At 38.4% G+C, this 63,570-nt stretch overlaps 5 protein-coding genes across 16 annotated transcripts; 3 read left to right on the top strand and 2 right to left on the bottom strand.

Moving 5' to 3' along the window:
• Window positions 1-12,038: 12,038 nt before the first annotated feature.
• Window positions 12,039-16,370, top strand: LOC311068902 (leukocyte elastase inhibitor-like). Its single transcript, XM_084091739.1, has 7 exons — window positions 12,039-12,177; window positions 12,391-12,565; window positions 14,789-14,926; window positions 15,074-15,191; window positions 15,312-15,454; window positions 15,636-15,803; window positions 15,902-16,370. The coding sequence occupies exons 2-7, from the start codon at window positions 12,398-12,400 to the stop codon at window positions 16,307-16,309; spliced, it is 1,143 nt and encodes a 380-aa protein (XP_083947865.1). The 5' UTR covers window positions 12,039-12,177; window positions 12,391-12,397; the 3' UTR covers window positions 16,310-16,370.
• A 10,024-nt stretch (window positions 16,371-26,394) lies between these two features.
• Window positions 26,395-33,849, bottom strand: ftr79 (finTRIM family, member 79). 2 transcript variants are annotated; one of them, XM_084091893.1, is made up of 11 exons: window positions 33,177-33,849; window positions 32,959-33,054; window positions 32,577-32,810; window positions 31,338-31,497; window positions 30,985-31,074; window positions 30,618-30,737; window positions 30,380-30,475; window positions 29,928-30,044; window positions 29,692-29,787; window positions 29,240-29,347; window positions 26,395-28,315 (listed from the first exon to the last, which is right to left on the bottom strand). In XM_084091893.1, exons 1-11 carry the CDS (start codon window positions 33,756-33,758, stop codon window positions 28,230-28,232), a joined length of 1,785 nt encoding a protein of 594 aa, XP_083948019.1. In that variant the 5' UTR covers window positions 33,759-33,849; the 3' UTR covers window positions 26,395-28,229. The 2 variants fall into 2 exon arrangements, with proteins under 2 accessions (XP_083948019.1, XP_083948020.1); XM_084091894.1 differs by lacking the exons at window positions 30,380-30,475; window positions 30,618-30,737.
• Window positions 33,850-34,432: 583 nt separating this feature from the next.
• LOC311068720 (E3 ubiquitin-protein ligase TRIM65) lies at window positions 34,433-40,928 on the bottom strand. Of its 2 annotated transcripts, XM_084091334.1 has the most exons (17): window positions 40,639-40,904; window positions 39,789-40,478; window positions 39,570-39,665; window positions 39,215-39,448; window positions 38,905-39,064; window positions 38,691-38,822; window positions 38,406-38,501; window positions 38,185-38,313; window positions 37,989-38,090; window positions 37,690-37,809; window positions 37,445-37,540; window positions 35,994-36,095; window positions 35,778-35,897; window positions 35,539-35,634; window positions 35,331-35,459; window positions 35,079-35,168; window positions 34,433-34,984 (listed from the first exon to the last, which is right to left on the bottom strand). In XM_084091334.1, the coding sequence occupies exons 2-17, from the start codon at window positions 40,368-40,370 to the stop codon at window positions 34,959-34,961; spliced, it is 2,310 nt and encodes a 769-aa protein (XP_083947460.1). In that variant the 5' UTR covers window positions 40,371-40,478; window positions 40,639-40,904; the 3' UTR covers window positions 34,433-34,958. The 2 variants fall into 2 exon arrangements, with proteins under 2 accessions (XP_083947460.1, XP_083947461.1); XM_084091335.1 differs by lacking the exon at window positions 35,994-36,095 and having other exon boundaries at window positions 40,639-40,928.
• Window positions 40,929-43,546: 2,618 nt separating this feature from the next.
• On the top strand, window positions 43,547-50,032 carry cdca4 (cell division cycle associated 4). Of its 10 annotated transcripts, XM_084091732.1 has the most exons (6): window positions 44,317-44,450; window positions 44,700-44,845; window positions 44,959-45,068; window positions 46,012-46,036; window positions 46,511-46,597; window positions 47,779-50,032. In XM_084091732.1, exon 6 carries the CDS (start codon window positions 47,786-47,788, stop codon window positions 48,650-48,652), a length of 867 nt encoding a protein of 288 aa, XP_083947858.1. In that variant the 5' UTR covers window positions 44,317-44,450; window positions 44,700-44,845; window positions 44,959-45,068; window positions 46,012-46,036; window positions 46,511-46,597; window positions 47,779-47,785; the 3' UTR covers window positions 48,653-50,032. The 10 variants fall into 10 exon arrangements, with proteins under 10 accessions (XP_083947855.1, XP_083947858.1, XP_083947861.1 ...); XM_084091735.1 differs by lacking the exon at window positions 46,012-46,036 and having other exon boundaries at window positions 44,962-45,068; XM_084091733.1 differs by lacking the exon at window positions 46,012-46,036.
• An 879-nt stretch (window positions 50,033-50,911) lies between these two features.
• On the top strand, window positions 50,912-61,320 carry LOC311068639 (cell division cycle-associated protein 4). The gene is made up of 2 exons (XM_084091216.1): window positions 50,912-51,459; window positions 57,441-61,320. The coding sequence occupies exons 1-2, from the start codon at window positions 51,308-51,310 to the stop codon at window positions 58,144-58,146; spliced, it is 858 nt and encodes a 285-aa protein (XP_083947342.1). The 5' UTR covers window positions 50,912-51,307; the 3' UTR covers window positions 58,147-61,320.
• The last annotated feature ends 2,250 nt before the right edge of the window (window positions 61,321-63,570 follow it).

Below are 63,570 nucleotides of genomic sequence, written 5' to 3'. Positions count from 1 at the left end.
TCCTTGGTCCATCCATAGTCCCTTGGAGAAGGAATACCTTGCTGTGAGAGTGTGCTGGTCGCCCAGATTCCAGTCTGATAAACTGCCCATCTGATGTGCTGCAGTAGAGTATCTTGGGTGGGTGGCAGTTTCTCCATTGTCCTACTCCCATGGTAGAAGAGTTCTTTACTCTTCTGGACAATGGAGCTTGAAGGACTGGACTTGTCATACAAGATGACAGTCAGTCTCTCAAGCTTTTGGAACTGCCATGAAGCAGCATCTAATTTTTAGAATGGATTTCTGGCAAGGGAAGCAAATACTTCAGTGGCTTTATCATAGGCTTGCCAGGCCCGCCAAACTGACTTCTTACCCGTCCCAGTGAAAGCAGATGTTGTAATCACACCCTGAATAGGCATGGAACATCAACAGTGCTTGACCCAGATTTTTACATATGCTATTGATATGGTAAAATCTGTACTTTTTGCCCATGCCAAAAGCCACCTAATGTCAGTTTGATTGAATCACAAGTAAATCATGGAATAGACCTTCAAGAATCACAATGACATCAGTGTCCACAGTATGCACATGGACAGTTTTTGCTCCTTGCTCCAGGGCATGCTGTATATGAACCACAATCCAGGTGTCTGCCTCTTCATGATTGCAACTGCTCATGGTGCTGCTGGAACCAAAGGAAGATACAGCTTGCCCTGATGAGATATATAGCCCGTGTCTTCTAAGATGAACTCTGTTTTAGCTACAGATTCATCTGCACAGTTACAGCTGTCAAGAGTGACTAGATCTTTAAAATCATCCAAGAAAGGGTTGCCCATTTTTTTAATAGTTTCAGACAGGTTGGGCTACATGTCTTTGAAATGTCTTCTGTGTGGAAAGACACTGTTCATGATGCTGGAAGTTCTTAGGATTATCTATGTCATTTTCAGGAAAAAAGTCCTCTTCAAATTCTTTCAGCAATCTTCCCAACTCTGGTCCAGAGATCATCCATTGCCTGAAAGCATTTGGGTTTTCTGTGAGACCAACTGCACCACCGCAACCTTTCACAATCTTATTCTCTTGTTCATGAGCTTGGTCGAAAGGTATTGCAGAGAACTTTGTTGTATGTCTTTGAGAGAACCCAGTATGAATGCTTTTCAAACTCATCCTTGATGGTGCTGGGCAAAGACTTCATGTCCCTGATGTGGACAGACACCCATCTTGCATAGTTTGTATGGTACAAGGCAAAAAATAGAGGGATGAGTTCTTCTAAAACTTCTAAATATAGAAGGAAGTTCTTCTCTCTGTGAGCTCTGACAAAAATGAGAATGAGTGTTTCATATCTTAGTATTAGATCCCAATACATGAAAGTTGGACTCTTCTTCAGCATGTCATTTCCCCAAGTGATAAAGGTATTTTCATCTTTGGGGCCAGCAATAAGCCTAAAAGCTTCCTGCTGTAGATTGTGAAGTGACAGTAGAGTGACTTGGTCTCCATGCCTGGTGCGAGTTAGGTGTGCTGCTTTCAGAAATGAGTCAGCCTTTCCAGAAGATGCTACTTCAGCTTCAGTGAGTGCTGTCGTCCAACCAGAGCACTCTAAGAGGTCGCCAAGTGTATTCCAAGTGTATTCCTTAGTTGGACATTAAGCATAAAAGAACGAACAAATTTTGACCTGCAACACGTCTACATTAGGCAACCAAAATAACTGAAAGTACATCTAGCTATGTACTGTCGCACACAAATAGGATTTAATGTGATGTGATGCAGCCTAACATAAAACTTATGACCAAACTATGAACTCAGTAGATAGCTATATGAATGACCTAGTTGAATTGAAAAATAAAAGAGAAAACCAAGATCTCTTAACATTTAAGCATTTTTGCTGCCTTTTTAAATAATTCCGCCTATATTATAGGCTACAACTTTTTGAGGTTTTTTTTTAGGTATAAGGTGTCTTGGCACTCTGTTTTACACTTATAATTTGGAAGATCTACTGGCCTGAGCACAAATTAACAAAAGGTAGCTTATTCAGTGGTCTTAAAAGGCCATTACCCTGAAAGTTTTAATTGAGAGGGAAAAAAACAAAAAAACGTTTTTCATGAATATTGTTTTTTAAGTGATTTGACACTAAATTTCAATATTTCAGCTGGGCTCCTAGGCTGAAATAATTTAGGAGGTCCTAAAGAAGCTTCATGTAAAATTTGGTGCTTTTATCACCTCGGTAACGGTATTATTTAATATGTGCACTACCCAACTGGACTATTAACTCTCCCGGGATGCGAGACCCTCCCCCGGGGTCTAGGCTTTGGCGCTGGTTGGCAAAGGGAGAAGGCAGGCAGTGCAGACACCAGTCCAGCGCTCCGGAGGCCTCCGGACTATAGTCTATACTCTTTGCTATAGTGGAAACGGAGCACCCCTTGCTGAGAAGCCGCGCCGCCCACGCACTCCTACACCCGGCCTTATCTACAGGTTAGCCCGCTAAGCTATCTTCGCCGCCGGCAGCCCTAAACAGCATGCGAACAGCACCCACGTTGGGGCGCGTGTGCCTGCCCGACATAAAGTGCCTCGGTGAGATGTCTTATGGAGATCGGTAGCTAATCGGCAAGACATCGGGAAGATGGTGGCATTAGAATGATCGCCGACCGTGAGCCAACGTAAACCCGAAATAATTATGACCTATGCGGCGGGATAGCCGCATTCAGCATTCAGACGCCTCGCTCCCTTTGACTTAACACTGGAACAGCTGATTTTCGGCTGCATTGCTGGAAACGCCACAGCATGCTTTTAGTCTGAATGCTTTTAGCCGCTCTAGTAGGACCCCGCCGTTATATTAGGTCTTATTGATTTGTTTAGGCTAACTGCTGTCAGATTGTGTTCCAAGGACACAAGTTTCCTATTGTGTATCAACAACACTCAATAACAGTTTATGTGATGTGTTAATCATAAAATTTCTCCCCTAACAATTTGACAAGAGCTAGTTGAGAAGTAGGCAGTTTAAATTTAACCCACTAAGCAAAATGATGTCCGAAAGACGTCTTTTCAATGTCTTTGTTACAAAAATCGGACGTTGAAATGACGTCCACTGAGGAGCCAGAATGAAAGTTGTTAAGATGTCTTTTTTTGACGTGTTCTGCACGTCCGATATAGACGTTCATCGAACCTTCGTACAAGGTTAAAACTAGTTCAGATGTAGCCATTGTGGACATATTTCAACATCATTTATGGTCTCATTTAGACATAATTACTTTGACTATTGCTGTCAGATGATCTTAGTGAGAATTAACAGAGGTTTAGATGTTGATATTTGTTTAATTTGAAACCATTTGAAACCATTGTGGTGATCAGTGTTTTCTTTAGTTGGGCTCTTGGTCCCCTTTCTTTTTACTTTAACTTTTCTTTGGCTGCTGTAACAGTGTGTTTGTGTAACACAATTGTTGTGGCAGAGAAAGACTAGAAAAAGTTTGAGGTGTCATCAGCTCAATGTTGATGATGACATAATCATCACAAAATGGGCACAAAATAAGACAGTAGCACAAAAGTCTATATCTTCGTTTGATTGTTTCTATAAAGACAATTCAGAAAAGTCAGAGCATTTTACAAAACAAACAAACAAAAACTTAAAAGACATTTGGTTGAGAATAGTGTGAGGACAGTATATAAATATCGAGAACAACTGATATAAATACAGACACCATATGGGTTGAATAGTGACAGAATGTTGCTTCAACACATTGTAGAACTTAGGAGTACCTGATGAATAGGCCGTGATTTAAGGCCTGTCTTCTGACAGACAGAGAGAGAGAGACAGACAGAGAGAGAGAGAGAGAGAGAGACAGAGAGAGAGAGACAGAGAGAGACAGACAGAGAGAGAGAGAGAGAGAGAGAGAGAGAGAGAGAGAGAGAGAGAGAGAGAGAGAGAGAGAGAGAGAGACAGAGAGACAGAGAGAGAGAGACAGAGAGAGCCTCTAGCCTACCATAACACAGAGTAAGAAGTACAGACACAAAACACATCATACACTAAAATATGTCTTACTTTGAGGGGTCCTGTGTGGAAGGCCTGCGGGATGGGGTTTCACGACACTGCGGCATGTTTATGTTCACAGACACTTGAAACACAAAGATTAAAAAGGTTAAAACAAAGATTAATGATTTTTTCAGGTAATCAGTGTCAGATCATATCGGATTCAGTCAGAATGACCATGCTCTCGGGTCAAACTAACTTGACTGTATGTAGTTTTAGACTAAGACAGCTAGTCTGATTGCAGGAGAACAGACTAGATGACTAGACTAGACTGGACTGGACTGGACTTTAATTGCTTACAAAGTTGTTTTACAGACTCTGTTCTGTGTCTGCGTGGTAATTAACTTACATTCAGGAGAGCACATCCCTTCCTCACTTGGGTGTGTCTTGCTGCCAATCATCTTGTGGCACTAGGAAATACAGAAAAAGGCCCGTTACACAAAGAACAGCATCACCCAGGTTCAACTAACAGAGCTAAACGAGTGACCCCACAGCTGTGGTTCTCAAACTTTTTCTGTCATTTTTGTCATTACCCATTATGTATAGGACTGTGCTGTGTGTGCTGTGTATTTTGTGTATGTGTGTACGTGTGTGTGTGTGTGTGTGTGCCTGTCTCAGTGTGTTCTCCATCTGCATGCTAAATAGCTACGTTCAGGAGAGCCCAGCCATTCATATTCGGCTTCCTGCTGCCAATGGCTGCTGCAAAGCACACAGGCCTTTGTTATTATCCGGTGTCACTAGAAAATACAGAAAAACTAAATTATTGGAGTGAACAGTAAGTCAAGTTTATCACAATTAGATAAACTAATGTCAGTGGGCTGAGTAATTGCCACACATTTCTATCAGCAGCAACTCATCTTAACCCAGGTCAAAATAACAGAGCTAACCCAGTGTCACTCCACATCAGTGGTTCTCAAACTTTTTCTGTCATTCCCCACTTTGCATAGAACTGTGCTGTGCTCTGTGTCTTTGTGCGTGAGTTTGCGAGTGTGTGTGTTAGTGTTAGTAAGTTCATTAATACTTTTTTCAGTCTGATTTCAGTTCACTACCTCACCATCTGTGTCGCCAATTCCCCTTAATTGTCTCCAGAATGTGCGTACGCATGGGTCAGAGTTTACTTACAGGTGCGCACATTCTGAAGTGTTTTTTTTATAGATCACAACATTTGCGTGGGAAGTGGCGTACGCATGTTTTCAGCCCCTTTCAGTTTTGTGTGTATGCACGCTTTATAAATGAGGCCCCAGCTGATTTAATGTGGTTATCAGTGTTTAGAGGGAAATACATTGAAAATCTAAAGCGTTGGTGCCCTCCAATTGCCAACGTTGGTAAGACCTAATTTGTTGTCTGGGATTACATTGTCTGCTATATATTTGCTTATTTATTAAATACAGGCAATTGGTTGATAAAACATTGATCAAAATAAAGATACAATTTATACAAAATAGGTCCGTCATATGCACCGAAACTTTTTACAATGCAACAAAATATTTAAAGAGCATCAAGCTATTAAAATCTATATTGTGTATACGCACAGATAATATAACAGTAGGCTATATTAGTCAGTAATTTTTATTAGGTTAAACAGTGATTGATAACGTTTTTAATTTAACGTTTTTAATTTAAGGCCTGGCCCACCCACATTTGGTCTGGCCCGTCCAAAACTGGAATCCTGGCGCCGTGCCTGGTGAATGTGAGACTAACTCCATTATGTCTAATTTCTGCAGTTTGATTGTCTAGTTTTTTCTGCTCATTATGGGCGTTGCTGATCATTTATGTCGCATGACTCTAGGGCAGGTTTCTCTCTCACACAGACGAACAGGGCCGGCCCTGACCAATTTGCTGCCCTAGGCAAGATTTTACCTGGTGCCCCATGCATCACAGCCCATTTCACCCCGTCATTGTGTTCATGATTATTTAGCCTATATATACAGTATATATATATATATATATATATATATACACACACACACACATTACAGCCTAAACACAAATACCAAGAGCATTACATCTAGCATTCAAGTCAAGTCCCCATTATCTTTTATAGTGCATTTTACAATACAGATTTAATGTGAACTTTGCTATTTTTAATAAACCTGTAAATAAATATCATTACTAATTTTGGCAAATAAATTTTAAAAATACCATATACAGTACAGGCCAAAAGTTTGGAAACATTACTATTTTTAATGTTTTTGAAAGAAGTTTCTTCTGCTCATCAAGCCTGCATTTATTTGATCAAAAATACAGAAAAAATGCAATATTGTGATATATTATTACAATTTAAAATAATTGGTTTTCAATTTATTATACTTTAAATTATCATTTATTTCTGTGATGCAAAGCTGGATTTTCAGGATCATTACTCTGCTTTAGGATCCTTTAGAAATCATTCTAATATGATGATTCATTATCAAAGTTGGAAACAGTTATGCTGCTTAATATTTTTTCATAACATGTGATACTTTTTTTTAGGATACTTTGATGAATAAAAAGTAAAAAAGTAAAAAAAAGTTAAAAAAAAGAAGAAGAAAATGTTTTAAAAATAGAAATATTTTGTAACAACAATATACACTACTGGTCAGTAAGTTGGGGTCAGTAATTTTTTTCTTTCTTTTTTTGAAATAAATCAATACTTTTATTCAGCAAGGATGTGTTAAATTGATTAAAAAAAAGTGATAGTAAAGAAGATTTATATTATTAGAATTTTTTTTTTTTTTTTTTTTTTTTTGAATAAATGCAGTTCTTTTTAACCTTTTATTCATCAAATATATTAGGCAGCAGAACTGTTTCCAACACTCATAATAAATCAGAATATTAGAATGATTTCTAAAGGATCATTTTATTTACTGGATGTCACATGTGACACTGAAGACTGAAGTAATGGTCCTGAAAATTCAGCTTTGCTTCACAGAAATAAATGATAATTTAAAGTAGGCTATAATAAATTGAAAACCAATTATTTTAAATTGTAATAATATATCACAATATAATTTTTTTTTCTGTATTTCTGATCAAATAAATGAATGCAGGCTTGATGAGCAGAAGAAACTTCTTTCAAAAATATTAAAAATAGTAATGTTTCCAAACTTTTGGCCTGTATTGTATAGCCTACTGTAAATTCGGCCATCCGTCACAATCAGGAAACTTTCACCGTGTCTAGAACTGGCGCGAGCTGCCAGGCCCGTTTCTACGAGCCTGAGTGTGTTAAGAGCCCTCAAAGAGGGGTCGGGTCAAGATGGGGCCGTGTTAACAGCATCTTTATTACGCTCTAATCCATTTCTATGTGCTGTGCTTGAGGCTTGAATTTCTATGCTCAATTTGTTTATATAACTTGTAGTGGAATCTCAACATATCCTTTTAAGACTGTTTTTAACGTTATTGGGACCCTCTTTCGTTTATTTTAGTTAGTTTCTACGCCTGAGTGAAGTTAGCTCCGTTGATACCACCATGGATGAAAATATGGATACAGCCTCTGTCGAGGCTTCTGCAAACAACGAAAATTCTAAAGACACATAACTACACAAGGCGTCTAGAAGATGCATTTGGGGGCTCTCCTGACACTCCTAGTAAGTCCCCTGCTCTGAAGAAATCTCGTTCCAATGCCTCCGACACGGTCTCTAATTCTGTGCTGCTAGCGGCAATCGAAAAGGTTAGCAAATTACAAGAGTCATTGGTAAAACTGCATTCCGTCGAGGCATCGGTGAAGGAAAACACTGCTTCAATCTGTAACCTCACCTGCTCGCTTGAAGCTATCAACAAGCAGGTGGAAGACGTGACGGATAAGGTGCTTTCTCTGCAAACAAAAGTTGTGAAGTTGGAAAAGGAAAATAAAGCTCTCAATGAGAAATGCAGCGGTTTGGACAGCTACAAACGCAGATGGAACCTCCGTGTTGCCGGTGTCGTGCCGAATTTCTACCCCCGCCAAATTATTACCCCCTTAGTATTGGTAGGTTTAGATTAGTTGTGGGGGAGGGGTTAGGATTAGGCAATCAGGTACTGACTTCAACGAGGGGGGTAATAATAATTTGGCAGGGAGTCGAAATTCGGCACAACACCTGGATACCTGAGCGCGAAGGGGAAAACGTCAAAATGGTCGTTATCGAGCTGTTCAGGAACCTCTCTCCACACACCGCAGAGAAACTGCAGGACATGGTCGACATCGCGCATCGGCTTGGCCCTAAGTCTGGAAACTCAAATCCGCGACGGATCATCGTTCAGTTTTTATCCCGCACTTGTCGAGATGCAATATGGGCAGAAGCCAAACGATCCGAACTTTTGAAACAGAAGAAAATTCGGATCTTGGAAGATCTGACGCAGGAAGACAAAGAGGCGAGAAACAAACTTTGGCCACTAGTCGAAAAGGCAAGAAGGGAAGGAAAGAAAGCTGGGTTTAATGGGCCCGTTGCCTTCATAAACGGGAAGAGAATTTCTGTTTACGATATTTAATATGCCCATTATAGTGTGAATTTGCGAAACGGAGAGGCGTTTATTTTTATTTTTGGGTCCATGACAGGGTGTGTTGACCTTCCTAATTTTTATTGGGAGTTCGAGCCTTAAGCTCTGCATATCTTCTAAGAAGTATATTTAGTTAACGTTACTATACTTGTTTCTGATAATTGTATTACTCAAGAGTTTGAGTTCTGTTTTATGTTTAGTTCACATTTCTCATGTTTCTCTTTGAATGTTCGGGTGCTACGTGACTTAAACAAGCGAAAAGCTTTATTTTTGTTTTGTAAATCCGTGAAAAGGGACATATATTTTTTGCAAGAGACACATTCTTGTGTAAACGATGAAAAATTCTGGCGTAATCAGTGGGGGAGCACTATTTCTTTCTGTCATAACTCCAGTTCATCAGGTGGGGTCGCTATATTACTTAATAGTGGATTTCAAGGAAAGGTTATAGAAACGCTTTCTTCAGGGATTGGAAGGTGGATTATCTCAGTTGTTCACTTGGATAGCAATTTTTTTAAAAAAATTTTAAAAGGCAAGGGGCGCATTTATTAGGTCGAGATCAAATTGGCTTGAGTTTGGGAAAAAAAATTCTGCCTACTTTTTCAACCTAGAGAAGAAACGCGGCAGTAATAAAAAAATCTCTTCTCTATATATTAATAATACATTATCTAATGTCCCCTCTGTGATTTCTTCCCATGTTTTTACATTTTATCAAAATTTGTATACTTCCTCTTTTGACCCCAATGCTTCATCTTTGTTTTTTCATAAGATTCAGTCTGTTATTCCTAAAATTAATGACCAAAATAGGAAAATTTGTGAGGATCCTTTTAATATAGATGATCTTTATAATATAGTCAAAAGAATGGCAAATAATAAATCCCCAGGGCCAGATGGGTTACCTTTTGAATTTTTTTAAGTCTTTTGGGAAATTTTTCTTTACGAAGCCCTTATTGAGTGTTCAATGAAAGGTGAATTGGCAGAATCAATGAAACAAGGTCTTATCTCTCTTATACCCAAGCCTAATAAGGATAACAAATTTTTAGATAATTGGCGCCCGGTCACCCTTTTGAACTCTGATTATAAGTTATTGGCTTCTATATATGCTGAAAAGCTCAAGCCTTGTTTGGCAGACATAATTTCTGACACTCAATCTGGTTTTCTAAAAGGTAGACATATCTCTAATAATATTAGATTAATTATAGATATTCTTGATTACTCTGAATTTATAAACAAAGAGGCTTTAATTTTGTTTATCGACTTCTACAAAGCATTCGATACAGTTGAGCATTCCTTTATTTTTGAAGCCCTTTCTAAGTTTGGTTTTGGTTGTTCTTTTATTAAAATGATTCGTACACTTTATAATGGTATTAACAGTTGTGTCTCTTTAGCTTCCGGAACTTCTCCCCGATTTTCAGTGAGCCGAGGTATTCGCCAGGGATGCCCCATCTCTCCTTTTCTTTTTCTGTTGGCCGCTGAGCTTCTAAGTTTGTATATAAAACATTCAAATATTGAGGGTATAAATATTGGTGAGAATACTTTAATAATTAGTCAGTTAGCTGATGATACTTGTCTCTTTCTTAAAAATGATTTACAAGTCTCTGGTGCCCTAAGCAGTTTTAATCTTTTCTCCAAAGCTTCTGGATTGGTGGTAAATCCTACGAAAAGTGAAATTTTGTATGTGCATGATTCAGATAAAATTTCTGTTGATGGTATTAAAGTTAAACATCAGATAAAATACCTTGGGGTTGATATTTGTAGATCAGGTTCAGAACGTCTTCATAACAATTTTCAACCAAGATTAGATAAAACCAAAAAAATTCTATGTTGCTGGTTGCAGAGAGACTTGACAATTTATGGGAGAGTCCTGCTGTCTAAGGCTGAGGGCATATCGCGCCTAGTTTACCCTGCTCTTTCCCTATTTGTTGATTAAAAAACGATTAAATCTATTGACTCTCTGCTATTCCGTTTTATTTGGAAAAATAAAGTGGAATGTGTTCAAAGGAAATCTTTGATAAGAAGTTACAAGGAGGGTGGTCTTAACGCTTTAGATTTTCAAACTATCAACCAGACATTCAAAATTAACTGGATTAAATATTGTATTTCTAATAATAGTTTACCCTGGTTTTGGATCCCTAACTTAATCTTTAAACACTGTGGTGGCCTTAAATTTTTATTATCTTGTAATTTTAAGTGCAGCAAATTACCTATTAAACTCTCAAATTTTCATAAAAAAGCTCTAGAATCCTGGAAGATTGCTTTCAAACATAATTTCTCCCCACACACGTATATTATTTGGAATAATGAAAATGTACTATGTGGTAACATCACTTTTTTTCAAGGAATGGGTGGATCAAAATATTCTGTTTGTTTCTGATTTGTTCAGTGCTCAAGGAGACCTTCTTTCTTTTTCTGAGTTTATGTCCATGAAAGGTGCTGTGATTTCTGTACGAGATTTTAATAAGGTGACTAAAAGTATTTCTGTCAGTGTAAGAACTTTGTTTAAAGCGCATTTAAGATACTACTGTTTAAACAACTATATTCCTACACTCGCAATCAATGGTGTTAATGTATTAGATAAAAAATGCAACAATTTTCTTATTAGAAATGCTCTTTCTTCAACTACAAGAACCCTTCCTAAAGCACGATCTAAATGGAGTATCTGTTATCCAAACTCAGATTTGAAAAACTTATGGGCATTTTCTCACAAACTTTTTATCCCTAATAAAATTAAAGAACTCCATTTCAAAATTGTTCATAGATATTACCCTTGTAATTTATTTTTGAGCAGGTTTTCTGAGAATGTATCTTCTTTATGTTCCTTTTGCAATATTGAAGAAGAATCTATCCTACATTTATTTTATCAGTGCCCATTTTCTAAGTCTTTCTGGTCAGATGTTACCTTGTTAGTTTTTTGCTGTTGTAGCAAATTGGTACAAATGTCAGAATCTATCATTTTTTTGTCAGATTTTCATTCTAACGATGTTAATCTTAATTATACGGTATTATTGCTTTGTCTTCTGGGCAAGTTTCATCTTCACAAAGCCAGAACCATTCATTGTAATCCTGATTTTAGAATATTCTCCTCTGATATAAAGTCCCTTTTTTCTTCCTTTAAGAAAATGTCAAAACCTTTAAACTCAAAGGTTTCTAAAACAAATAATATCCTTAAGTCTGTTGTAAAGAACCTTTAATGTGTTATATTGACAAACTGTAATATTGTTTTGATTTGTGTAGCATATCTCAATCTCTTTTGATGTCCGTATACCCCCCTTGTTTTATTATTATTTTTCTCTGCTCACTGTTAATGTATGTATCTTTAAATGTGCAATAAAATAAAAATAAATAAATTTAAAAAAAGCCCTCAAACAAAAGCAATGCTGTCTACATTGGATGCGGCGTCGCGCACGCTACACAACAAATTACCATAGACGCAAATTACCAACAAACTGATCGCGCGCGCGCTCTGTTTCTGACGCACTTCAAGCACTCGCTGGGCGGGGGAAGATTGATGTGTCGGGACTTTTTTGGTTTTATATGGTAGTATTTCGAATTAATGGTTTTAAAATAGTATTATAAAAAATAATAATAATAATTTAAAAAAAAGTAAAAAAAAAAATCACTCGTTCATTCTGGCGCCCCTATGGATGAGTGGCGTCCCTAGCATTTGCCTATTCCGCCTATGCCACGGGCCGGCCCTGCAGACGAACGTTTGGGACAAGCATCTTTCATTAAATGTAAGTAATAGGCTTAATCAATACACATATGTGTGTCTAAAAAAACGGCGCACAGAACTGCAGTTTTGTTTCCCATAGTAATGAACACTAATGTAGGCTACTTCTTCCGCGTTTCCCTGACAGGTTATCTGACTCGTAGGCTTTTGTCAGAAGCGCTATTGTAACGATGGTATAAATTATGGTGCTATCATAATACTTGGGCTCTTTTTGCAGTATCATCATGGAGGGTGTCGCTCGTGCTAACAGTCTCTTCGCTCTGGATCTCTATCGGGCTCTGAGCGCGAGCAACGCCGAGGGAAACATGTTCTTTTCCCCATTGAGCATCAGCGCAGCGCTCAGCATGGTTTACTTAGGAGCCCGAGGAGACACATCCAAAGAAATGGCAAAGGTAGGCTATGATGGGCGGCAGGAGAACAAGCAAGGGCTGTGAGGGTTTCCAATGATTTTTTGTAATTGTGAATTCTACAAGTTTTTACGCAAAACCGGTGACTGGTAAATCCTGCTTGAAAACAAAACCACTAGGGGCATTATAAGCATTATTAATGCTTTCATTAATAAGTAAACTAATTTATTAATGAAAGCATTCTCAAATCATTTTTAAAATAATTATCAGGCTCTGTGTTCTCATAGAGCCTGATAATTATTTTAAAAATGCTTTCATTAATAAATTAGTTTTAATTAGGGTTGAGAAAACATTACGGCAGTTTAAAAAAAAATCTGTGTAACTTTGAGTTTCTTTGAATTATCATTATTCTTCCTGACATTTCAGTTCATCATTTCACGAGTTCACACTTACAAATAAGTTAGATAGAATAAATGGTATGCATATTTGGCGTGCTGTCCGGGGAGAGGGCTCCGAGCTCGGATATTGGGCCCGAACCAAGAGTACTCCCACCGTGTTGCTGGTTAGGAAGTAACCAGGCGAGTGAGCGGAGACGGGGTGGTGGAGGGATGCTGAAAAAGTGTCGAGGAATATTGGTGAGTCAAATGAGTATATATAGGTCTCCACTCATGCTGATTGGATAGACATGTTGATTACTGATTGTTGACAGTTGGTTGGAATGATGTGATAATTGGATAAATTATTTGAACGTGCTCCTCCCGAACTTTTTTTAATAAAACATCATTCATGTTGATGTGGCCATCTTATTACAATTTCCAAAGCAAACAGTGCTCTCTTTCATAATAACTTATTTTCATTCAGTTTAAATTAGTTCAGTTCCCTAGCCTGGCAAGCCAGACCTACATCAAGATGTTAGGTCTGGCAACTCACCATAGACACGGCTCAATCCGAGGGGCGGGATAAACGGCTGTCTTTCAAATTCCCTCTGCACGCAATAGGACAGCGCTTCAACCAACCAGAGCGTTTTCCCAACAGCGGAGCTAGTTGATTGATTCAACTTTTGCCATATCTGTCCGGCAAAACTACGAACACATCTTCCTTTTTTTAAGAATGACTTAAGTGCCGTTCTATGCTCTTTTCTCAAAGAAAAACTTAACTGCAAGTCCTCCAGATTCGCGGCCAAAGCCGATTCGAAAGATGTTCGCCAGCAGCAGGCATTCTTTGTTTTCAAGTAGCAGAGAACCGTCGCAACTCTGTCGTCATTATGTTAAGCCCGCCCCGCCTACTCTATACACGACGTGATTGGCCTGACCCAATTTAGGTTTTTGCAGCTCGAAAGTCAATGGAGAGTTGCTAGACTACCCTGGCTGCAAAATACATTTTGCTGCCGCTAGGGTGTGTCTAGATTTCTAGGCTATCAGTTCCCTACTATAAGCTAAAAAATTCATGATAGAAGTATTTGGTAAGAACTAGTATATTAGAAAATGACAATGTTCTTTGTATGAACACAGCGGTGTCTATGCTGACTGAATACATTGTCAATAAGATGTTTTTAGTCTTTTAGAAAGTTTTTGAATATGCTTAGACTGCAATTCACTTCAATACTGAATGCAAAGTATTAACTTTTATAGATTAAATACAGCAGAACATTTTATTGGCTGAAGAGTGCATGGAGATTGTGATACAACCAGTGAGCAACTGACTCAACAGAGAGAGGGAGAGGTGAAGTATGTAAACAAATGATAACAGCTGCTCTCTCACTCTCCACCAGTGGCTCTTTTAGAAGAAGCTTGCCTCAAAATACTAAAGAAAAAACAACTAAAATGGACCTAGAATAAAATGTTCCAGATTGTAGCCACAAAGGCCAACTTGTGCCTACCCTCAGCATGTTGCATGTATTTGTTTTAATTATTGACTCATTTAGATAATACATTCCTGTCTTGACAACGGACCACAAACTTCAGTGAAAATTATATGAAATCCTTGATTTAGTTTTATTCCTTTCAATAAATGTGCTCAGAACAGGCTCTTCAGTGCACACTTGTAGCTTAGTCTTTCCACAGGCATGTTTTTGTTTTTCTTTTGAATAAAAGAGAAATCTATGATAATATGCCAGTAGTGTAAAATAGTATATGCAAAGCCTCTCCTGTGTAAACAAATACAGTTAATATACGTGTGCTGAAAAAACTTTTACACTCATACTATTGGCATATATCACAATGCCAAAATTGTGATGTATTATTATTTAAAAAGTATTTCTCTGTGCAGGTTTTGTCTTTCAGTTCTGTCTCTGATGTTCACTCTCATTTTGAGACCCTCACCTCATCGATCAACAGTCCATCAGCTTCCTACATCCTCAAACTGGCCAACCGCCTTTATGGAGAGAAAACCTTCAGCTTCTTACCTGTGAGACCATTCTGCCTTTAACAATGAGACATTTTGAGGCTAATTCAAGATATGTAACATTTTGGCTCCATTATAGTTTAACTTTCTAATCTCAAGGTCTTTCTTGAGGCCTCTTTTTTGCTGAATGTGTTGTCATGTGTCCTGCAGGAGTATTTGGAGTCCACCCTGAAGCTGTACCACGCTGACCTTCAGGCTGTGGACTTCATTGGATCATCGGACAAGTCAAGACAGCTCATTAACAAATGGGTGGAAGAGCAGACTGAGAGTGAGAAGAACAGTTATACAGTTCTATTTTGGATAAAATAATCCGTTTGGACTTGTTGCTAGAAAATCTTTTTTTAAAGTCACCGATGTGAAGTCAGAAACACAAACTTGTGTTTTTCAGATAAAATCAGAGATCTTCTCAAACCAGGAATGGTGACTGGAATGACCAGACTAGCTCTGGTTAATGCCATCTACTTCAAAGGGAACTGGCTGCAGAGATTTAATGCTCAAGACACTAAAGAAATGCCATTTAAAATAAACCAGGTGCAATTCTTTTTTAACACAGAAACATTTCTCTGCTGAATCAAAATAAAAGTCTGTTTGCAAAATATTGTACAACTGCAATGGTACGTCCTTACACTTGATGTACTACATCATACCTTGACAGAGAGTCATATTCTTCCTGTTCACTCTTTCATTTCCACATGTATCTGTCTTTTATCAGAATGAGAGCCAACCAGTGCAAATGATGAACCAGAAGAAAAAGTTCCCCTTCAACTACATCTATGAGCACCGCTTGCAAGTGCTGGAGTTGCCATACGTGAAGGAGGAGCTCAGCATGTTGATCCTTCTTCCTGAGGAAACTCAGGATGGCTCTGACCCTCTTCTGAAGGTTGGCTAAATGTTTTAGTACTGATCTTCTTGATTATATTTGGTATTTTGTATGTTCGGAGACTCAACAGTATTATTTTGTATATGTGTGTTTGACAGCTGGAGAGTGAGTTGACCCTTGACAAGCTTCATGAATGGACCAACAGAAACAATATGGACACCCATAAAGATATTAAAGTCTATTTGCCAAAGTTCAAACTGGAGGTTGAGAACTCCTTAGCAGAAACATTGATGGGGATGGGGATGACTTCTGTTTTCCTGGAAGGAATGGCTGATCTGACAGGCATGAGCAGTCAGGGTGGCCTCTTCATTTCAGCAGTGGCCCATAAGGCATTTGTTGATGTGAATGAAGAAGGCACAGAGGCGGCAGCAGCAACAGCAGGCGTTGTGAGCAACTGTATGCATCGAGAAGAGCACTTCATGGCAGATCACCCGTTCTTATTCTACATCAGGCACAACCCCACCAACAGCATCCTCTTCTTTGGCAGATTCAGAGGACCATCTTAAATTTGTGATGGTTGTCTTAACACCAAAATATAAACAATAAATACTATTATTAAATAATTCACATCTTGTGTGTTCGGTTTTTAAGAGGAAGCACCACAACACAAATATAATGGATTTACTTGAAATACACACTATTAAGAAGGTTTCATCCAATCAGAGAGTCGTTTAATGTATGACGTGTGGCAGTGCCTAGTCAGTAAGAGACGAACGAAATATGAATGCTCCGATGCAGAAGATTAATATCTCATCTTTCCTTCAGTAGTGGTCTTATGTGAGCGAGTTAATGACAAGAATGTAAGTTGTTTATTTCCTTTTATCTTGTGATGTTATATATGCGTTTAAAGCAGATTTGTGTACTTTATTGAGTTATCACGAGCTCGTTTTGCTCACCATCGCGGCAGCTCGCGCTAGCGCCTAAGCGCCAAGGTTCATCTTTTATGTTTAATATAAGTAATGCATGAGTACTTTCATAGTGTGAGATATATCTCTGGATGGTGATTTATATGGTTATTTGCCTATATTTGTGTAAACATTGTGTTATGTGCTGTTTCCTATATCGGGTGTATATGTTACTGCCTGTAATGACACTATAATGGCGTCTCACATAACAACTAACTCCATGTGCGTCCCTTGAACGCCACCTTGTGGATTATCTAGGAACTGCAATAACTTTAATAATGTAACCAGTTCTATTGCCTTGGTGAATGTTATTGATTTAGCTGTATATCTAATATTATTGTTATTCTTTATTATTTTCAGACCACTTACTGTTACCACTCACTGTTACTATTCAACCTGAATCGAGAGTAAACTACAAACTCTGCTCCAAACTCTGAGTCGTATGTGTTCTTACCGACACACCAGTGCGGATACAAATCCACCTACTCCAGTAAAATACAGTCCTTAATTAATCCTTCATAACATTTGGTCCTTCGAGCCGGATGCTGTATCTACACTGGACTCATGATGTCAGAGGACCAGAATGCAGAGTATCAAGTTGAAGGAGCTCGCCCTAGACGTATAGTTCGTCAACCAGCCTACTTACAAGATTTCGAATTGCAGTATGCTGGGCTGCCTAGAGCTAATGTCCTTCTGCCTCAGTCTACACCGCGACCACATGGGTCAGATGACTATCAACATGAAGATGAGGACAGGGATATTCCTATGGCCCATCCGCAGGCATCTATTTCTTATCATGATCAAAGAGAAAAGGCTGTTGGATCACCTGATTCATTAGAATCACCACGATTGGCTTTAGAGCCCTGGTACCTTACCACAGATCGTTGGAGTGAGAGAGATGAACGCAGCCCTCACCGGTATGGACGTTCCTTACCTCCTGATGTCCAAAACACAGTGCATGATCTGGAACAAGAGAATAGACATCTCCGTGCTACTCAGCTATCCATGAGGGAAGAGATCAGCCAACTTATAGAAATCCAGAAAAGTATGCAGCAGATGTTGATAAACCAGTCGCAAAGCCAGAGGTCAACTCCTAAGCCTAATTCACAGTTCCAAGTATTAACCCCTCCAGTTCCTTTGCCTAGAGTTGCAAGCAGACAGTCAGAGTCTCCAGGGCCTACACCGACTCCTAGAGCCTTTCCAGTTCCAGCACCACGCCGCCTTTCTACATCTAAGAATACAAATCCTTATGTAGATACAGTCAGCTACGCACAGCATACTCCTCCAATGCAGCCTTACTCAAATGCCTTTGTTTCAGATAATGTGGCTGCTCAGATTCCCTCAGGCCCTGTTGACACTCACAGAGTTACGCGGGACACAAGGCAGCCAACAACAGTAAGGAGAGATTCTATCATCTACACACCACCTCCTCCTAGCTCCAGTCAGCCACATGTAGCACCAGCTAACTTTCCACGGATCCAGACTAACACTGCAAGACAGGAGATAATTTATAGAGGTCCACAGCCAACCATTCCAGATTTTACTCGTCGAGAGCCTGGTGAATTTGCCCGTCTCAAACTTGCCTTGAATAACCTACTACCAGATGAAGCTACAGAGCTATTCAAGTACCAAGTTTTGGTAGATCACCTAAAGTTAGCAGATGCTCGCCTCATTGCTGATTCCTTTTTAAATTCATCCACTCCCTACTCAGATACCATGGCAGCCCTCACTGAACGGTTCGGTCGACCTCACCAGCTTGCCCTGAGTAAAATTGCTGCCATTATGGATGCATCAAATATTCAGCCTGGCGACACTGTAGGCTTTGAACGCTTTGCTCTTCAGATACAAGCCTTAGTAGGATTCCTTAAAACATTAGGAACAGAAGGAGACATTGAATTACATTGTGGATCCCACGTGGCTCGACTTTTGTCCAAGCTCCCTCCAGAACAAAGAGCATCCTTCCGCAGGCACATGAGTTATGAACCTGGCTCAGTGTACACACTTCTTGATCTAGCTAAATGGCTTAATTTCGAATCCTGGTGCCAGGATCCAGAGAGCTTTGGTGGATATAAGCCCCAGAAAGATAGAGCCCGTTCCCGAGTGGATCAACAGAAGGAAACTAAAGCCAAGGTCAGACAGGCTACAATCCTTCATGGCTCGAACGAATTATGTTCCTCAGTACCATCAGTGCCAACCAAGAGTCAAGGCAAAAGCTTTGCCTTCTGTCCATACTGTGACAGTAAAGAACATTATCTGAGTCAATGTGCCACATTCCAATCCTTAACCAAAGACCAAGTGATTGACTGGATTAAGACTAATAACAGATGCTGGAAGTGTGGACGTAACCATAGAGCTGCACAGTGTACCCTCAAGAAACTCTGCCATCTGTGTAATGGAAAGCACCTCCAAATCCTCCATGAGGTCAACTTTAAACCTGTGAAAGAAGGGACCTGTTTAGTTAGTTCAACTAGCAAAATGCTATACCTAGACCGTCCTCAAGGACTCAGCAGCGTCCTTCTGAAAGTGGTCAGAGTCATTCTGAAGCATAAGGGACAGAGCCTAGATACTTATGCTGTGCTTGATGATGGTTCTGAACGGACAATGCTATTACCAGCGGCAGCCCGGAGGCTGGGACTTACAGGCCAGGCAGAGGACTTAGCCTTGAGAACTATAAGGCAAGACATCACTAAGCTTTGCGGTACCTCAGTATCCTTTCAGATTTCAACTCCATCCCAGCCTGGCAGGAGTTACAAAATAACGGGAGCCTTCACCGCAGAACTACTTAGCTTAGCTGAACATTCCTACCCTGTTGCAGACCTTCAGCGACGATACCAGCATTTGAAAGGCTTACCTATACAGCCTATTCACAAAGCGTGTCCCCTGTTACTGATTGGAGCAGACCATCCTCACCTTATCACTCCGATTGAACCAGTTCGTCTCGGTCCACCTGGAGGTCCGGCAGCTGTCAAGACAAGGCTGGGTTGGACTTTACAAGGACCAGCAAGAGTCTTCGGAGATAATGTGAAATCTCAACAGTGTCTGCACATTGCCATTAATCCCTCAATGACAGAGTTATTCCAGAATGTTGAGAGACTCTGGCAAGCAGACGTGATTCCCAATCGAAATGAGAAATCTGTCACGCGGTCTAAGCAGGACCAAGGAGCTCTTGACTTGCTCCAGTCACAGACTGTCAGAGTACTTATCGATGGCGTAAGTCGCTATGCAACTCCACTCCTGCGTAAGAAGGATATGCCCATACTTCATGCTCCTATGGAGGCAGTACTTCCTAACCTTAGGAACACAGAGAAACGCCTGGAGAAAGACCCCAGTAAAGCAGCTGCCTACCAACAAGAGATAAAAAAATTAGAGACCTCGGGCTATGTTGTCAAACTCCCACCTGAAACAGCTAATTCGCAAAGAGAGTCATGGTTCATCCCTCACCACCTTGTGCAACACAACGGTAAGAACCGTGTGGTCTTTAACTGTTCATTTGACTTTGAAGGCCATAACCTGAATAACTATCTGCTGCCAGGACCAGCCTTGGGCCCATCATTGTTAGGTGTATTCCTGCGCTTTCGTGAACATCCAGTGGCAATAAGCGGAGATATTAAAGGGATGTTCCATCAGGTTCGTCTCCTTCCGGCAGATAGGCATATTCTCCGCTTTGCATGGCGAGACTTGGACAGATCTAAACCACCGGACATTTATGAATGGCAAGTGCTACCCTTTGGCACTACGTGCAGTCCGTGTTGTGCCATTTATGCTGTCCAGCGACATGTTACAGATCATAGCACTCCTGATGACAATATCAGAACCATAGTAGAAAGGAATTTCTATGTGGACAATTGTTTGAAGAGCTTACCATCACCTCAAGAGGCAAGGCAGCTTGTAGACAAACTCTGTACCCTCTTTGCCAGCGGTGGCTTCGAACTGCGCCAGTGGGCATGTAATGATCCCAGTGTGGTTGACCACCTACCGACAGAATTGAGATCCAGCAGTACCGAATTGTGGCTATCTCAAGATCGTACCGATGTGCAAGAATCCGCATTAGGTTTAAGGTGGCACTGCAAATCAGATCTCCTTGGATATAAAACTCTTCCTGTCAAGTCTGGACCATGTACCCTTCGACACGTTTACAAGGTACTTGCAACCCAGTACGACCCCCTAGGCTTCATACTCCCATTTACCACTCGGGCCAAAGTTTTAGTTCAGAGATTATGGGACAAGCAACGAGAATGGGATGACCCAAATCTACCTGATGACCTTTTGAGATCCTGGAAGGAATGGGAGGGAGAACTCCCTACGTTAGCAAATATTTCACTTCCCCGCTGTGTCACATCTTCAGACATTAATCACTCCCACAACACCAGACAGATTCACATTTTTTGCGACGCTTCCGAGCAAGCTTATGGATCTGTCGCTTACCTACGTACTGAGGATGACAGTGGTCATGTCCAGTTAGCCTTTATACTAGCAAGATCCAAGGTTGCCCCGAAACGACGTCTGACCATCCCTCGACTAGAGCTGTGTGCTGCCCTGAATGGTGCCCAATTAGCCAAACTCTTGCAAACTGAGCTCACCCTAAAGATCAATACAGTGACACTTTGGACAGATTCCACCACTGTTCTAGCCTGGCTCAACTCCGAATCATACAGATTCAAGGTGTTCGTTGGAACCAGGATAGCCGAAATTCAAGATCTGACTGCAGAATGTTCCTGGCGATATGTGGATTCCAGCAGTAATCCAGCGGATGACCTCACCAGAGGTAAAACTCTTTCTCAGTTATCAGTGCCCAACAGATGGAGTCAGGGACCATCATTCCTGTTTGAGTCTGAGTCAGTATGGCCTGCCACTCCTCCCATACAACCACCGGAAATCAAAACAGAGCAGCGTAAAGGAATCTTCTGTGGCCTTATGACAGAAGTGGTTGTTCCTGACATTCCTGACCCTACCACACACAACACCTGGAATGAGTTAGTAGAGGCCACAGTTCAGGGGCTAAAAGATACAGGACCACTATCAGCAGTGGACTACCAAACTGCAGAATGGTATATCCTGCAGAAATCTCAAATTGATTGTTTTCCAGATGAATACAAATTGCTAAAAGCTGGTAAATCTGTACCTTCCACTAGTCGACTACTTGCTCTTGCCCCAGAATTTGATGACTCTTGTCAGCTTATAAGAGTTGGTGGCCGTTTACGTCGAGTTGAAGGACTAGAGATGTCAGTTATACACCCTGTAGTCCTTGACCCACATCACTGGGTTACCAAGTTACTGATCCAAGACTTTGATAGTAAACTCTGCCATCCAGGACCTGAAAGAGTCTTCGGAGAGATAAGGAGAAGCTTTTGGATACTGAGAGGACGAGAAGCTATACGCAAACAACAACATTTGTGCAAAGACTGTCAAAAATGGAAGAACAAACCAGTTATTCCACGAATGGCAGATCTACCTCCAGCTCGACTCAGACTGCTCAAACCCCCATTCTACAGTACAGGCATGGACTGTTTCGGGCCATTCCAAATTAAGATTGGCAGACGATGTGAGAAAAGGTGGGGAATCATCTTTAAGTGTCTCACGACACGAAGCGTTCATCTAGACCTCCTTACAGCCATTGATACTGATTCCTTTCTGATGGCCTTGAGGAGGTTTATAGCTCGCCGTGGCACACCTCGCGAGTTATATTCAGACAATGGCACTAACTTTCACGGAGGACAGAGAGAGTTGCAAGAAGCCTTTGCATCGCTTACTCCACAGATCCAGCTACATTTGGCTAAACAAAAGATTTCTTTCCACTTTAATCCACCTGGAGCCCCACACTTTGGAGGTGTGTAGGAAAGAGAAATTAGGTCGGTCAAGACTGCTCTTCGCATCACAGTCAGCTCCCAAGTCGTAACTGAGGAAGTTCTCCAAACAGTCCTCATTGAGGTGGAGGGAATGCTTAATAGCAAGCCCCTGGGTTACACTTCCAGCAACGTAGCCGACCTTGACCCTGTTACACCAAATTATTTGCTGATGGGGCGGCCAGATAGCTCACTACCACTCGTAGTTTATCCTGCTACAGAGCTCATGGGTCGAAGAAGGTGGAAGCAGAGTCAGGTTCTGGCCGATCAGTTCTGGTCAAGTTTCATCCAGCACTACCTGCCTACGCTACAGACCCGCAACAAGTGGCACACAGATGCCGGTGACATTTCTACCGGAACAGTGGTAATGCTCATCGATCCACAACTACCACAAGCATTGTGGTTGGTAGGCAAAGTTGCGAAGACCTTCCCAGGTTCTGATGGCCACATCAGATCTGCTGAGATTCAAATTAAGGATAAGACCTACATCCGGCCTGTTTCTCGCTTGATCCCCCTTCCTGCATTCACAGATCAAAGGGAACTTGTCTTAGCCCCTCAGACTGGTTAATTTATAGAGTTCAAATATGCTTGGCATATTTGGGGGCGGCAATATTAAGAAGGTTTCATCCAATCAGAGAGTCGTTTAATGTATGACGTGTGGCAGTGCCTAGTCAGTAAGAGACGAACGAAATATGAATGCTCCGATGCAGAAGATTAATATCTCATCTTTCCTTCAGTAGTGGTCTTATGTGAGCGAGTTAATGACAATAATGTAAGTTGTTTATTTCCTTTTATCTTGTGATGTTATATATGCGTTTAAAGCAGATTTGTGTACTTTATTGAGTTATCACGAGCTCGTTTTGCTCACCATCGCGGCAGCTCGCGCTAGCGCCTAAGCGCCAAGGTTTATCTTTTATGTTTAATATAAGTAATGCATGAGTACTTTCATAGTGTGAGAGATATCTCTGGATGGTGATTTATATGGTTATTTGCCTATATTTGTGTAAACATTGTGTTATGTGCTGTTTCCTATATCGGGTGTATATGTTACTGCCTGTAATGACACTATAATGGCGTCTCACATAACAACTAACTCCATGTGCGTCCCTTGAACGCCACCTTGTGGATTATCTAGGAACTGCAATAACTTTAATAATGTAACCAGTTCTATTGCCTTGGTGAATGTTATTGATTTAGCTGTATATCTAATATTATTGTTATTCTTTATTTTTTTCAGACCACTTACTGTTACCACTCACTGTTACTATTCAACCTGAATCGAGAGTAAACTACAAACTCTGCTCCAAACTCTGAGTCGTATGTGTTCTTACCGACACACCAGTGCGGATACAAATCCACCTACTCCAGTAAAATACAGTCCTTAATTAATCCTTCATAACACACACATTTAGAAATGAACACTTTTTATGGAAAATGATGGCTCACAATGCAATACATTTTCAAGACAGTTTTGATAATGCTTTTAAGACTATCACAGTATTGTTTTGTGCAAATTTGCTAGCTGAGACAAAAAGTAAATCAAAATACAGTCATTAAGCAGGCTAATGTTTCTGTTTGCTAAAAAATGGATAATACAGCTGAGACACGCACTAAATCAACACATTCTCTAATACCACTTTTTGAACTTCAGAAGTCAATCAGATTTTCCAACTGCACTGGATTCAAATTGTAGTGCATTACGCAAAGTGAGAGAACCTGTTTATGTAAATCATACCACTGCTGCTTTCTAAGTGTTAGTTACACTGAATGGAAATGGATCATTAAATACATTCACACCAAAAAAAAAAAAAAAAAAAATTGTTCATAAAGAAAATAAAAGCTTTTTTTGTTCAGCATTTTGTTTTGTTTTTTCATTTCCATGGTGATTCTTATTATTGTAAAGCATTAATGCAATGCTTATTTATTCAGCTAAATTATAGACAGCAAGAAATAACATTATATAACATAATATATATATATATATATATACACACATACATTATGTAATACACTTCAAGATAATATATCAATGTTTTTTCACATCACAGTAATTTGTCAAATTTACACCTAGTCACCATCCTCTGCATTACACTTTACACTCATCTCCAATCACACACACCTACACATCATCATCACCCTCATCACTGCCCCTACAAATGCACACTCCTCACCACAGTTCATTGTCTGACCTCGTTTGATGTATGTGGACTCTTCCCTTTTGTATCCAGTGATATCCCTGTCTCCAGCGTCTTCCTTCCCTCTGTGTCTCCACCAAGACCCTTTGGACTCCACTACCCTGCTCACCTCATCCCTGCACCTTTGTTATTCAATAAATCACTGTTCACCATCCACCTTCCTCTTCTGTGTCTGCATCCATAACATAATTATTATTTGTTAAATAATATTATTATTATATTATTTGAAAGAAAGAAATGTGTTTTCTCTGAATGTTTTATCAAATAAATTATACCATATGTATTTGTTTTTGTCTTCACAAATGGCATTATTCCAGATCACTTGTCGAAAGAATTCTATTAATATTGAATCTCATCACCACACCAATGACCCTTAAATTGAACGTTTGTCTCAGATAGTTGTAGGAAACACTGGCAAATGGAAAACTAGTCTTTTACAGTGAATCTTACTCTCTTTTATGCAATTTGTCCAACTAAATGTGTTTTAGAGCTGACCAAATGAAAGACACAGGACAACAACAAAAAAACTTTTAACAATATGGTTTTGTTAACTTGGACCAAAACTAAATGACAAATGAGTATCACTATTTCAACGGCATCTGATTTTTTTTTACATCAAAATCATTTTTTGCTTTTAGTATCAATATGTTAGCCTCAAGGTTATCTATAAGCTTGTGTGCTCCAAAACAATGACAAAATTCACATTTAGAAGATATAAGCATTAAAAAATTACAGTCTCAGTCTTCCGCCAATATGGATGAACTTTTCTGTCTATTCAAATGCTCTCTAGAATCTGAAGCATCCCGCCCCCTACACTATAAACAGACACTGAAGCTTTTCTATATTGAATGGCACGTAATGCACTATAGGGGATAAGGACCGATTAAGACAGTGTAAATATGCTTTCCACTGAGGCGAAAGAAGTCTGGATTTGCGTTAGTGTCACATGAACCGTTGCAGCGAGCACACAGTCTGCTCCGTCCAAAGCCAAGATAGCACAGGGCGGATCATATGCACGAGTCGGTGCAGACCACAAAATGTATCGGACTCATTTAAATTCTACACAGGAAAAATATAATTCGCTTTAAAATATGTTTTGAAGGAGGCATGGCTTTGAGGGGCGGTAGGATCTAATGCTTTCAAAGCTAGTTTGCTATTGCTATCCGCTCCGAAATTGCATACCTTACCTTTAATGATGGCTGGGTAACCTCTGTTGGCGACTTTTAAGAAAATAGTGGGTCGTTCACCTTTGTCCAATAGTATTATCAGTGCAGCCACACCCTCCAACAGGAGAAATGGATGCTGAGAGGAGATTCATGTGTGTGTGTATGTTTGAACCCACTGTCTCCAAAGAGAATATATTATACTTGTGTTACAGGAATAAACACAACGCATGAATATTAGTTCTTCGTGTCTGCCTGCTCGTTAGGTTTCCGTCAAAGGAGCATTAAACACACAAAGGAGCATTAAACACACACAAAGAGTGAGAATCTGTTATGTTTTTATTGTTAACCCATATTTCACGTCTTTATGCAATCTTTTTTTCCCAACTTGTGTGATGTTTTAGAATAAAATGATCTCGATATTTTTTTTTTTACTTGATAGAGTTGCTGCAATGCTGCCAATAATTTACAACCCAACCATTTCAGGGTTTGAAAAGAAACGATTTTTGTTTAAAACAAAAACATTACAAATCTTTACAAAAACATTCCAAAATAAATTAAAAGGAATAAAAGAAATAGCAAGTCTAAGTCAACCCAAGAAACCCAATCCTACTTGTGAGCAGTCATACAACAAATGAAAAGAACATAAACACACTTAAGCTACATATTAGCATATATTGTAAATAAAAAAAAAAAAAACATATATTAGCATATGTTAACACATTCATTTTAGTATATAATGGTCGTGGAAAAATGCCTTTTTATGCAATCTTTATGTAATTAACTTCACATTTAAAATATGTCCAGTTACACTTTATTTTAAGGTGTCATTAATATACATTTAAGTACTGAGTAATATTAATTAAATACATTTGGTTTATGGTTAGTTGTATGTAATTATGCATAATTTATAGTTATTACTATAGAAACTGCATGTAACAAGGACACTGTAAAATAAAGTCTTACCATATAGGTATTTTGAGACTGTAAGGATCAGGCCACCCAAGTGGACCCCAGTGGGCATTAATAATATGGGCCCGGTTTCCCGATAACGCTCACTCTTAGCCTGCTAAGAAGACTCGAAAGATATATCTTACCAAATTTGTTTATTTTCCTAAGTGTGTTCCCCGAACTATACCTTAGAAAGCTGCTTAAGATATACCTTCTTACGTGCGACGTGACCCGGCGCTGTCCGTGGCCATGGTGCTGAATTGTTTGAAATCGATGGCTCGAGGATCAATTATTCTCTCGTGCAGGGGCTGTTTATGTGAAAAAGCGGTCATCTTTATAAAAGAAGCACTTCAGAAATAGTTGAAATTGCAATTTATTATGATTATTGGATATTATAAAAAATAATCCAAACTATAAATAGCCTATAATAGCCTATCCTACATATTTTAAAATTGTAACATAGCCTATTGCTGCCACAATAACCTTTTCAAAAATTTACATGCCGCCTTTTCTTTCCCATTTTTGTTCGCTGAGGTGGAGCTGCGATGAAATATTGTTCTTGTGTAAATACTTTCCAGCATTTCAGTAATAAAAGTTTACATCTTGCGTACGGTGCTCGGCAGTGATCAAAAAGGATTTAAACCGTGAATTTTGAATCTCTTGTAAAGTCAGAGATGTGGATTCAGACGGCAATTAAATTACCACACGACCTGTTTGTCACAAAAACAGAAGGTACTAATTTGGCCAGGGATTTTTACGCGGATTGGGTGAGAAAAACACTGATATTATGGATTCGGACGGCAATAAAATCACCGACTTACCCCTGTAAATGTTTAAAATACCGGACGAGCCCATGAGAAACAATATTAGCGTCCGAGTAGGACTTAACTGACAGTAGCCTATGCTTTCACTGGCCTTTAAAAGAGCGTTTTAATTAAATTAATAATATTGTATAATAATATAATTAAAAATCTAACAACAATCAGTGTAATGACAATTTTATTCTTTGCATGAAAACACTTGAATTAGCCTAATTTAATACTGTCTGGGTGTATTAAAACTTCAGAATTATATTCATTTAGACCTGCAACAACGCTAAGAGAGAGCTACGAATGGTCCAGACCAACCTTACGAAAGTGTGACTTACAGAAGATATACTTAGCGTACGAACGTTTCGGGAACCGTCCCATAAGGTTAAGAGAGAGGTTATAGGAATAGGTTAAGAACTACTTGGAGATAAGAACGCTTTGGGAAACCGGGCCCTGTGCATAAAACTAACAGCAACCTCATTATTCATAAACATCTCCATATTCGAAACCCTTGCACAGTAAAAATGTAAACAACAGCTCCTGAATGTTGTGTATCATCATTAAGGTACAGCCTCCATCTCTGAGACAATGCCAGTCCAATTAGACTGCTCAGGGAAGTTCACAGTCACTTTGGTGCCATCAATAACTGTTAAGACATTGGGAAGAAAGACATTTTTACTGCTATACTTTGACATTTCTGTTTGTGGTCATTATCGATTGTCTATGTTCTAAGAAAGCGTCATTGACTCTTATAAAAGAGAAAAAGCTATAGCTGTGACTTAAAGGGGACCTATTATGCAAAATTCACTTTTATAAGTTGTTTGAACACAGATATGTGTCCACAGTGTGTGTAAACAACCAGCCTATAATGATAAAAATCCACCCAATACTTTTTTAATAATCCCCATTATCATTTACAATCTCTCCAAACGCATGGTTTCGTGGTTTTCAAATAAGAAAGGGCGGAAACAAGAGAAGGGAAGCTCCGCCCATGACAGGTGAGGATCTGCCCTATTAGCATAGATCCTGCCCTGAGTGAGCCGCAGCAGTTCACCTTTTCTGTTTACTCACTGCAGCAGCTAGAGATTTACAATGTCTACACCAATTTTTTGGTGTATCATTTACAAATGTTCTATTGTTGGATGTACCAACAAACATAAGAGTCTCCATAGACTTCCGACATCTGAGTCACTGAGCACACCGTGGTTATAGTTGTTATTCGAGGATGGATCAGTACAAACTGTTCGAGATCCAGCTTACAGTCTCCGGACCATTACACTATAGGGAGAGCATGCACTTTATTAAAGTTCATAGGAGTTGCTTTACGGATATAAAGTTTACCAGTTTATTACACAGACACACACAAAAACGGCGTGTTTTTGCTCACCCCCAAAAAGTGTCAATTTTAACTACTATAAAAAAATTATCTGTGGGGTATTTTGAGCTAAAACCTTAAAAAACACACTGGGGACATCAGAGACTTATTTTACATCTCTTAAAAAGGGGCATAATAGGTCCCCTTTAAATACTGTAGTTCTTCAGCACAATCTAACTGGCCAATAACACTTGCCTACAACCACTCCAATGCTGTGCTTGTTGACACTTCCCCAGCCATGTGCTGGAGTGCTGATGGTGGGTTTAACACGGACCCTCGCTCCAGGGCTTAAACTGGGGGGTTCTTAAAGAAACATTTGCAATAATGTTTAAGTCATGGAGGAATGGATCAGGATTATTATAATTAACTAAAACAAAGACCATAATATATATATATATATATATATATTATAAACTATTTTATTTCAACAAGTTGCAAAGGTTGCATTTTCATTTAGTTGAACTTGAATAAAAATGAATAAAAACTATATATACATATTTAAACATATTTAATAAAAAAAATTACATTTAATAAAAACGACAAAAACAAATTCAAAATATTAATAAAAACTATATTAGTATCATAATTATACCATAGCAGTGGTTACATGTTTTTGTTTAATAACATACTAATATCCAGCAGATTACCTGAAACATCACTGCTCACAAGCTCCATTTCTGAAAGTAGACCAGTCCATTCTTTCTGCTCAGGGAAATCCACAGTCAAAGACTCTCCCTGGATTTCTGCAGAAAATAGATGATATCAATAACCCTAAAATTATTTGATGTGTATGTGATGCATACATTATAGTATAATTTCAGACTAAGGTATCTCAGTATATTAGCATTTAGTAAAATCATTGACAGGTATTGTATGTATTTACTTTTAATGACACCGATGCTTTTGTGAGTGACTGATCCCCATCCATGTTTTGGTTCTTTCACTGAAGATCTTATGCTGACTCTGTTTCCTACCTTGAAGCAGTTTTGAGCGGGGGACCCTAAGAAGTAGTGTTACTAGTTAGGCATAAAGTTAGACTATTATATTACACAAGGCAACAATACATGTAAAAAGTGAGAATTTTTTTTTATAAAACTGAGTGGTGTAATAAAAAAAATACAGAGGGGAAAAATGATTAGACATAAATATCAGGCCACTGATAATAAAACAATGGGCTATGTTGCACCGATTAGTTATCTCTTGAAGATATTGTCTTTGTTAAAAAAAAAGTAGAGTAAACCAAGTGGAGTGGCACACATTGACCACTGAAAACTACGTCTAGACTTATCAGTGAGAACTATATACAGGCATCAAAATATATCAAATCAGCAATACCTAAATCAGTACTGACTACAAGCTCCATTTCAGAAACCTCTCCAATCCAACGTTCCTGCTCAGGGAAATTTACTGTCACAGTCTCACCATGCACATCTAGAGAAAGAAAATACTTTAATATCCTAAAAAGGAATGTGCAAGCCTAATATGTGAATGATTATAAATAATACTAATCTGACAGTTCTTAACAATAACCGTATCAATCTGTCAGATCAGTGACAGCAGATGATGCTCTTACTTATTACACTGCCAATGCTTTTGTGGTTGACTGAACCCCATAGATATTTTGGAGTTTTAACAGATGGCTTCACATAAACCTTGTCTCCTATCTTAATATTGCAGGTGAGAGTTGAGGTTCCTGAAATAAAATGAGCAGAATTTAATTTTTATAGGCTATCATTTACTGATGTGGCAATTTCAAACTCTTAATGCCTCACTCTCTAGAGCTGGGTTAAAACAGTATAGCATCCCATTTGTAAATGTCACATTTTCTGTAGAAAAGAGGATCCATGCAAAAATATTTATCCAGTTCAGATCTAATCAGACGTTTGCAGGCCAGCTACTACTTAGATGACAAAAACTCAAGTCCTGCTCTGTATATTTACCACATTCATCATCATCAGTTACTGGCTGAATCCCTTTCCAGCATGCGGATCCAGGAAAGTCGACAACCAAACTCTCATCACTGTAAATATCTAAAAGAAGAACATGTAAATGAGTGTGCAGCACATATTTATTTGTGATGCCATGCACCATAATGTACCATTTGTGACCATGAGAATTATACAGATCTTGCCTTTTACCACACCCACACTCTTATGCCTGACACCTTTATCACTTATGGATTCATTTTGACTCTGTCTCCAACCTTAATGCAAACTAGATTGATCTTTGTGGCTAGATCTGACATACAAATACAAATACGTCGACCAGTGAAAGTAAACCTTGGTAATTTTACCTTTTTTAAATGTTTCATTTATTTCCTGGTTGAAAACAGTCTCCAGTCGCTCTTTAAGTTCACAGGCAAGTTTGCTTACATCCGTATAAGAGCAGCAAGGCTTAAAAGAGCGACTGGGGAAGCCATTAGACCCAGAAGAAGAGGACACAGACTCATAATTCTGCAGAAAAAAATGCATTAATAGTCTAATTAATAAAAATTGAGTTTAGATTTTCTAATGTGTCATATACAGGAATACTTAAATGTAGTACAACATGTAGAAAATATCCAAATCTAGCAACATTACAAGGTTATTTTTTATTACAATATATTATTGAGATGGATTTTGCCAGTTTAGTTCATGTAAAACATAAGACAAGTTTGCAGTGTGATACGAAACATAAAAGTAGCACCGGATTCAGTTATCTGAATAAGTGGACTGATATACAGTACAGCACTAATAGTCGACGGAGAATATTGTGACTGACCAATCAATGCCGCGATTGACCAATCAGAATCAAGTATGCCAGAGAGCTGTGTAATAGTGCAATAGTACATTTTTCAGCGGCCTTGGTTACGGAAATATTGTTCCCATAGGGAATTTTATGAAGTCTTTGTTAAAGAGTTATGAGCCATGAACCAAAACAAGCAGCTATGAGAAGAATCATAAAATTGCCAACGTTGATCTAAAAAAAAAAAAGAAAAAGTATTTGATAATTGGACAGTCAAAGGTAAAAAAACTGTGTCCTCAAAGGCTTTAATGAGAGAAAGATCTAAAGTCCCTTGAAGCATTGTGAATGACATAATTTAATTAAAAAAGGAAATATTGTTTAAAAGATCTTGATTGTGTATAGCTATAGAAACAGCATATTTTAGGTTTAAAATATATGTAAATATCTAAATAGTTTGAGAGTGAAGGGGGATTGACTTGATTACATCAGTCGCAGTGCTTCATGGGAGTGGGCGGGTGCTTAAGGGTTATTTTGGCATGATTTGTTTTGATTCTCTGATTGGTGGAGATTTCTCCGCAGAATCATGGGCAATGTATTTTTGCACCAGACGGCTTCAACAGAAGCATACCATCAACTAACAAACTAGTAGCTCACATCTCTGTCTTTAAAGGTTTATAAGTTATCATTAAAAATCAAATCCCTTATATGAATGGGATTTTTATTTCCAGAACCAGACTGCTGCACATAATGTAGGCCTATGATAACACAGATTCTGAATAAATAATCACATTGCTTATGGTGGTTGTACCTGAAGAAAGTGGATGTTGTCATCTGTCTGTAGAAGTGTCTCTAGGACTCCTTCCCTCTTCTTCAGCTCAGTAATTTCCCCCTCAAGTTTCTTTTGTAGTTTTGCACCTTGGTCCAGATCAGCCTTTTCTTGAGCTTTTATCTTTTCAATCACTTCATTACTTCTTTTCTCAATTAATTTGGCCAATTCAGTAAAGACTTTCGTACTGTTTTTCACAGCCTCCTTTGCAGAATCCTGAGGAGAACCAAAGCAAAAGAAAATATTATCTCTTAAATGTTGTTTACAATTACAAGATCCATCACCCAGGAATTAACCCTTGTGTCAGCTGATTAATGCAGAATCGTTCAGTTTAAAAGTTAAAGTTATTTGCACCAGAACTCACTGAATGGGATGTGATGTCCATTTTCATCTTCTGCAGCTCTTTCTCTTTTGCCTGGATTGTCTGCTTGACTTTTGTCTGAGTGTCTGTGAGTTTCATCTAAGGACAAATCCATCACAGTCTGTTTAATCTCACTGAAAACATTTGTGAATAGCATTTTATAATTGGGTTAATTAACAAGTCATTAAAGAAAGAAAGAAAGAAATGATGGGCATCTTCACCTGTTTCTCATCACGCTCTATTGTAGATGGCACAGTGTCATGGCCTTTATGCTCATCCATTAAGCAATGCATGCAGACACAAACCTGGTCTGTTCTACAGTAAACCTCAAGGAGCTTGTCATGTTTGGAGCATATTGGCATGACGGTAGCTTTCACCAGCTTGTGTTTCTTCAGGGCTGGAACATCATAGTGTGGATGTACGTGTGTTTCACAGTAAGAAGCTCGACACTCCAGACAAGACTTGACAGCTTTGAACATTTCTCCAGCGCAGAAATCACATACAATATCTCCAGGTCCAGCAAGACTTTGAGCAGCCTCTGACATATGTAGCTTTGTTCGTAGCCTCAGTTTCTCCATTATTTCAGCAAGTATTGTATTTTTGTTGAGTGGAGGCTTTGAATTGAAGGCATGTCTGCACTGTGGACAATTATATGTCCCTTTATGATCCGTTGTATTCCAGCATTCATTAATACAGCTCGAACAGTAACTGTGTCCACAAGGAATTGTCACGGGATCGTTCAGCAAATCCAAACATATCGAGCAGCTGTACTGGTCGTTATCTCCGAGTATAGCCTCCGCCATGTTGTTATCAAAAACTACTTGTGTCAGAAAAGAACCGTGAACTTATAAGTGAAAGTAAAAATTTGAAAATGAAACTGAAAGCAGGAAATGATTGGTAATTGTAGACTTTACACAATATACAAATAAAATTATGCTTATTTATGTAAGCTGGGAAGCGTAAAAAACACAATATTTTGTATTTTCTTCATAAAAGAGACTCGCGTGCTTCGATCGGGTTAAGGTGGTAGATCTTTGAATTTTGAAGTTTTCAGTATTACCACTAGATGGAGACACCTAGGCCTATTAATATCTGCTAATGTGAACTTTAACAACTCCTCTTAAAGTTAGGCTAGCCTACTTACGAACTCCAAAGTATTTAATCTACATGTTACATATTCCTTGTCCTCTTTTATAAACAAACAAGAAATCATTTTAGCGTTTATGCAACACAATAAAGAGCGAAAATGCGTAAATGAATGGTAATGAAGGGTAAATGAGCCCACAGAGCATGCTGGGAAATGTAGTTTTGTCTAGGCAAAAATGTACACGAACTAAACCGTTGGTCAACACAACTAATTTATGAGTAATAACAATTAGCTTCCGTCATGATTGTTTATTTGGCACAACCTCAACTAGGGGGGAAAATAGGGTCACAGATACCGTATTTAAAAAAAAAAACAAGTTTTGACCACAGGTTGAATATAAGGGCAGTTTATTAAGTTCACCCAAAAGACAAAAAACACACAAAAAAAAAACAATATAGCAGCACTATTTGTATCCTTGTATGGTATTTTGACAGGAATTGTATTATTAAATGTAGGCCTTTAATTTATTAATAATTTGTTAAAATTCTTATTAAAGTAAAACTGAACAATATTCTGTGTGTGTGCACATTCCCTGAGCTGGAACATAAATTTCAGTTGATAATGGGTGGTAGCACCCATGTAGCTAGGCTATATTAAAATATGCAATCACATGAGTCAAAATGAAGAACAGAACAAAATGGGAACAGGATTGGTTTCGAAATATTTATGCATGTCTAATCAAATAACTGTCCTGAGTTCAGAAGGACTGTAAGACAGATGTGAACAAAAAGGAATCTTCTGGAAGAGATACATGACTACAAACTTACAAAACAAAAAGACACAAGTTTCTATGATCAAAACTCAAGTCACAAACGCAAAAGGTGAGCAGGGAGGTCCACGGTCACATCATCATGATCTAGGAGGATCCTGAAACTTCAGCATCTATGGAAAATTATTACAGAAAGGCTTAAGATTTTGATTGCAGGTTGGTTGCAAACAAAAACTAGTTCAGAAAAAAATTCTTAAGGTAACTGACCTGAATCATTTATCAATTCCATCTCAGAGAGAATCCCTTTCCAGCCTTTGTGTTTCGGGAATTCCACGATCACATCCTCAAATTTGATCTCTAGCCAGATTAGAGGACAAACCTACTTAAAAACATTTTTTTTTTCCAAGAGCAACTTCATGTATACTAAATGTAAATGTACTGTGGATATGTTAAAAATATTAAAGTAGTTTATATCTCCTTAAGTTTGTTCTGACTATGAGATTAATACACAGATCTTGCCTTTTACCACACCCACACTCGAGTGTGTGACATGTTCGCCCCAATTATGTTTTGGCGTAGTTACGGAAGGTTTCACTCTGACTCTGTCTCCAACCTTGATGTCGACTGAAACATTTTTTGTTGACAAATCTGAAACAAGTACAATATTACAGAAAGCATTTTCACTTACAAGTACAATCAGATGCAAAAATTTGCATTGGAAGATTACCTGTACAAGAGCCATTCACAAGCTCCATTTCTGAAACTAAACCAGTCCAGTTTTTATGCTCAGGGAAATCTACAGTCAAAGATTCACCCTGAATTTCTGCAGAATTTAAAAAGATCATCATCAACTCCTCAAATATGAGTCTACAAAAAACTTTTATCATTTCATTTATTTTAGTAAAAATCACAATGTTTTGAATATGTATGCATTAATGATTAAATCAAGACAGTCAGTTCACCTACTTTTAACAACACCAATGCTTTTGTGAGTGACTGCTCCCCATTTGTGTGTTGGAGTAACAACAGACGGCTTCACGCGGACTTTGTCTCCAATCTTAATATTTGACTCCAGATTTGAAGATCCTGAAATACAAAGAGTGTTACGAAGGTCTGAGACGAGACTTAATAGCTGCTACTTAAATATCACTGACACACTGTATTGATACTGTGTATTATTACCAAACTCATCATCTTTGGTTACTAGCTCCATTTCAGAGTAAATTTCTTTCCAATTTTCATGTTCAGGGAAGTCAACAATCAGACCGTTATCACATTTGATGTCTAAACAGAAAAGTTCATATTGTAAAGCATACACTTGAGTGAGGATTGCTTAATAATAGATGATTTATTTGAGGGGAAAAAACAGGTCTTGCCTTATATCACACCAACATTTTTATGTGACAACAGGGTTTGCGACATGACCAAGATCATACATCACAATATGAGTAACTTTATTTCACGATAACAATATACAGTTTATAACAATAAAGATATTTTTTCTTTGAATAAGGTTATGATATCAACATTTTTGATACTATTGAAATCTCATCATTCTTGACACCAATTTCAATATCACAAGAAAACTAAAAAAAGCACTTCTCAAAGCTTACAGAGGACAAGTTAACAGTCAGTGATAAAATAAGAACAAAGAAAATAATTACAAGAAATAGGACAACAAACTACAATAGGACAAAGACACAAATGAAATAGACCTACCTGAAAAACATCAAGCACTACAAATAAGAAATACTACATAAATTGTATAAAGTATAATCAAATGTATAAAAACAAAAACACTTCATATTCTTCACAATGTTACAAAGAGTTACAAAAGTGATTCGGTCAAGAGCAGTGAGAGATTTTCTCTTTTGTTGTTTGATTAACATTAATGACACAGACCACAGCAGGTATATTAGGCTGCTGTCACTTTAAGATCGAATGCACGGATCCAATATACTGTTACACATGCGTTTTCTTTCCCAATTGTTTACATTCACTTAAGACATAAATGACGGTGTTTATGAGGATACTTGCAAAGACTAGCATTTTGACACGCAAGTATGTGTATTTAACCATTGAAGCCCAATTGTGCGGCAAAAAGAACTCAGTTCAGTACTCACAGGCTTTATGTGGTCGCGTCTCTCAGACAGCGCATGCAAATAGCGAAATGAGTTCTCTTTCGCTGTTTATTGCGTTTCAGGGGTTTAAAATCACTTGTTTTTAATGCTTAAAAACGCTTAATGCTTTTAAATGCTTAAAAACGCATGTAAACGATACGCTTTCGTGACAGTGCAGCACAGCATCGTCACGTGAGAGAGTAACCGTGATAGAGACGATCGTCCAAAATCTCTACCCGTTGACAAATTTCTACCAGTTAATCGTGTCTACCGGTAATATCGCCCACCTCTGTGACATAAGCACCCCAGTTATGTTTTGGTGTGGTAAAAAAAGCTTTCACTCTGATCTTGTCTCCAACCTTGATGCCAACTGGAGCGTTTATTTTTGACAAATTTGAAACAAATAAAATGTTACAGTAGGCATATTTCAGGGCACAACACAACATTTAAGCTGCAGCGAAGAAAATGTCGGCAGTTATTTGAATGTCAATGTCTTTAAATTCAGTAGATTACCTGAATCAGCACTGGCCACAATCTCCATTTCTGAAACTATGCCAGTCCAGTTTTTTTGCTCAGGGAAATCTACAGTCAAAGACTCACCCTGAATTTCTGCAAACGTAAAACAAATCATTAATATAAGGTATGCTGCTTTTTCTCACTCTTTCAGTGAGCCTACAATAATTTATTTCCCCATTCCTGATTTTCATATTCACATGATTAATATAAGTGATGAAAGCAATGTCAGTCAGTGCTCTTACTTTTAACAGCACCAATGCTTTTGTGAGTGACTGCTCCCCATTTGTGTGTTGGAGTAACAACAGACGGCTTCACGCGGACTGTGTCTCCAATCTTAATATTGGAGTCTAGACTTGAAGGTCCTGAAATGTTACAAGGTGGTCTGAGATGAGTGTTTGATGGAAGACTATTATTCTCTCATAGAGCAAATGTAGTTGTTTTAAACACTTTGTGCTTCATCATTTAGATAAGCAACTGTTTTGTAGAAGTAGAATCTCTATTTCATATTTCTGCTGCTGCTACTTTTCAAACATTTATTTACCAATCTCATCATCATTAGTTACTAGCTCCATTTCAGAGAGAATTCCTTTCCAGTTTGCATGTCCAGGGAAGTCAACAACCAGATTGTCATCACCTTTAATGTCTAAACAGAACAAGTTCATATTGTAACACTTGTACTCGAGTGAGGATTTTTTGATAATTAATGATTTGCGTAAGGAAAATTGTATAGTTCTTGCCTTTTACCACACCCACAGTCTTATGTGTGACGTTTCTACCCCAGTTATGTTTTGGGGTAGTAATCGAGGGTTTTACTCTGACTCTGTCTCCAACCTTGATGTCGACTGAAGCGTTCTTTGTTAACAAATCTGAAACAAGCAAAATATTACAAACTGCTCAGATGCAATATGTAACATTCTAACAGTCTGCATGCTTTTGTGTCATGAATACAGTAGATTACCTGAACCAGCACTGGTCACACGCTCCATTTCTGAAACTACACCAGTCCAGTTTTTTTGTTCTGGGAAATCTACAGTCAAAAACTTGCCCTGAATTTCTGCAGAAGTAAAAACAACAACAACAAAAAATCATTAATATACACTATGTCCTATTTTCTCACTCTGTAGTACTATGGGCATTCAGTGAGACGGCAACATATATTTTCATTATTTCACTTGTTGTGCAAATGGCAGGAATTTTCATGCCAAATATAAATGATCAGATAAATATCAGTCAAGGCTCTCACTTTTAACAACACCAATGCTAGTGTAAGAAACTGATCCCCATTTGTGTGTTGGAATAACAACAGACGGCTTCACGCGGACTGTGTCTCCAACTTCAATGTCAAATGGAGGACTCTTTGTTGACAAATCTGAAACTGAAAGAAAAAGATTTCATCACTCATAAGTACAATTGGATCCAAGAAATCATGAAATTAATTTATTAATTAATACATTTACCTTTATTAATTGTTTTATTTGTTTCCTGCATACAAGTAGTCTGCAGTCTCCCAGTAAGTTCATGTACAAGTTTGTCTATGTCCTCAAAAGAGCAGCACGGCTGAAATGAGAGACTGGGAAACTCATCAGATCCAGGTGAAGAGGACATAGACTCATAATTCTGTGGGGGTAAAATATTAAAACATTTATTTATATAACTTTTAAAAGAACTGGCAATAGTCACACTTTTATAAATGTCAAATATTTGAACAGTCCTTTTCTTATAACACAGACTCTGAATAAATAATCACATTGCTTATGGTGGTTGTACCTTAAGAAAGTGGATGTTGTCATCTGTCTGTAGAAGTGTCTCTAGGACTCCTTCCCTCTTCTTCAGCTCTGTAATTTCCCCCTCAAGTTTCTTTTGTAGTTTTGCACCTTGGTCCAGATCAGCCTTTTCTTGAGCTTTTATCTTTTCAATCACTTCATTACCTCTTTTCTCAATAAATTTGGCCAATTCAGTAAAGACTTTCGTACTGTTTTTCACAGCCTCCTTTGCAGAATCCTGAGGAGAACCAAAGCAAAAGAAAATATTATCTCTTAAATGTTGTTTACAATTACAAGATCCATCACCCAGGAATTAGTCGTTCAGTTTAAATGTTAAAGTTATTTGCACCAGAACTCACTGAATGGGATGTGATGTCCATTTTCATCTTCTGCAGCTCTTTCTCTTTTGCCTGGATTGTCTGCTTGACTTTTGTCTGAGTGTCTGTGAGTTTCATCTAAAGGACAAATCCATCACAGTCTGTTTAAACTCACTGAAAACATTTGTGAATAGCATTTTATAATTGGGTTAATTAATAAGTCATTAAAGAAAGAAAGAAAGAAATGATGGGCATCTTCACCTGTTTCTCATCACGCTCTATTGTAGATGGCACAGTGTCATGGCCTTTATGCTCATCCATTAAGCAGTGCATGCAGACACAAACCTGGTCTGTTCTACAGTAAACCTCAAGGAGCTTGTCATGTTTGGAGCATATTGGCATGACGGTAGCTTTCACCAGCTTGTGTTTCTTCAGGGCTGGAACATCATAGTGTGGATGTACGTGTGTTTCACAGTAAGAAGCTCGACACTCCAGACAAGACTTGACAGCTTTGAACATTTCTCCAGCGCAGAAATCACATGCAATATCTCCAGGTCCAGCAAGACTTTGAGCAGCCTCTGACATATGTAGCTTTGTTCGTAGCCTCAGTTTCTCCATTATATCAGCAAGTATTGTATTTTTGTTGAGTGGAGGCTTTGAATTGAAGGCATGTCTGCATTGTGGACATTTATAGGTCCCTTTAAGATCCGTTGTATTCCAGCATTCATTAATACAGCTCGAACAGTAACTGTGTCCACAAGGAATTGTCACGGGATCGTTCAGCAAATCCAAACATATCGAGCAGCTGTACTGGTCGTTATCTCCGAGTATAGCCTCTGCCATTTTGCTGACAACACGTTCCGAGACACTGCAAAAGATTTGTCTTGAAGTTGTCGATTCAACAGAGGGTGTTTATCAAAGACCCACTCAAGAAAAGTTGTGTCGTGAAATCTAAAAAGAGAGTGAAAGTGAAAGTAAACTATTGTAACACGTAGGCTTCCGTGATAAAAAATAATAATCGTGAAATAGCCTACACAAACAACACAAATACAGTTTAAATACAGATTTGAAAATATATATAGCCTATATATATATATATATATATATTTACCTTATGACAATCCGTCGTGTGCTCCATAGTATGGTGGCAGGAAACGTTCAAAGAATTCTGACCTTTGGTCTATTTTACAGCTTGTTTGTTGAAAGTGCACGTTTGTCACAATTTTATTGCGTATGAAATTTATTATTTAGAAATAGTCTTACTTTGAGACAAAAAAAAGGACGAAAGAAAAAACGTCGAAAAATAAGATTCGAGGCTAGGCTACTGTGTAAACGTAAACTATAATCATCATGAGTGCATGTCCTTCTTTGGTGTGTGGGGTTTCCCCCTCCAAACCCACTAGATGGAGACACCGAATAGAAAATAATGAATCTAGATTCGGTTTCAATCTGTTATGTGACAATAAACTTTCTTCTTCTTTTAGAGTATGTAACGGAGATTTTTTTTTATCATGGTCAAATAAGCAGATCCATTAAACGAATGTAAATCCTTAAACACCGTCATTAAGTCTCATCAGCATTGATCTGGAGACAAATTATCTCCAAGATTCAATGTTTTCTAATAAGCCAGTCACCTGATTTAAGTGAACTGAACTATTGTCAGCAAAATGGAGTCACGCAGTTAAAGGGATAGTCCACCCAAAAATTAAAATTATTTAATTAATTCCACACCCTCATTACGTTCCAAACCCCTAAGACTTTCTTTCATCTTCAGAACACAAATGAAGCTTATTTTTGATGAAATCTTGAGAGATTTTTGTCCCTCCATTGACAGTCTACGCAACTACGACGCTTCAAAAAGTTCATAAAGAGATCTTACTAATCCATGAATACTAATCCATCTCTGAAGAGACACGATGGCTTCATATGATGAACAGATTGAAAATAATCTTTTTTTCACATATAAACATTCATCAACTCACACATCAGTTGTGGTAAACAGAAGCTCAAGCATGTTCGCTTGACGTGCGAGAACCAGTGAGGTTCATTCTTGAGTGTTATGCAGCACGTTTGAGATTCCACAAGAGGTTTGTTCTCGCAAGTCAAGGTTCAGTTGAACTTCTGTTTATGTGCGCTGATCAATGTTTATATGAATAAAAGACTAAATTCAATCTGTTCATCCTATAAAGTGATCGTGTCTCTTCAGAAAATCTAGACTAAACCGCCCGATTTATATGGATTCATTTTTCTACCGTCAAAGTGGTAGTTGCGTAGCTGCCAATGGAGGGACAGAAATAGCTCAGATTTCATAAAAAATAACTTCATTTGTGTTGCGAAGATGAATGAAAGTCTTACAGGTTTGGAAAGACACAAGGGTGAGAAATTGATTTGTAATTTTCATTTTTAGGTGAACTATCCCTCACTGTTTAGAGTCACTGAGGAGGAACACAAATTCACCACAAACTGGCAAAAATTTGGCAAAAAAATGACCTTTTTATGTAAATTGAAAATTTTGGGAGTACCAGAGACAAACCTCACAGTAGCAATGAGTCACAGCTCACTTCTTCAGAATATGGAAAACCATGAATCATGTTATTGTTTTTACTGCCAGACCACGGAAGGCAGACAGCTGAGTACTTTCCAGTGCCCCTGCCAAATTAACTAAATACTTATAATAAAATAATACTTGCCATTTTGTACTTTTAATTCACAGTTGGGGTATTATTTTCCATTAGCATTCGGTCAGAATTATGTGCAGAATTTCTATACTATCATTTGAAAAACAGTTAACTTCATCCTTACAGTAGAACTGTAAAAGTGAATGCAAATACATGGTCAAAGATAAATTTTAAACTTAGCATTATTAATAGGCTAATGAGTCTGCTTTTATTTTATTTACTTAAATCATTCGAATTGACAAAGAGCAGTGGCGCAGTGACATATAGTTTTAGGGGTTTTTTTAGCTTTAGTTTATTTGCACAAATATAAAATATATACAAGAAAAACAAGAAAATACAGTTACAATGCAGCAATACAATAATTTATACATATTTTATAACATTTTAAAGAAGAATATTTTCTTGCTAGATGGGATAAACCATTCCACAATTTAATGCCCCTAAATCTTATTGATTATTGACCTCTAGTGAGAAATTTAGGTGAAAATCTTAAGATTAATTGACAATGAACCTGTGAATTTACTTTCTGAAATTGCTCTGGAATGTTACCTTCACTTGAATATGTTTTATAAATGAAAACACATATCTGAGAAACATTAATATCATAAATAGTTTTTTGAAGAGTACTAGGAAAAGTGCTCGCCCTAAACTATACAATATGAGAGATATGGATAAATTATATAGTCAGCTCATAGTCAGCTTGTTCCCTCCAACTCTCATCAACATAAACTCCCAGAAATGTTGTAGTCAACACTTGAGGCACCTTGATAAATCCTTAGGGTATCATTTTTTACCACTAAAAATAATAAAATTAGATTTTATTTATGTTTTAAAATAATTTATTTAAATTAAACCAATTAGCATAAGCAATAAGACCATCATTTACATTCTTAATCGATTAATTAAAATTTGAGTGAGAAAGAACTAAGGTTGTGTCATCAGCAAACATTCTTGGAGTAAGAATATTTGAAACAGACAAATCATTTATATAAATAAGAAATAGTAAGGGTCCAAGAATGGACCCCTGAGGAACCCCAGAGTAATCTTGCTTTGCTAGAATAGCAACCCTTAAAGCAAACAAACTGTCTTCTATTATTTATTTATTTATTTTCCAACCATGTATAAGTAATATAATGAAAACCATAATTATACAGCTTTTCCAACTAAATGTAAAGATTAACTGTATCAAAAGCTTTTGACAGATCTATAAAAATACTATAGGCCTACAAGTAAATTTGGTTTTCAAGTGCAAGGCAAGGGTAACATAAAAATACCTCTGAAAAATTCCAGCTGTTCCCAACAGACTAAGGGAAAAAAATAGGCTGTTTTGTTTTTCCTCAGAATATTGCTTTTATTTTCAGTTTTACAGTTTGTATCTCTTCCAATGGCCTCTCAAACATCTGCATATTCTCCAGGATACAGAAACTATTTAAATGTTAAATTAATTGATTCAATTTAAGCATTTGAATTAGATTAGCGATAGCCTACATAAAATCAATACATCTTCACTGAAAAAAATGATTCGTTGAATTTAATAAAAAAAAGTATGGTAAGTGGTTGCACACAATTGATTTTAGCTACATTTAAACAAATGCATTAAGTTGAACTAAAATTGATTAAGTTCAACTTAATGCATTTGTTTAAATGTAGCTAAAATCAATTGTGTGTAACCACTTACCATAACATTTTTTATTAAATTCAACGAATCATTTTTTTCAGTGTTCACATCTTAAAAAATAACCCTGAAAACCATGTATATTGTGCAAATATAGCCACAGTATAACAAAATAAATGTCTGGCACTGTCTTCAATTTACTTTTCAATAAAAAGTGGATCTTATTATGCTAATTGATTTTCTGAATGTCGGGCTGCAGTGGGAATGGCTGAGAAATGGGACCAATAAATAACTCAGTGTGTACTTTGTGAAATCATAAATTCGTGCATGTCCATTTGATTTTTAAGATTCCTCAAAAACAAGATGTGCATTGTTAAAGTTGGGGCCCATGGGTAGAATCACAGACGCTTTTGTTCGGGGCTCCCCGTTCCTGCGATGGCCTGCTGTCGATCAAGATGCAAAAGCGTCCGCCCCCATCGGCCCTTTCACTGCTGCAGCTGGCTGCCTCTTGCTGCTTGCCGTATGCTATGCTCACTGCAATCTGTGCTGGTGAGGCCGAAGGAGCTGCAGCTTCAGTATTAAACCAGGCCTACGAAACGCTTATGACGCTCGCCACCAAAAAAACACGAGGTAAGTCTTAGCCTACTGGGATGTGCTTTTTAAATAAAATATATATTATGTAGTCGCGCCGCTTTAGAAGATCTCGATCCGCGATGGTTAAATGCGCGGTCGATTTCGAAAAGCGGCATGTTTGCGGAAGTGACCGTGCGGTCCATGTTTAGCCGCCCCTGTTATTTGCCTTTACATGTCATGTGTGTTTTCGAAGTATATATTTCACTCTCATGTGCATTTTGTCGACACGGTAAACGTGTGGAAAAGTTGAAGATGCTGTTTGGGTTGGCCGTAAACGAGGCGAAGTTGACTAGCCAGCGGACCCGTTTGAAAAATCAAAATGGCTTCCATCTTTGTCGTCTCAGCAGAGAGGTTTATACCTTTGTTTCCCCGTCTCGCATGTCAGGGAGTCTGTGAGTAACCTCCTTTTTATATACATCTAGTGGATTATTGTTTATCGAATCTTCGTATTAAGAGTTTGGGTGTTTATTTCACTGGCTTTTTATTTATTTTGTTACTTACCCAGTAGCGCACTTTTGACCACGTCAGTGCGGTGGGGGAGGGGAAGTGAGTCTGTCTGGGTGGAGCCTGTATGATACGTTCACTGTGGATGAATTACACATTGCCTCCTTCGCTGTAAGTTTGATGTAGCTTAGACTCCAGCTACTGGAAGGATTTTTAAAATATATATATATTTCTTTTAATTAATTTTGTGTCACAACTTGTAGAATAAGAATGTCAGTTCTGTAGAATTCCTTAACTCTTATACCTAAGGGCAAATGAAGATCTCCTGAAAATCTTTCTAGATATAGAGTGCAGCAGGGATAACATATTTTTGTAGGCCAGCCCAGAAGTTAGCATCACCCTGTACCATTGACAAAAAAAACATATAGTATTTTTACATTGACATTTGGATAATTGCAAAAAAATAAGCTTTGTAATGAACAAAATTTAATGATTCTTCTCACCCGTTTTGTTCATCATAATCATCACAAATGAAAACAACTTTTATGAATTCCGATGCCTAAACACAATTGACAGAAGTAAAAAGTTAAAGTTACTATAAACAAACTATACCATGGTTATTTGACTTCAACGTCACCATCACTGGGTTTCCGACAAAAAGTCTACAATTTGGAAAGTTTGAGATAGAATAGTTGAGTATAAATACAATGAGGCTGTAAAAGCGGTAGATGAGTTTTCCTGTTTGATGTGATGTGATAGCCTCTGTAGACCCACTTGTTAGCAACTGCCTTTTTCAAGACATACAAGCATAAAAATCAGGAGTGGGGTATTACTGATGTATTTTAATGTCATAGAATAAAACATGAATGAAGATATCTTGAGGGTTTTTTTTTAATCAGACTTTATTTTTTAGGTATTTATCCATAAACCTATTGACTTTGGGATGATGGAATCAGAGGTTAAAAAATGCTAACTCGTTTCTGGGTTTTAGGACTCATTCCTGCAGCACTCTCTATTACATAAACAGAATACAGTGCTGGTATACGAAATGTTGGTTGTAGTTTTAGTTGCAGTGGATGTGTGTCAGCTTGCACTCTGGTCTTTTTTTCAACAGTGCTGGGATGTCACCCATGCTTCAGGTAGGCAAACCACCATGCCATTAATATATCTGGTTAACAATGTGGTTATGGGTTTAAAGTTCTTGTGTGTGATCTTGGTAACTGTCAAGCAAATCATCTCCATTATGTTAAGTCATCCCTCTTAACATGAAATGACTTTGCAATTTATGTGGTGGATTTTTGTGTGTGCTTGCACTCAATGAATTTGTTGGTTTGCTTGTTTTGCATAGAGTTTGATGTGTAAAATGTAACTCATTACCATTGTTTAGCTTTCGTCTTATGTCTTCCCCACCTCTCACCTACCCACCAGTATTTGACAAAAGTAGCTGATCAGAGGTCCCTGTGCCCCCCTCCCTTCTCTTCCCTACATACATACACACATGCTCACAAACACTCAGTCGGTCAAGAGCTGGTGTGATGACAGATAATGTGCTTTGTCATGCTGGTTGGTGTCATGTGTTTTTCCTATACTGGATGCATGTTTGTTACTTTTAGGCTCCTGTAACCCTGGTTGGCTGGCCACGGAGACAGGGACTCCTCGTCTCAGTACTGTGGCTCTCCACATTAGACTTTCTGTTTGGGGTATCTACTTTCACCTCCATTTTTATTCATATTCAAAGGCTTGAAGCATAATTCCAACATTTTGTTAACTAAATCTAGTGTAGATTACTTTCTACTTTAAAAAAATAAAGAAAAAAAGATCCTCCTCATGGGCAAATGTCTATATTACAAAATGAATTTTTCATACTTAAGGTGGCTGTGGATTGACCATGAATGTAAGATGTGATCTGTGGCCTCAAAAATATTCTAAATGTAGGAGTTAGTTTGTTTAATTAATTTTCAATTAGACTAAAGCATTTAGTTGATCCATAGTTTATTAGGCTCTACTCACCAATATCTGGTATTTAATTTCGATTATAATTTATTATTCTAATATGCAAGTAATTAATCACACATAAGTTAATTATCCATTTTATATATATTATTATATGATTTATTTAAATATACTCACCGCGCATTTTTATACTTTTTAGGTGTTCTAAGAGAATATTTTCACTTTGGATTTGTTGTTCGTATGTTTTTGTTAGGCTGAATTCACTTAACTGCATTTTCATAGAATGATGCTTCTTGAATTTATCCTTTGTCATTGACATTTCTATTGATTAGAGTTGTCAAAAAGTCTCGACTTCGGTACCAAGTCTGTACTGAAATTTAAAAATTGTGACGCTTTGAGTGCTGTTGAGCAGAATCGTAAATGCCTCTGATTGGCCATTGTGTTCACGCGCTCATCGGATATGTCTGTGATTGGCTTCAATGATCAAGGCACGGGAGCGCTTGAGAGCACAGGGAAGTGTTTTAAAAAGCAGGAGCGTTTGAAACCGGGCCGCCTGCTTTCAAATGCTTCCGTCTGTAATGTGTAAGCGCTCGGTGAAAAGCGTCATTGATGTATATTTACAACTTGTTTTTGAAGCGCTGATCATTGTAGCCAATCACAGACATATCTGATGAGCGCGTGAGTCCAATGGGCAATCAGAGGTGTTTACGATTCTGCTCAACAGCGCTCATAGTGTTACATCTTTTAAATTTCAGTACCGACTTGGTACCGAACTTGGTACTTTTTGACAACTCCACTATTGGTTTTATGTTATAGTTCTTATATTGTCAGGATTGACTTGATTCCCTAAACAGGAGTGGATGAATGTGAACTAACCATCAATATCCTGTTTTTTTTTGTTTTTTGTTTTTTTGTCTTTTGTCTGTAGGCTAAACATGTTCTCCAAGGGCACCAAGCGTAAATTTTCCGATGGTGGTGAAGAGATATCCGAAGAAGGCCTGCTAGGTGCCAGGGTGGCATCCTCGTACAGCTTGCAGCGGCAGTCGCTGCTGGACATGTCCCTCATTAAGCTGCAGTTGTGCCACATGCTGGTGGAGCCCAACCTCTGCCGCTCGGTTCTCATTGCCAACACGGTCAGGCAGATTCAGGAGGAGATGACCCATGATGGCAGCTGGCATATGGTCACTGAAGCATTCTGCAGTGCAGGCCAGAGCCCCTCTGAGCGTTTGGTGGCCACTGAGGTCCTTTGCAGGTCACGGGAGCAGGATGCAGAACCTAAGGTCTTTTCTGTCATCAGCTACGAAGGTTGCCGTGAAGAGGAGGTGGTAGCTGATGAAACGCTGTGCTCCGTTTCAGTTAGAGATACTGTTTCTAATGTCTATCTGGCAGGGCGTATGGGCCAGTGCTGGGAGAAGAATGAGCTCAGTGGCATAGAGAGGGATGAAGAGGTCCTTGAAGACTCTAGACTTGGTTCAGGAGAAGATGAGGAGATCGACAACGAGGATGAGGTTTCCACTGAGGGTCCAAAGACCATTGGACAAGTTTTTGGGACATTTGAAATAAAAAACGGTTCACCGGGTCCAGACTCTGCTCTTGAGGAGCTTTTCTCCGATGTGGACACCTCCTACTATGATCTGGACACCATGCTGACCGGCATGCAGAGTGCACCCAAGATGGGCCCTTATGACCTCCTTGACAGCTTGGGACCTTCACACAGTTCTCCTTCCATAATGTCAACACCGAACTGTCGTTCTGATCTCAATGAACTGGATCACATCATGGAAATCATTGTGGGTTCTTAGGTTACACCTTATTCAGAGACTTACACGCTTGTCTTAATGTTAATGGCTTTTCTGTTCCTTATGGAATGCAAGTAAAGTCTGGAGTCCTTTCAGGGAAAAGAGTTGATGTCTTGTGAAGGATGGCCTTGATTTTATGAGCTGACCATAGTCATATTATTTGCATACCCTTTGTATGTTTTAATAATTTTTTTCTGTATTTGTCTGTCCAGACGTGTGTGTGTGTGTGTTTTTTTTTATTTTATTATTTAATTTATTTGTTATACTCATGACACTACAGAGAGCAGAACAAGATGTATACAAACGTTGTAAAGCTTGGGATATTTTCATAAGAAGACAAAAGATTGTCTAAAATGTGTACATAAATATATATTTTTTACAATAGATTCTTCTTGTAATATGTTACTGTACATTATGTACATGTTCTGCAGATTGATTTTAAACGAAGAGATTAGATTCTTATGTGCAACAACTCAACTTTTCTGTTTATCAAAATCCATAAACTGAAGGAACTTAATTCAATACAACAGTATGCAAAAAAGCACCAAATATACATACCATGATGCATGTTTTACATTTATGTGCTTGTTTGCACATTGAAAGTATTTTTTTTTTCCTCTCAAGGTTTGATTGCAGTTGGCTGTCAATCAGCTCAGCCGTAGGTTTTGTTTGTTGTTAGACATCAACGTTCTTATATTTTGTCTAATCAACAAATGAAGTATAATGGGGCCAACCCATTCTATATTGTGACTTAATTTATTTAATTTATTTTCTGCAAATGGTGAGTATTGGCTGTGGTCAAACTCAGGGTGGCTTTTTAACTCTAGGGGACTGATTGACCAAAGCCTTTTGCTCATAGTAAATCGGTCACAGAATTAGTGCTTTGTAAGTTGATTTGCGCCAATCATTGGTTTAAGTATTGATTTTAAGCAAGTTAACTCTTTTAATATGGGTGAATGGCATAAGTATATCTGTCTATTAGTCCTCTAGACCCCTCATAATGAGAAGACATTTGTCTAGTTCTATGCATTGAGTGTCATAACACTTTCTGTGTATGAAGTGTTTAAAATGCATTTAGTACAGTATTTTTTTTATACTTCAGAATCAGTCAACAAGAGATGGTTTTATTTTACCCAACATTTTCCCGTTGTTACATATATATTATTTGTTTTTGCCTAAAGTAAAGTTTTGCATAAACTATGTTTGTGCAAATTATAGGTTATTACATTTTGATAATTGTGTTCTTCTACATTGTGTCTCACTTAAATTCTAAGAGGATTTTTTTATTGTATGATCTTAAACTAGTATAGAGTATAAACATTTTATATGAGCATTGTAGCTTTTTTAACGTTTTTTAATAAAAGGTACATCTTATGAAAACAATTCTGTGTGTTTTTTATTAATGGTGTAATTATTAAGCTGTCATCATAGTCATCAACGTCTGTAGATGAGCACAGAGAACATTTGTTGGGTGAGAAGTGTGACTTTGAAGTGGCAAGATTGCCCAGTAACTGAGTTGGGTATAAAGTGATGACATGGTTTTGGTGTCGATTTATTTTTTCTAAACTGGTTTGAATGTTTTCATGTAATGGAGAATTGACTTGACTATTAATTGTTAGTAATGTCAGGAAAACACAAAAACGTGTATATTAATATTACACGCACAAAACTTTACATTTTACCAGAGACAACGTACAGTACTACATCCATTCCTAAAAATCAACGTCATTGTTTTATTCAGTACGGAGTGAATTCTGACGCAAGTGACGTCAGCAGATTTGACTCAGTGAACGTCAATGTTTAAACCCCTCCGCTCGCTCGCGGATATTATTAGGTTGTATGTCAGAAATTGTTGTATTATCCAACCCACTTGTTGTGAGGTTTTGTTACCTAACGTATCAGATTCAACTAAAATAAATCAGCTTTATGCATCATTTAGAGAAATTCAACAAAAATATAGCTGTCATCATGTATAGTATTCAGATAGTTTTCCTAAAATAGATATGGTTTGCTTGGCAAAAAAGCAAAAAGGAAATGAAAAGCCACAAACGTGCCATTTACAATGCAGATGTACCATAGTCCGTACGGTAGCCCGTGCTCCAAACAGTCACGTTTTCGGTCTGTGGGCATGTATGAGGGACTAATGTGATAGACTAGATGGGTGGGGGCAGAACACGCGTTCCACCAATCAGGGGCAGTTACTAGGCGGGTCTGAGGTCGCGTTCGACCAATCACATCCATGCCATCTGACGACCGTCAATCAGCTGAGTTCTTTTCCCGTTGATTCTACAGTATATCGAGAGTTCGGCTCTCGTGCCTGCGCGGTCTGTCGCGTAGTTTTGCGCAAAATAATGTTCAGACTTTGGACCAGAAGCTCAACGCGGAGTTCAGCGACCGATTTAAACAAACGTACGTCTTATTTTTATCAGCAAAGAGAATGTAGCGGTCGTTCGAGTAACTCGTGTAAATTCATTTCGTAGTTCCATATTAGACAGAGACCGTACTTTGCCAAGTACGAACTAGCTAACTGGCTAATTCCCTGCGCATCACTGTGAGCTTAGCCGCGGAGGCTAGCAGTGCGCGCTCACGTCTTGCGAGAGTAGTTGGTTGTAATAAACGCTAAACAACGAAGCAACTGGTTGAGGCAAACATAATGGTATGGGTCAAAGGGATATCAAAGCGTTCGAGGCGTCCATGAAAAGAAAAAACGGTATTCCCACTGTATCAATGTGTCGACTGGATGTGGAGTCCCCTGTTGTGAAGAAGGAAGTTGAGCCCGGCGGAGATGATGGTGTCCTCTCCTCGTCAAGGTAAAGACTTGTAGTCATAAACTGTTTTTTGAATGACACTTGAATCTGGTCGGCGGTCTTTTAGGTATCATTTTGTTTTTGAAAATTATTTTACATATAAGCACTGATCAGCACTGTCCCGCTTTACGTAACAACTCGAGTTTATGTTGATGATGATACTTGAGCTTTGAGTTGTTGCTACTCCGTTACACACTAGTTTATTTACAACCGGAGGAGTCCTAGCAAAATGATTTGTTTATACACAATAATTGTTTTATTCTAGATCGCTGTGAACATATAAACACAACTTTTGTACCTCCCGCTTTCTGTCTCCTGTAAGTCGTACGTGGTCTCGGTTGCGTAACGGGATCGATTTTGCCACACTGATATTTGGACCCGACTAACGTTCAGTCGAAATGTTACTGGACAATTTTCTTTTTCTAACTAAACTTATTTTTAAAGAATAAAATATCCTTACGATTTTTCAGATGCATGTTTTGTAAACAACGCAAAAGCGAAAGTCAAGAGTAACGTTACATGAATGCAAATCAAGTGTTTTCGGTTTTACCAAAAATTCTTATTATTCGAATGAATGTGAAATTTTACATCAATTTTTAAGGAGTAATTATGTGTTTCATACTGTGATTTAAAGTGATTTAAAGTGCAGTTTCAGGTTCAGCCATCTTTTGGAAAGAGAATGCCATAGTAAATTTGTTAAAATCCATCTGAATCTCTTTCTAGATGTTCCACCACTAACTCAAAAGATAGACCATTGATAAAGACAAGCGTGCTGTATATGAGCGTTTGTTCACGTCTGTCAGCGGGACTAACACCCTGAGTCACTTTTTCAGTCTGTTGGAGCCGCCCAGTTACAAAGCTGCCCAAACTAAGACATCCGGCCTGTGTACCCAATGGTTCATTATTCAAGACTTAGTCGGCTTGTCAATGGCATTTGCCACCTACTCCCTCCCTCCTACTCAGTCAACCCCCTGTGCATTTACTTACAGTCCTCAATTCAATCCATCTTTCTCCTCCCTTTTTCTCTCTGACTAACCTTTCTTGATTCTCCTGCTCGCTCTGGCTTACGTACATCCTCTCTTTTTTTTTCTTAAAGACTTTCCTGCTCTCCTCTTATCGTGACTGCATATAATGGGGCAGTGGGAGGGCCAAGGGAGGGAAACTGAAAGAGGAAAAAGATTTTTTTTAAAATACAACCACATCAGTTTGGTTTGCTCTTGTACAGAAAGTATCATAATGCAAACCAGTATACGAGTTAAAGAAACTCTTTATCTTGTGCTCAGAGTGTGACTAAAGATCATTTCAGTGCTGTGAGTGTGACTAAAGATCATTTCAATGCTGTGTCTGTCACTATGTGGTCTTCAGTTCAATTTATTTTTTTATTTTAGGTACTAACCACACAGTGATGGAAATGAAGTCCTTATCTCTTTACCTTAAGTGAAACTGTTGTATATCTTTGTGTGGCACAAGGTTGGTATTCAGTTATGCTTTGGTTTGCTGCTGTAAGTTAAAGTAGCAGCAGTATAAAGTACAGTGCACTTCTCAGATGTTCAGCCTCTTTTGCGCGTTTCACAATCAGTATGAATGCTAACTTGACCGTCTTTAAAACACTGAATGTTTTTTTCTTTTTTCTTTTTTTACTCGCCATCATACAAGTACAGTAGTCTTTTATTGAGACTACACTTCACACAGTAACATTTAACCAATACATTAAGGACAACATAATCGTTGTTAATATTAAAGTTTTATTCAATAATAATTCATTAATAAATAATAATAAAGGTAATAATATTGAGTGTTATTTATTATTAACAAATAATGATCATGGTTTTTATTGTCAAACTGCAGAAATATGAAAAATTAATTCAGCATTTTGGTTATTAGGCATATAAAAATTCAGTATCGGTTGGTCTCTGTTTGTGTATTGTGTAGTCATGGTGGGACTTCCATGGTGGGCCTCACTTTTGATTTACCACTAGGTGTAAAAAAAAAAAAAATAGAAAAAAAAGGCTGAAGTACCATCATGTATATGTGCAGACCTGAACTGATGCAACCCAACATATTTTGCTGCAATGCTGCTTCTATGGATCCTATTGTGTTCACCCACTTTGATGGTTGTCTCTGTAGTTGTGCTTATTGTCTTTGAGCTGCAGACTCTGTGTGCCACTCAAGCGCCAGTCTCTCATCCACCGCTGTTGCCATGGCAAGCAGACCACACAGGCCCGACTAACCAGAGGGGCCCAATTTAAATCATGTCTTGCTGCTTTAAAGCTGCGAGACTTTATAGAGACCAGGTCAAATTCCAAGTTGTTCAGTTGCCTTCTTTAAATGTGCTCTAAGCGATGTCACGCGTTTTTTAGGCCGAAATTTTTTTTGTCACATACAGCAAACATCTCCCCACTATCCGCTAGCTGCCTGTCCCCTGAACACACTGTAAAAAAAACGCGGTCTCTGTAGGCAGCCCAGGCTCCACAAACGGCAACAAAAACAAACTGACCCAACCTGGACCACAAAACATAACAAACAGTGTTCCAGCCAATAACCGACAAGAATGATTTGGGGTTGGAGGGTTAGTGCGCGTGCACATGAAGGGGGGTGTGGGGAGTGGAGGAGAGAGAAGCATGAAGAGGGAAGTTAGCTAGAGGAGAGATGTCCTAGACAACGACTAACGTTAAAATTAAATTCTCTTGAATTTTGATATGGCCGACACACGACCAAAGAGACGACGTTCCGATGAACAATTAGCAAAAAAGGAACACGCAAAGTCCTGAATTTACATTGGAAAAGCATGGAGGGGAGGGGGACGAGATGAGGAGGAGGGAGGGTCGAGCTAGCCTCCGTTTTGTTTGACAATACTTTGAACGTCAACAAGAAGTGACGTCACCCAACATCGCTTAGAGCACCTTTAAAGAAGCTTTATAAAGCAAAATTTAATGTGCAAGGATCAGTCATTATAAACTTTTTCGAACCTTTAACCATATGTAATATAAATTCTTCCACTTCATATTCTAATTGGTTATACTGTTTTTGTGTAGAGGTGGTTTGCTCGCTCGCGTTTCATTTATAGCTTTCTGTTGCTGATAGAGACACATGTGTGCTCCTGCCTGAATTCAGCTGTGAAATCTGCAGGAATACAAAATGTCCCTTTCGAAGCCTTGTGACTACTTTGTGAAAGGCACCTATAGGGCTGAGCAGGAATATAGCCCAGAGTGCTCTGCTAGCATGGATGGTTATATAACTGCTAGCCTCAGCGTGACACACTTGATCGCTGCAGTCCATGCATGCGCCACACATGCTCGGGCTGTTTCTGAGCATTGAAAGTGTTTAAAATTGTTTTAATAACAAATGGTGTAAGTTGTTCTTTTAATTAATTAAATGTTATTCTTCCTTGTCTTTCCCTTCATGCCTCATTTAAGGTTCACGTCACTGTATCTATTACCTAAACTAAGACTTCAGACTGCATATTTTCTATATGATGGGATGGAGACTTCGCAGTGTAATGCATTGCATCCATCTCACTTCTGAACACGAGAGGCTCTTCTTGGCTCTTGCAGCTTCCTGTGCACCCTGCAGTAGAGAGAAGAGCAGTCAGTGACCAGACCTGCGGGGGATGTCTGCCTTCGTTCAGAGTGATGGATGTAGAGAGGGGGGCGCCTACACAACAGAGAGCGCAGAGGTGGATAGACAGTCTCTCACATTTACAGCCCTTTCCACTCCAACTCCAGCTCATTAGATCCGAGGCGGCTATCTGACAGAGCAGTTATGGTTGGGATTCAAATCGTGTGCCCACAAGCCACATTTCGCTCTTCTTTGTGCATAAATGTTTGGCTCAAACAAAAATTGTGGCTTGGAATATGTAGCTTTGAGTGTGAAATTGCATATTTTAGATTAACTGAAAAATTGCCTCATACTTCTACGATTTAGATTTGACAGGGTAAGGGTCATGGCAGTCTCCATATACTCTTAAAAATAAAGGTTCTTTATTAGCATTGGAAGTTCCATGATTAACATTTCAAATGCACAGAAAAAAATGGCTCTTCTATGGCATGGCATCGCTGTGAAAAACCCTTTTTGGGACGCTGGTTTTTAAGAATGTATTAGACTTGAAAGAGGTCTTTGCTTGTAAGTATCGCTCGCAGGATAGAAGGCTTTGGAGAGCTGCAGCAGGAAGCATTGCGCTCCTGTGCTGCGTATCCTCCTCCGCTGTGTGAAGGGAGCGCTAATGAAGCATGATCTTATTCTCAAGTGTACTGCAGTCGCAGACAGGAGGAGCTTCAGCTAATGCATCCACCTCTCTGGAAGCCCCACTCTGGGATGAGAAGGAGCTGTGTCGGGTTAAAGCTTTGTTATCAGTCGAGTTTCAGATAAGTCAAATTTCAAGGCAAAAGTGTTCGTCAAGAATGACTGTCATGGTGCTGTTACATTCACAGTTGTGTTATCATCATGCAAAGTTAATAACTGGAGAAAACTGCGCAATGGACTCTGCAGGAAACAGTAGAACATGGAAGCATTCTTGTAAAGGTCCTAGATCACATGTAGTTACAGAAATTACAACTTTCAAAACTTCAAAATGTTTGATGGAGATTTTATCTACTGAAAGTTATTGGGGCTGCCCCGACTAAAGATTTTTCTAGTCGACATGTAGTCATTCGTTTAAGCCATCGGTCGACTAGTCACACATTTATGATATTCATTTAATGACTTAAATATATACTTGGGATGTGGCATTGGAAAATAGTTTGAGTTTCAGGGCTTAGAAAGAATATTAAATGTCATATTGTTAACATTGTTGTACATTACAGAGAAATACTAGACCATAATATCATTATCTTGAAGCGCACCGGCAAAAGTAATGATTATGAATGTGTTAGGGGGGAAAAGCAGGAGACTGTCTGAACTTTTTAATTTATTAATAAACTAGTGTTTTCTGAGTCAGTGTCGGCTGCAAAGAACAATGCTGGCTCGTCATCTCCACAGTATAGTGAATGTGTCTATAGAGAGAAATGCATGCTACATTAAACATGTCTTTCAGTTAGCTCTGTACTAATTTAGCATTCACACTCCACACTAGCACTTGGTTATGTGCCTAATAATAGTGCACATTTATCTTAGCATTAATGTTAGAGCTAGCGAGCATCTATGTAAAGTGGCTAAAATTTAGTAACTACTTGTTTCAAATGAGAAGCCATATTTGATGTCGATGGGTGAAAGGCGAACGGTTGGATTTCCTGACCGACATAATTACCACATTGCCGTGTTAATGATCTGTCCGTCGGACTCTGTGACTTTTTTTCTGTGAATACCCGAATAATTACAATTTGGTCAGCTAAGCCTCTTCTCATCGATTAACATTGAGTCGACTATTGGGGGGCAGCGCTAGTTTTTATAAAGAAGTTTTGTCAGCTGGACAACTGACATGCTGTTAAACAACGGTGCAATCCATTGAACAAGCTGTACTTCTATTCCTCACAGCCCCACTTTCATTCATTCCTGTCAAAAATTAAACATGCCACTACCTGACTAAGGTCTATTCAATGTGTAAGGAGAACATTTTCAGTCATAAATATTACTTCTTTTTACTTGATTACACCACATAACTCACTATATTGAAATCTTTCTTAAAAATTATTTTTGTAAAAAACTTTGCCCATTTGTTTTGAGATTATTTTTGTTCTATTTATTGTGGACACTTTTATGTGTCATTGACCCACCTATGGGATTTAAATTGTTCTGTGACCAGACTGATCTATAGATCAGTGGTCTATAGAGAGGCTTGTTCAATGCGTCTCACTTGCGAATTAACATTAGAGTTGCTACATAACATCCCTCTGATGTGTTCTTGCAAACTATATTGTCAGATGAAGCTTGAAGTACAAGTAATTGTCATGCTCCTTTTTGCATTGTTTGATTTCACTGCAAGGTAGGTCAGCTAACGAAGTGTTCCTGTCCAGTTTTTCCTAACTTTCCTTTGTTCTTGTCTGTAGGTACATGTTGGGCAGGGGGGTGAAACGTAAGCTGAGCACATGTGAGGACCCTTCCCAGGACTTGCCATATCCTCAGCAGAGGCAGCTGGTGCTGGACTTGTGTCTGGACAAGCTACAAAGCTGCCAGCGGCGAGCTGAACCCAGCCTACACCGCTCGGTCCTGCTGGCCAACACCCTCCGCCAGATTCAGCAGGAGATGAGACAGGAAGGGGAAACCTGTTTGCCACCAGCCCTGCTCGGCCCCTCACTCCCTCATGCCTCGACCCCACGGCACTTCCCTGACCTGCCTCCCGTGCCCTTAGACTGTCCTCAACCCCTAACTGGAGCACTGTCCCCTTCATTTCCCCTCACAACGGCTGATGATGAGGAGGTCCAGTTGGGCGGTGGCGAAAATGAGACTCTTTTGCCATCCTTCGCTGATGAGGACGACACAAGGTCGTTGGATTCACTCTTCGGCTCATTTGAGATTACAAATTCCACCAGCTACTTGACAGACTTGGCACTAGATGACATATTTGAGGACATCGACACGTCAATGTACGACTCCTCTGACATCTCTGTTCTGCCGTGTCCTGCGCAGAGAAGCGGCGGGGTGGATGATGGCCTCAAGAGCCTTTCCAGCTGCACCTCCAACAGCAGCCTGCAGCTTTGTCTCTCAGACCTCAACGACCTGGACCACATCATGGAGATCCTGGTGCGCTCCTGAACCACAGCTCGCACCACAGTGTCCTCATTCAGCCATCCCGATGTTTTCTATGGAAAATGAATACAACGCGTTTTCTTTTTTTAAACAAACAAATATTTTATCTATTTTTATACAAAGGACTGCTATATTTATATATAATAAAAGGAAACTGCCTGACACACACTCACTGTAGGATAAATGCACATTTTTAAGACTTTTCAGATGGCCGAGCTTACGCTGCCATCCTTCATATTTAAGCAAACTAAGATATGAATATGCAGGGACTTTGGAAACAAATACGAAGTATTACCATTGACACTTATTTATATTGAATAGTGACTTTAAGATGAGGAGATGGAAGAAAAGTGGATCATAATGGATGCGCCGTAGCTTTTTTTGGTGATTTCCACTCAATTCTGAAACATTACATTTACTGTCAGTAATTACAATTATCAGATCATGTCATGCACATGCAGCACTCACACTACCTCTCAAGATACCAAGAGCTCTTTCTCTATACAAAGACTGTCATTGTTACATCTGTATTTGAATGGTTTCTCTCCAAATAACTTTAAAAAAACTGCTGATTGTTTTATATATGGCTCTGTGTTCACAGGAAAGCCTCTCCTCAAATGGTAGGATTCAGTCCAAAGCTAAAGCTGTAGAAGAAATGCTTTTGTCTCGATCTTTCTATTCAACTTTTTTCCGAAACGTTTCTGACTTTTGGTTTCAGAACGAGCTGTTGCTCGTGTAAAAAGTGATATATATTTTCTAATCACTTGGAATTTAATGCTATTTCTACTTTTCACGTACATGATTGTCAGACACAGCCACCGTCGAATCCCTCGTATGAACATAGTGCCTATAATGGAGAATGAAGACTGCCGACGATGAACTGCACACTGTGGAACCGCACATAGACTTGCCTGAGTTTCTTGCTCTAACCCTATGAACTTCCCTACATGGGTTGTTTGCCACTTTTTTGAGCATTTAGCACGACCCTCTGTCCTCTAAAGAAGCCATTACCCGAATGTGGCTCCACATCTCCTCCATACTGTCCTTCATTGTGATCTACACTGCAAAAAGCTGATCGTGGATGCATCTTGTGCTGTGGTCTCGAAGACCGTTTCTGAATGTCCAAGCTTACTCGCGAGAAACCGATTAACCCGAACTGAAGTCTCACCTGCTTACTTTATTCCTCTCATCACAAGTTTTAGGCCTGTTTGAGCCATCTCATCCACAACTTTTAAGTTATTAGTTACTGCTACAACACAAGATGGTAGACCAGAGCAAAGGCACTTCATATTTGTGCTGCATTTACATCCACTGAACTCCAAGTTGGTGCAATCGAATGCAAAGAGCCACAAGCTGCGGTCTGCATTAAGACAGGGCAGAGACAGGGGGAGGGGAAGAACTAGAGAGCGAGATTAAGGGGGGAGGGGGGAGTTAAAGCAAACAGCTTCTGTCACGTGGAGAGCCGTGCTAGTGGTAAATGCTACATTGAGAGTTTGACAACAGCTGGTACGTGTTCACTCGCATTGGTGCACTCAAAACAAGCCCCGCCCCCAGAGGGGCGCCGTTCTCTTCCCGACCAATCGTTTTGATTCAAGGGAGGAGCTTTGTTCTTAATGTGGAATAGAACAAGAAGCAGCGGTTCAATTTGGTTGGAATGTGTTCCCTTGCCTATGGATGGCTCTCTGATCATTACTGACTTAGTCTTAATTTGGATTAAATTTAGGCATTCCAACAAAAATACAATGAGATATTCATATAATAATACTAATAATAATAAACTAATTATAGAGTTCAAGGTGGCAGCAGAGAAGTGCTTTGTCGTCCTTTAATCTCAGGCTCGCAGACGCCCCACCCTGCCTTCCCCCTCACAAGACACACGCACCGCCGCAGAGAAAACCCGACACACAAAGTTTACACACAGATTTTAGAAAACATGGTGTGACCATTGGCGTTACATCAGCAACCTGTTTTTAATGCTGAGAGCTGTGGATCCTAATAAGTGTGTAGCTTTTTAAGCTTTGTAAGCTTGATCAGTTTGTTTCTTTCTCTTTTTATTTGTGTTGTTTGTATATATATATTTGTATTTATACATTTTCTTGTGTTTTGAATTATTTTATTTTTTTTGTTGACTGAAGATCATGAGATAATATATTGCTTTTATTTAAGAGTGAAATATCATCAGTAGACTTCGGTCTTTAGGAGGGTTTATTTGTTTTTTGAAGCGTGATTTGTACTTCACCTCCTCTTCTTAGTAATAATTAACATGTACATAGATGATGCAGAATTATGAAGAGATGTTTATCATTGAAATATCTGTAAAGGTTTTGATCTGTGCTGACTCTGAACTGAACAATGATGGGGTGTTCTCTACTGTGTGTTCAGTTCCCTTTGGACCAGGCAGTTTAGGCAGCTTTTAACTTTTTATGCGAAAGTGGTTAAGTTAATCGAGGAGAGCTTTCAGTCGTTGGCCTCATTTAAATGTAATTTGTCCTGCTGCTTGAATTTCAGTCTCTTGAAGGACATTTGTTTTACAATAATCAGCCCCAGGAGCCTCTGGTTTTAAACTAATGTTCATTATGGTTTAGTCTCAGCATGTATTGCAGTAATGTACAGAGCAGCGGTGAAAAGGAGTTTACACTGTGTTGTAAACTCGTGAATGGCTTACTCAAATAATGTACGGTACTTCTGATGTACCGGTTGCACAGAGAATACATAAAGCAGCAAGAGTTTGTATTTTCTTGGTCCTTCTCAAATTTGCTTGGTTGTGATGCACAAAATAGCAAGCTTTAAACATCACCTCATCTTGTTAATTTGGCAGATTATTTTTTAAGCGAAGTTAAAAAAAATATATATATCCTGATGAAATTGTAATATCAGAAACCTCAAAATGTCACTTTGTCCTAAGTGCAATATGAAAAAATGAATATAAAGTGCTGTTTTGCCTACTGGCAAATGACACAATATAGTGAGCCTATATAACTTTGAATGAATACATGGCTAGGTATTTTTATTTATTTATATAAAACAATGACTTTAATCCCTACAATTTATTCTTCCCCCAGAAACTGTCTTTTGATCTGTTGCTGTCTGTTTCGACCACAGATTTTATATGAGGTCTGTAAATAAAGCATTTTCTTTTGCAGTCATATTCTATGCAATATTGTAGCAGGTCAGTATGTCAAATAAAAAAAAAAAAAATGGAAATGGAAACGTGTTGTGTATTTACTCGGCATCCAAAACAAGTAAAGTACACTTTTTTTTTCTTTCTTTTTTTTTTAAGTAAAGTGATAAAAACCAATAGGCAATGTGGAGTAAACCAAGGCAGTTCAAAATATAGAAAAGATGGACATTGCCCTCTAAAGGCAAACTGAATGCATGTGAATAGATGTTTTTCTTTTGGCATTATATGCTATAGTATTCACCATATTGCGTATACTACACAAACATAAATGGTATAATGAATTGCCATATAAAGAGTACCACTTTAGCTGTGCATTAAATTTGGGATTTTACACCATGATGCATGTCATATCTAAAAAATTTTATAAAAAATGATGTTCGCTTTCTATGAATAGTTGTTAACCATTTGAATTTAAACTCTTAGATGGCTTTCTGGAGGCCGTTTGCACATGGCTCGAATTGCTTGCAACAAACAAATGTTTGAAGCATCTTATATGAAGAAATCTGCTGTCGGCCCCATAAAGTCTCAGCCATCAATCTATTCTTATTTTATTTCTATCTTAGAAAAGTAAAAGTGTTAAAAGCATTTCAAATGCCAGGTTGTTCTTCATAAACGCACTGCTGTCTGCTCTTGAAGGGCACTGCTGCACTCCTCCTGGGATATCACTGCAGTTGCTGTGCTTGATGGCAGCTGCCAAGAAGAACAAAGTCAGCAAAGTGGGGAAGTCAATTTAGACTGAAAAAGGAAAACACCAGTGTGGCTCTCAAAGTCTTCCTTGCTGTGGCGTGGTGACAGGACTGTGGTTCTCAGATGAATATGATCTGAACATATTCTTACTGATTAGACTATAGATTCTTGTATAATATACCTATACTTATAATTATTTTAACAATTATTAACAACATGATTCGTATTTACACACATGTCAAGACTACATTTTTCATGCATTCATTTTACATTTACACCACTGTTGCACACAAAGCAGAACTACACACTTCCTGTTCAGGTAATTGGTCAAGTGCATGAGATGCTTACCTGTCAGTTTCCTCTGAATAATTCATTTGATTATATGTTGGCTATTTGAAAGGAATTTGTTTATGCCATTTTAAAAGGCATTGTTCTTTTAATGTGCTCAATACATTTCCTGCCAAGAAAAAACATTTAAAATATTGCAAATCCTTAAACAACATGATATATAATAATGTTTACCTGTTAATGTTAATCTTTACCCTATAACCTGTTAACTGTCACCCCCCTTTTTTCAGCACAGATCTTAACTTAAATGGTTGCAATTCATGAATGCTTTGGAATACAAACCTACATTTTACAAAATATTTTGGACTAATAATTTGGACTATACATAAACCATATGTCTAACCAAGTTGTGTTCCAAATTTGAAGTTGATGGGAAAAAAAATGAGCCTAACAAACAGTTTTAAGTATTTTTTAAATGGAAACACAGTTTTAGTTTTAAAACTGTTTTCACAGGATGAATTTTGAGTGTTTTTGAATGATACCTAATTTATGGCGTTTACTAATAAATATGTGATTGGGGGAAAAAGGCAATATAAAGTGTGCCAGGTGTCCTGCTACCAAGACACTGACAGTTAACAATCTATACTACCACTAGCAGCCTTCCTGAAATAATGGTAAACTTTTTTTCTGATATGATAAAACTGATAGAATGTCAGTCCAGTTAATTTCTGTTGAAAGGCTATTTACTCCAAACGGTGATCAGGCAGTTGTGAGGAGAAACATGAAGAAAACATCAAAACAAATTAATTTAAGATCTCTAATTTAATGACAGTAGGAGTGAGTTAATGACTGTCAAAGGCCAATAATTGTAGAATCATAACACTTTCTTGCACAACAACATGGAAGATCAGACTGATAATCAAAGATCAGTCAGCACTCTTTACCTGAGCTCCACCTGCTGGACACACTATGCATTTGATTTGGGATAATCTAGTAACAGAAATAATTTAATAAAAAAAGAAAACAGAGTAAATTTAATGTTGGTTAATATATATGGATATAGAGTTTCAGTGTTTCAAAGGCACTTTCCTTCCCTTAGCACAATTTACCATAGTTTTTGCATAACAACAGTTTAACTGTCAACTTTGTATTAAAACCATATAGTAACCATATGTAAAAACATTGGTAGCCCTTCATTATGGTCAGCTTGCACCATGTTGCTAACAAGCTATTTATGACAAATAGCAGCCTAAGCATTTGAAAAAATATAACTG

Source organism: Abramis brama, assembly GCF_963993115.1.
Source record: "Abramis brama genome assembly, chromosome: 18".
NCBI lineage: Eukaryota > Metazoa > Chordata > Actinopteri > Cypriniformes > Leuciscidae > Abramis > Abramis brama.
Note: the sequence above shows the minus strand (reverse complement) of the source record. Positions and strands in the feature narration are given on the sequence as shown.

Bases quoted from the DNA above. Each gene is read 5' to 3' on its own strand.
- LOC311068902 (XM_084091739.1), top strand. From the start codon at position 12,398: ATGGAGGGTGTCGCTCGTGCTAACAGTCTCTTCGCTCTGGATCTCTAT. The intron at 14,927-15,073 runs GTGAGACCATTC...TGTGTCCTGCAG, and splicing joins AAACCTTCAGCTTCTTACCT to GAGTATTTGGAGTCCACCCT. The intron at 15,804-15,901 runs GTTGGCTAAATG...TGTGTTTGACAG, and splicing joins GCTCTGACCCTCTTCTGAAG to CTGGAGAGTGAGTTGACCCT.
- ftr79 (XM_084091893.1), bottom strand. From the start codon at position 33,758: ATGGCGGAGGCTATACTCGGAGATAACGACCAGTACAGCTGCTCGATA. The intron at 30,045-30,379 runs GTATTGCTGATT...ACTACTTCTTAG, and splicing joins TGTAGTCAGTACTGATTTAG to GGTCCCCCGCTCAAAACTGC. The intron at 28,316-29,239 runs GCAAGTGTTATT...ATGTCTTAACAG, and splicing joins CAGCATTGGAGTGGTTGTAG to TTATTGATGGCACCAAAGTG.
- LOC311068720 (XM_084091334.1), bottom strand. From the start codon at position 40,370: ATGGCAGAGGCTATACTCGGAGATAACGACCAGTACAGCTGCTCGATA. The intron at 38,314-38,405 runs GTAATCTACTGT...TGCTTGTTTCAG, and splicing joins TGTGACCAGTGCTGGTTCAG to ATTTGTTAACAAAGAACGCT. The intron at 35,169-35,330 runs GCAAGATCTGTG...TAATCTGGCTAG, and splicing joins GAGTGTGGGTGTGGTAAAAG to AGATCAAATTTGAGGATGTG.
- cdca4 (XM_084091729.1), top strand. From the start codon at position 44,276: ATGCAAAAGCGTCCGCCCCCATCGGCCCTTTCACTGCTGCAGCTGGCT. The intron at 44,451-46,011 runs GTAAGTCTTAGC...TTTTTTCAACAG, and splicing joins CGCCACCAAAAAAACACGAG to TGCTGGGATGTCACCCATGC. The intron at 46,037-47,778 runs GTAGGCAAACCA...TTTTGTCTGTAG, and splicing joins GGATGTCACCCATGCTTCAG to GCTAAACATGTTCTCCAAGG.
- LOC311068639 (XM_084091216.1), top strand. From the start codon at position 51,308: ATGGGTCAAAGGGATATCAAAGCGTTCGAGGCGTCCATGAAAAGAAAA. The intron at 51,460-57,440 runs GTAAAGACTTGT...TCTTGTCTGTAG, and splicing joins GGTGTCCTCTCCTCGTCAAG to GTACATGTTGGGCAGGGGGG.